Genomic DNA, 71,808 nt, shown 5'->3' with positions numbered 1-71,808 from the left:
CAGCTCACTCTGGATCCGAACACAGTACATAGATACGTCCATCTGTCTGAGAGCAACAGAGTGATTACTGAGGCTTCCACAGTCCAGTCATATCCTGATCATCCAGACAGATTTGATTATTATCGTCAGGTGTTGTGTAGAGGGAGTGTGTGTGGACGCTGTTACTGGGAGCTGGAGTGGAGGGGGACTAGTGTGTCTATATCAGTGTCATATAAGAGCATCAGCAGGAAGGGATCAGGTTATGAGTGTCGGTTTGGAAAAAATGATCAGTCCTGGAGTTTGATCTGCTTTCCTAACAAATACACATTCAGACACAATAACATACGGACTGTTCTCCCTGTAGAGTCCATCAGCAGTAGAATAGGAGTGTTTGTGGATCACAGTGCAGGAACTCTGTCCTTCTACAGCGTCTCTGACACAATGAGCCTCATCCACACAGTCCACACCACATTCACTCAGCCGCTCTATCCTGGGTTTTGGGTTTATAAATCATCAGTGAAACTGTGTTGATATATCAAAATAGATTGACGAGAGATTCAACCCATAATGCTTTGAGCTGCGCGATCAATCCGTAACAGTGAGATGTTATAGAGTCTCTTCTTTTCTCTTCTCAGAATAAATCTGTGTAATAAATCCTCATATAGACACTAGATCAGTATGTGAGTCCTGCTGAGTGACCATGTGTTTCTGTGCTTTTCTCTGATTGTGTTGATTTTGTTTTTAATGTAGTGTCAAATCAATCATTTTATTATTACTGTCATATTTGTAATTCAAATGATGAACGTTAATAAATCATTCTCAATATTCACCCTAATGGAGCTCCAACCCTTTTCAGTGTTTTGTGTTTTTTTCTCCCACTGTCACAAGTCCCTGTTTTTTTTTTTTTTTTTTTTTGATCATGCATTTAATTGTTAACTGAACTGTGGGATTTTTTCAGGTTATAGCTTGTTAATAATTTAAATCTATTATAGATCAGTGATTTAAATATGTAAATGACTTGGAATTTCAATTTCATCATTGTATATAATCTTAATTTAATCAGAATCAGAATCAGAATGAGGTATGCCAGGTATGAGGAAAGAAACTGTTTTTGTGTCTGGTCGTTCTAGTGCTTAGTGCTCTGTAGCGCCGACCGGATGGTATCAGTTCAAAAAGCGAGTGTGCTGGATGTGAGGGGTCCAGAGTAAGTTTGACAGCTCTTTTTCATACTCTGGATAAGTACAGATCTTGAAGGGTAGGGAGGGTTGTACCAATGATTCGTTCAGCAGTCCGGACTATTCGACGTAGTCTTCTGAGATCAGAATTGGTAGCTGAGCTGAACCAGATGGTAACTGAAGTGCAGAGGACGGATTCAATGACGACACAATAGAATTGTTTCAGCAGTTTCTGTGGCAGGTTGAGCTTCCTCAGCTGGCGGAGGAAGTACAGCCTCTGCTGGGCCTTTTTAGCAATGGAGTCTATGTGAATGTCCCACTTCAGGTCCTGTGAGATGGTGTTGCCAAGAAACCTGAATGACTCCACTGCGTTTACGGTGCTGTTCATGATGGTGAGTGGGGGGAGAGCAGTGTTTTTTTTCCTGAAGTCCAAGATCATCTCCACAGTTTTGAGCATGTTGAGCTCCAGGTTGTTATGACTGCACCAGACAGCCAGCTCTTTAACCTCCTGTCTGTAAGCAGACTCGTCACCATCCTGAATGAGGCAGATAAGTGCGGTGTCGTCTGCAAACTTCAGGAACATGACAGAGGGGTCTTTAGAGGAAAAGTCGTTAGTATACAAAGAGAAAAGCAGTGGGGAGAGGACACAACCCTGAGGGGCGCCAGTGCTGATAGTACGGGTGCTGGATGAGAATTTTCCCAGCCTCACTAGCTGCTGCCTGTCCGTCAGGAAGCTGTTGATCCACTGACAGGCCGAGGTGGGCACAGAGAGCTGAGTTAGTTTGGGCAGAAGGAGGTTTGGGATGATAGTGTTGAAGGCTGAACTGAAGTCCACATACAGGATCCTCACACAAGTCCCTGATTTGTCCAGATGCTGCAGTATGAAATGTAGACCCATGTTCACTGCATCATCTACAGACCTGTTTGCTTGATAAGCAAACTGCAGGGGGTCCAGTAAGGGTCCGGTGATGTCCTTCAGATAAGCCAGAACCAGTTTTTGAAACGACTTCATGACGACAGATGTTAACGCCACAGGTCTGTAGTCGTTAAGTCCTGTTATTTTGGGTTTCTTTGGTATGGGGATAATTGTAGTGCGTTTGAGAGAGGCGGGGACTTCACACAACTCCAGAGACCTATTGAAGGACCAGCTGATCAGCACAGGTTTTCAGACAGGCTGGTGTCACACCGTCAGGGCCTGGTGCCTTTCTTCTTTTGTTCTTTTTGAAGACCTGGCGCACCTCATCTTCACTGATTTGAATGTGAGTTGCAGGAGTGGGGGACAGGGGTGTTGTTGAAGGTGTAAATGGTGTTTCTTCAAACCTACAATACTGAACTCATTCAGAGCCAGTTCTGCGAGTTGCTGATTCTCCACAGTGCTGAGGGATGGTGTCTTGTAGTTGGTGATGTGTTTTAGACCTTTCCAAACTGTTGAAGAGTCTCTAGAATGAAATTGGTTCCTTATCTTTTCGGAATAATTTCTCTTTGCCACTTTGGTCTCCTTTTCCAGTGTGTATTTGGCCTGTTTATACAAGACTTTGTCCCCTTTCCTATAAGCATCATCTTTAGCGTGACAGAGCTGTCTAAGTTTTGCAGTGAACCATGGTTAAACTAAGTTAAACGAGTCCTGGTAGGAATGTACACATCTTCACAGAAACTGATATATGAAGTAACAGTCTCTGTGAGCTCGTCCAGATCGGAGGCAGCAGCTTCAAAAACACTCCAATCAGTACATTCCAAACATGCCTGTAAAACCTGCTCTGTTTCGCTGGTCCATCTCTTTACAGACTTTGCTACAGGTTTAGCAGATTTAAGTTTTGGCCTGTAGGTTGGTATAAGATGAACCAGGCAGTGATCAGAGAGTCCCGAAGCTGCCTGTGGGACGGAGTGATATGCATTCCTTATTGTGGTGTAACAGTGGTCCAATATATTACTGTCTCTGGTGGGACATGTAACATGCTGTCTGTATTTTGGCAGTTCACGGGAGAGATTTGCTCTATTAAAATCCACAAGAATGATTAAAATAGAGCCCGGGTGTTGTTGTTCTGTCTCTGTGATGTGATCAGCGAGTTTCTGAAATGCCAGGCTTACGTGCGATTGTGGTGGAATCTACAAGCTCACGAGAATGAACGAGCAAAACTCTCGCGGCGAATAGTTAATGAAAAGCGCTTCAACATCAGAGCAGCATATTTTCTTTAACACTGTTACATCAGTACACCACCTCTCATTGATGTAAAAGCACAATTTCCCCGTTGATTCTGAGTCACCTCTGAACAGCTGATATCCCGGTAGATGATTCACGCTGTCCGGTATAGCCGCGTTCAGCTAGGTTTCCATGAAACACAGAGCAGCAGAACGTGACAAATCCTTATTTGTCCGGGAGAGTGAGAACATGAAGAGTTCAGCTACATGAAAAGATCAAACAGATTCATAATTCCTGATTCTGATGTGTTTTATCCCCATCAAATTCCCATCAGCTCACTCTGGATCTGAACACAGTGAATAAACGCCTCCGTCTGTCTGAGAGCAACAGAGTGATTACTAACACTGACACAGTCCGGGAGTCACGTGATGCTCTTGATCTAAGTGGCACGGTTTCGCTGAGCTCCCGCGACCATCGCGCTATTTTCACTTTATTTACATCGAACTGCGTGGTTGTTTCACTTCAGTTTCGGGCATTTTATCCCTAACCATGTCGGGAACCGGTCCCGCCGCCTCCCAGCAAGAAACTAGGCGGGGCCACACGACAAGGAAAGGCCAATCGGCCGCTAATCAAGGTAATAAAGATGGCGGTTCCTGGTTGAACAGTCCAGCCTAGCACAGGCTGTAACTGAAAATTTAAGTGCCTTCCTGGACGACAAATTTGCTCGTTTTGAGTCGACGTTAGACTCAATTGCAACCCGTTTAGAGGACAACACAAAGCGTATCATGGAGGCGGAGAGTCGTGTTTCCCAGACTGAAGACAAAGTGGCGGAACTTCACAATAAGGTAGCAGCGCTGGAAAAAACAGTGCAGTCCCTCTCGGAGAGAGCAAAGGACGCCGAAAATCGCAGCCGGCGAGATAATATTTGCATCATAGGCTTGAAAGAAGGCGCGGAGGGTCGCAGACCTGTTGAATTTTTCCAGACTTGGCTGCCTAAGATGTTGGGAATTGAAACTAAAAATGCCGCTGTTAAAATTGACCGGGCGCATAGAACACTCGGTCCGCTCAAACCAAACCGCACACGTCCTGTGTTGATCAAGCTTCATAACTACTCGGACAAGACTAAAATACTGGCCGCTGCTAAGAAGAAGGATCATCTCACATATGAGGGCAGCGACATTTTTATCACACAGGATCTGTCAGTCAAGGTAAGGGAGGCGAGAAGGGCATACAACGAAGTCTGCGGTCAGCTTATTCAAAGAGGAGTCTGTTTCGTGATGCGCTGCCCTGCTAACCTCTGTTTCAACTTTAACGGATCAGACTACTCCTTCAGCTGTGCAGAAGATGCCCAGGCGTTTTTGAGCGGGTTGGACTAACATTGTGCTGTTTACACGAACGGATGGGAGGAGCGCAGTGTCCCTTTTTTTACACATTAGGTAAATATGTGGACAGATAGGTACTTTAAAGACACTTTTCACGGTTCATTTAAAGACTTTGTTGCTGACTCTTCACCTGTTCTGCGCTGAATTTGTGTTGAGTGATTTATGGCGCACTTAAAGACTTTTTTTTTATTCTTTTTTATTTTACTCGAATTCTCATTGTTCTGTAACGAACGATGTTATTATTTTTTTCCATTTGAGGTGTCTGGCCTAGGGCTCATATTTTATTGCTGCATAGTTATTGTTATGCAAGCTTTTGCGCGATGGGAGTGGGGGGGTTAGATAGAGTTATACTCCGTCTTTCGGTGTGTGATGTGGCTACTTTTTTCACGTTCTCTACCTATTTGCATTTAAGTTTGGCTGTGGGGGCGGAAGGTGTTTATCAAACTATGTTTGTATTGGTTTCTGGTAAAGGGTTGGGGTGGTTATGGTTTTGTTTTGTTTTGTGTGTTTTTTTGTTCTTTATTATGACCATTCGCTGTACTGTTCCAACAACCCAAAACCCTTTCACATTTGGATTTCTGTATTATTAAGCCAATTTAAATATATTGGTATAATTTGATTATGAGTGATCTTAAATTTATTAGCCTTAATGTAAAAGGTATTAACCATGTTGTTAAAAGGCAAAAACTTTTCTTTTTTTCAGAAGGAGAAATGTCAGATTGCATTGTTGCAAGAAACCCACCTCTCTGATATAGAGCATATGAAGTTGCGTAGAAACTGGGTTGGCCAAGTTTTTTTTTCTTCGTATAAGTCCAATAGTAGGGAAGTTGCGATTCTTCTTCATAAAAATCTTTCCTTTACATTTGAAAAATCAGTTATAGAAAAGTCTTAGGCTTTTGGAATTTTGCAAGGATTTGGAACTGTTTGATGTTTGGAGGTTATCTCATATGAGGGAGAAAGATTATACTTTTTACTCTCAGCCCCATCAAACATTTTCACGTATCGATCTATTTTTAGTATCGCAGGATTTATTGGATAGAACAGTGGATAACTCCATTGGGATTAGGACTTTGTCTGACCACTCTCCCATTACAATAATAGTCTGTCCTCCCTACAGAGACCCATGTAGTAGACAGTGGCGACTTAACCCCTCATTACTGAGCTGTCCTAAATTTATGCATTTTCTCAAACAACAATGGAAAATTTTTATTGAAATTAATAAAGCTCCTGAGATCACTCCGTCAGTCTTATGGGAGTCAGCAAAAGCCTATTTGCGAGGTGTAATTATATCTTTCACCTCAGCCAAAAAGAAAGCAGCAATGAAAAATATAGTGGAACTTGAAAAGAAAATTAAGTCTTTGGAGAGAGATTTTAAATTGTTACTATCCAGAGGTGTGTCCCAACAGCTTAACGCAGCCCGTTTGGCTTTAGATCAGCTACTAACCAAGAAGGTTGAATCTTCTCTTTTTTTTTGCAAGACACACACTTTATGAGTCAGGGAATAAACCTGGCCGTCTTCTTGCACGGCTGGCTAGGGGGAGGATAGAGACTAATCAGCGATACTTTCCAGCGATATCGTATAATATTTGAACTGAACTGACGATGATATCACTGAATTCATTGATGAACAGCCTTTAACTGAAAATTGATTATTTACAATAATGCGTTACTTACACACTATGGTGCTGTTTAAATACTGTGCAGTTGCTTTGACACAATCTGTATTGTTAAAAGCGCTATATAAATAAAGGTGACTTGACTTGACTTAATGTAATCTCATCCTTAAGGGATACCTCTGGGGTTCATAGGTTTGAAAACAAATACATTAATAAAATTATGAAAGAATATTATCAAAATCTTTACTTATCAGAATGCCATTCGACAGAGCAAAGGATGAACCTTTTTCTTGATAACATTAGACTTCCCTCTATTACAGTGGAAGAGCAAGCAGACCTCTGTAAGCCAATTACAGAAAAGGAAGTTCTTTATTCCATAAATTCTCTAAGGGGAGGGAAGGCCCCTGGGCCAGATGGTTTTTGCCCAGAATTCTATAAAAAAATGGGAAAAGAAATAGTAGGATCACTAACTGAAATGTTTGCCGATTCATTGAAAAATGGTCAGCTTCCGCCCACTTTAAATTTGGCAAATATTTCCTTAATTCTTAAAAAGAATATACCACCCGATTTATGTAGCTCCTATAGACCCATTAGCTTAATTGGGGTTGATGCTAAGATACTCTCTAAACTGCTGGCCAGAAGACTTGAGGTGGTTCTTCCTAACCTTATAAACCCAGATCAGACGGGCTTTATACAGAAGCGTTTTTCTATCACAAATATAAGGAGACTCTTGAATGTTATACAGTATACCAACCAACAGAACTGTGAGGTGATCTCTGTATCTTTAGATGCAGAGAAAGCTTTTGACAGGGTTGAGTGGGGCTACCTGTTTGAGGCTTTGCAGAGATTCGGTATAGAGGGTGAATTTCTAAAATGGATTCAAACTATTTACCATTCTCCTACGTCTTGTGTTATTACTAATGGTCTATGGTCAGATTCTTTTCCGCTTGCTAGGGGCACCAGACAGGGCCGTCCGCTGAGCCCTCTTTTATTTGCGCCGGCTCTAGAACCTCTAGCAGAGGCTATTAGACAGAATAGAGATATAAAGGGTATATCGATGAGGGGTGTTGAGCACAAAATTGAACTATATGCAGATGATATCTTGTCATTTCTATCCTCACCTGAATTATCTATACCAGCAATATTATCATTATTTGATGAATTTAGCGCAATCTCAGGGTACAAAATTAACTTTAACAAATCGGAAGCATTACCGTTAGGAAATTTTGATACTAAATCATTAATTCATTTCCCCTTTAAATTGTCAAAATCTGGATTTGTTTATTTTGGGATTAATGTGTCAACTGATTTAAATAAATTATGGAAACTAAATTATGCTCCAATTATTCATACTGTGAAAAGAGAGTTAAACCGTTGGCAAGCTCTTCCTCTTTCACTGCTTGGTAGGATAAGTTTAATCAAGATGAATATCCTCCCTCGACTATTGTACCCTCTTCAGATGTTACCCTTATGGTTAAGCAAGAAAGTCTCTGCTCAGCTGGAAAGTGCTTTTTCTAGATTTATATGGAATGGTAAAAAGCCTAGACAAAAGTTTAAATCTCTGCAGATGCCAGTGGAGTTGGGTGGATTAGCTATGCCGAACATTTTATATTGTAACTGGGCTTGCCATGCCAGACTTATTTGGGAGTGGTTTAGGTCTTACTATGATCGGTGTCCTGCTGTGGATTCCTGGGCCTGCTCTCCGCTCTCTATCTGGAGCCTTTTTGCTTGTCCCTATAAGTATGATGAAATGGTGAGGAAAAATACTCTATAGTTCTATTAAAGTTTGGCGACAGATCTCTAGGTTCTTTGGGAGAGGCAGAACTATATTCATGCTGAATCCAATATATTTGAATCAGGATTTTGTTCCTGGAATAGGTTCACCTCTCTTTAAAACATGGCACATAAAGGGGATTCGTGTGCTAGGAGACCTGTTTCAGAATGGCTCGCTAATGTCTTTCCAACAATTACGACAAAAGTTTGATCTCCTAAATCAACACCATTTTGGTTATCTGCAAATTCGGCATTATATTATTTCAAAGCAAAAACAAATTCATTAGCACTTAGCAGTTTGGAGAGTTTACTTATCAACACAACTAATGCTGCTCATTTTATTTCTGGATTTTATTCTTTTTTATATTCTAATGTCTCTGGACTCTTGAACACTGTGGCTCGGAAGTGGGAGGAAGATCTATGTAATGTTTATATAGACGATGACTGGCAGGAGGCTCTGAAAAGTGTTCGATCCACTTTTACTTGTAACCGGCTTAGAGAGACTCAGTATAAGATCTTGCATAGGTTGCATATAACGCCAGTTTTAACGAATAAAATTGATCCCTCTATACCGGCTATTTGTATTAAGTGTCATACAGAGCTAGGAACATACTTTCATTGTTTTTGGAGGTGCAAGTTCATTTCAAGATTCTGGAAATTTATTGTATATGAAATTAGCACTATTCTTAAGATAAAATTAAAATTGGATCCTGGTCTCTTTCTTTTGGGGCTCCCTTCTAAAAGGCAGGCAATGTCACTGTCACTTAATGCAAAAGGTTATAGATTGCTAGATAAACTGCTACTTGTGGCAAGGAAATGCATCCTTATTCAATGGATAAAAACACGCCCCCCTCTGTCACACAATGGTATAAAGAGATTTTTGCAGTTTTGCCACATGAGAGACTGGCAGCTATACTTAGGGGTAATATACAGAGCTTTCAGAATGTATGGTCTCCTTTTATAGATCACTTGCCTCCAGACGTGAGAAAAATGGTTTTGTGTGTTGATTAGGGCTTTTGGGTTGTCAGATCCCTCCTCCTGGAGGTGGGCTCAATAATTCATAAAGAATGGTCTTGGTTCTTTTGTGTTTTAGTGTTCTTTTTTTCTTTTCTTTTTTGTTCTAAGTGACATGTCTTCATTATAGGGTTATATTACTGGACATATCTAGTGTAAAATATACAGAAAATATATTTTGTTTGTGTGCTTTTACAGAGGTTGTGACTATTTCACTTAGTGGCTATTTAGTCACCAACATTAATACTTGTAGATGGTATTACGTTTTTATTTTTATTTCATCTTTTTTTTTTTACTCTTCAAATGTATATTTATTTATTTTGGATTTGCTTAATTATTTGTTATTATTGTTTAAAATCATGTCTTAATGGTCTAAAGAATTGTTGTTAACTGATTGTATTTCTGGAAAGCACATTGTACATTTATCCTGCTAATATTGAATAAACATGTCAAAAAAAAAAAAAAAAACCACTGACACAGTCCAGCCGTATCCTAATCATCCAGACAGATTTAAAATACTGGTATCAGGTGTTGTGTAGAGAGAGTGTGTGTGGACGCTGTTACTGGGAGCTGGAGTGCAGTGGGCTTGTTCCTATATCAGTGGCATATAAGAGCATCAGCAGGAAGGGACGGGGTAATGAGTGTGTGTTTGGATATAATGATCAGTCCTGGAGTTTGTTCTGCTCTCCTGACAGTTGCTCATTCATATACAATAACATAAAGATTGTTCTCCCTGTGAAGTCCATCAGCAGTAGAATAGGAGTGTTTGTGGATCACAGTGCAGGAACTCTGTCCTTCTACAGCGTCTCTGACACAATGAGCCTCATCCACACAGTCCACACCACATTCACTCAGCCGCTCTATCCTGGGTTTAATGTTGTTCAAAAAGGATCATCAGTGAAACTGTGTTGATGATTCAGAATAGAATGACGAGAGATTTTACCCCTAATACTTTGGGCTGAATGATAAACCATTAACAGTGAGATGTTATAGTCTCTTCTTTTCTCTTCATGCCATTAATACTGCAGCTGAACTTCTGTCACTGAAATAACATGTCAGATAAATGTGTGTAATAAATCCTCATATAGACAGTAAGATCAAACCTGAGATCCAATTACTTTATATTCTGAACTCTGTCTTTCTATGGAATATGTGCAAGCATAGTGTGACTATTACTCACCTTCCTGTTTGACAGAGAGGTACGTTGTTGTTGTTTTTTACTATCTCTACTGCTTCATGCTTTGTTGGAAGTGGCTTTAAGCAATCAACCACATAGAAGATGCAATAAAAAATAAAACAGGAAGTACAACAGTTATCAAATAAGCATGTATCCATTCTGTGTGCTAAACTCCTGAAACATTGTTGTCTTATATTTTACAGCAGTCAATGCAATTTATGATAGAAGTCAGTATGTGGATGGGTGTTTTTGTGACATATCAGGACATACATTTGTATAATGACATGGGTATGACATAAGTATTACAAGGAGATGGTGACTTATATGGACATTGCCCCATGTCCCCACTTTTCAAAAGGCTTATAAATCATAAAGAATGATTTTTTTTTTTTTTTTTTGAGAATTCTCCTGTAAGGGCTAGGTTTAGGGCGATAGAAAATAAGGTTTGTACAGTATAAAAAAACAATAGAAGTCTATAAAACGTCCCCACAATTCACAAAAATAATGCAACTGTATTTAATTTATATATTTTTCTCAGTAACAACTACTTACAATTACATTTATTTTGTAATTAAATTACGTAATTCTGTTATGTAACTAGTTACTCCCCAACACTGCGTACCTCAAACACAGAACCAGGAAACAGGAAACAAGTGTGCTCAGAGAAAAAGAAACTGAAGTGTGGTTGAGCTGTTGTGTGTTTGAGTCTCTGTATTCAAGCAGTAAAATGGCAGAAGCCAAAGTTTTTCAGGATGAGTTTAAGTGTTCAGTGTGTCTGGATCTTCTGAAGGATCCAGTGACCATTCCCTGTGGACACAGTTACTGTAAGAGCTGTATTACAGACTGCTGGGATCAGGAGGATCAGATGAGAGTCTACAGCTGCCCTCAGTGCAGACAGACCTTCAGTCCAAGACCTGCTTTAGCTACAAACACCATGCTGACTGAATTGGTGGAGAAACTGATGAAGAGGAAACGTCCTGCTGACTGTGATGCTGGAGCTGGGGATGTGGAGTGTGACGTCTGTACTGGAAGAAAATACAAAGCTGTCAAGTCCTGTCTGATGTGTCTGAACTCTTACTGTCTGAATCACCTTGAACAACATGAGAGTTGGTTTAAAGGAAAGAGACACAATTTGACTGATGCCACTGGACGAATGCAGGAGATGATCTGCCAGAAACATGAGAAGATCCTTGAGGTTTTTTGTCGCACTGACCAGAAATGTATATGTGTTCTGTGTACGATGGATGAACATAAAAACCACGACACTGTATCAACTGCAGCACAGAGGACAGAGAAACAGGTATTTTAGACTTGTGATCAAGATAATACTCAGTGAAGTGATTTGATAATCTGTTTATTTTCTGTGTAGAACTGCAGCTTAATTACATAGAAGCACTGTCAGCATGTCTGTGTCAGTTTCACTTTCATGATACTTACACTTACAGTGTGAAACAGGCCTTAATATTCATCACCCTTCTGGAGTTTGAACCTACAGCCATTAGTTATCAGTCCTATGTTTACTGGATTCATCATGTAGTTTTCTGTGACATTCACTATCATCCGTTTGTCCTGCAGAAGCAGCTGAAGGAGACGCAGAAGACGTTCCAGCAGAGAATCCAGCAGAGAGAGAAAGATGTTCAGCGGCTGAGAGAGACTGTGGAGTCTCATAAGGTGAGTCTGGAGAAGAAGAGAAGTTTGCTCAGTCTCAGTTCAGACTCTCTTGTCTCTTTCAGTCCCACTGAAGCCTGAATCACTGTGTGTCCTAACAGCGCTCTGTACAGACAGCAGTGGATGACAGTGAGAGGATCTTTACTGAGCTCATCCGCTCCATTGAGAAAAGCTGCTCTGAGCCGATACGACTGATCAGAGATCAGGAAAAGCAAGCAGTGAGTCGAGCTGAAGGACGACTGGAGCGACTGGAGCAGGAGATCAATGATCTGAGGAGGAGAGACGATGAGCTGGAGCAGCTTTCACACACACAGGATCACATCCAGTTCCTGCAGGTAACAGAGATCTAGAAGAACAGGATCATAGTGGACTTGAGTCAGATCCTGCTGTGACACCAGACTCACAGACAAACATTTTATCAATCTCTTATTACATAAACATTAGTAATAATGGTCAATCTAATTGTAGCCTTTAAGCTGCTTTTTCTTAAGAAATCTACCCAGCCTTACAATGAGACTCCATTGAAGTCCTTGAGCTGTTAGATGGACATTTATGTAGCAGATGTTTTATTATCCAAGCTATTGTTCAAATATAGTGTAAGTGTCAAATACTATTCATTATGCTCTTTGTTTACCACTACTAATGCATGCTAGTTTTATTCTTTTATAGTATAGTAGTTTTATTGGGTAAAGTGTTTAGCTGATGAGATTCAATTTGTTTTCTCTAGGGTTTCCAGTTTCTCTCAGCACCTCCTGAATCTACAGATGTAAATGACGATCCCTTCATTTCTCTCTTCTCTTCTGATTGCCTAAGAGAATCTGTCCATCAGCTGAAAGACAAACTGGAGGATTTCTGCCAAAAGGAGCTCAAGAAGATCTCAGACAGAGGTAAAGTCCTGGAGACTCATCTGCTCTCAGAAACAAGTTCATTATCATCTCATATCATGGAGAACATCATATTAGCAGGGTTTCCGCAGGTCCTTAAAAAGTCTTAAATTTAGTTGTATCAGATTCAAGGCAATAAAAAGTCTTAAATTGAATAAGATAGTCTTAATTATGAATTCCAATGTCTTAAATTTGGGGACAGAAAGACCAGAATTGCTATATGGCTGAATGGCTAAACTTTAAAAGGCTATGATTTCATTAAATAAACATGAGCGCTTAATAAATCACCATATTTCAGCCAAAAGCATCACCTGCTGGTGCGTTTAGAGTGTGTTCGTTCACTGCATGATTCAGTCTATTAAAATGCATTTAGAATGATCACATAATTCAAGATATGGGGCAGAAAATGTATATATTTATATAATTTCATATAGTTAATCAATATCACACGGAGAATGCAGTTTTTGTCTCCAAAAGTCAACTTGATTACAAATGTGATATTGATTTTATACAACAGTTCAATAAACAAGAACTTTTTAGACACCATATTTCTTGTTTTCCGTTTCGGCAACAAAAATAAACACATTCACCTCAGTCACTCGTCGGCTAGTCTTGAGGTTACAAGCTTCTCCGTGCTGGTCCCTTACCTGCTTCTGTCTACCAGCCGAGCTCGAACTCATCTACCTGCAAAGGAAAAGTGGAATTACGTTCAGATAAGACTGTTTATCCAGTTTCCGTTTATCACCTTCGTTTAAACTCTCTATGTTTGAAAGCTCCTTTCTGTTGCGTGAAATAAATGCCACGTTATTTGAATCTCCCGGTCTGTCTCCTTGACCAATGGGTGACAGAAGACCAGCCCCTATACAACACCAAGTTTCGTGGATCCCCGAAACATCCTCACCTCCTACAATGCTTTCTATACTTTGAGCTACAACCCCATCAATTTGCTAAATCGCTTTGGAACTCGCAGAACCCTTTAATACACTCACTGGAAGGCTTCGTAAAACACTTCTGTGATGTGTTCAGCAAATCTACCACAGAAATCTTGGTGCACGATGAACTCTTCCAAGTATGGCAAGCAAGTTTATCCATTCACGAGTACACGCTTCGCTTCCGCACCCTTGCCGCAAACAGCAGCTAGAATAATGCTGCCCTGCTTTCCGCCTCCCAACGAGAATTGAATCCCGCTCTACGTCAGCAAATGTTCATCTACGAGGATACTGTAGGTCTCGAAAGCTTCCTCCAAAAGGCAGTGCATATATCTCAACACCTAACCACTTGCCATATGGATATCTTTCCCGCTGCAGCCGCCTCACCCAGCCAGTCCCCTCCAGCACCAGAGCCGATGTTCACGGATAACTATCATCTATTACAGATGCCTATACATCAACATGCCGGCTCACCCAAGGCCTCTGTCTGTATTGTGGATCCAACGACCACCAGCTATATACCTGCCCTGTTTGTCCACCATGCCCAGTGGTGAGTACATTCAAACCACTCCTGATGTTTCTTGCATGCCACACATCAATGCTCTCCTAATGTACCAATCCCAATCTTTTCCAGTCAAGTTCTCGTGGACTCTGGAGCCTCTGGGAATTTCATCTCCTCTCGCTGCCTTACCGGGTTCCAAATTCCCCATTGCAAAAACAGCTCTACCTACCAGATCACCAACATCCAGGGAAAATCACTGGGCAAGGGGCTGGCTCGTTACCAGACACGCAACAGTTGTTTCCACAACGAGTGAGTCTCTCAACTGGTACTGGAGGAGGCAACGGTGGACATCATCCTGGGACAGACCTGGCTCACCAAACATCACCCTACCATAGCCTGGAAGTCAGGAGAAATCCTCAAGTGGAGCGCCAAGTGTCAGAAGGAGTGTTTGACAGACCTAGGAACTCCGATCTCAGCACACACAAACCTCTCCATCTTCTCCACCTCTGTCGAGAGTCCTGACTCCCATCATACCACTCCTATGCCTCAGTAATACCAGGACGTCTTCAGCAAGGTCGCGGCCACACATCTTCCACTTCATCGGCCATGGGACTGTGCAATTGACTTGCTGCCTGGGGCCAAACCACCAAAAGGACATGTCTACCCTATTTTGATCCTGGAGAGAGCCGGCATGGAGGAGAATATTCAAAAGGCCTTACAAAAGGGGTTCATCCATCCATCTACCTCACCCGCAGCATTGAGTTTCATCTTCGCAGCGAAGAAGGATGGGGGTCTACGACCCTGCATTGATTACTGTGCACTTAACAACCTAACGGTGAAATTCGACTATCCCCTATCTCTGGTTCCGGCAGCCCTAGAAGAGCTGCGTGGCACCCGTGGCTTCAGCAAGCTTGACCTAAGAAGTGCCTACAACCTCATCCACATCCGCAGGGGCAACGAGGGGAAGATCCTCTTTGTGACAGCTACCGGGCACTATGAACACCAGGTGATGCCATATGGCCTATCCAACTCACCTTCCATATTCCAAAATTTCATGAATGAAATCTTCAGAGATATGCTCAACCAGTTTATACTCATCTTCATCAATGATATCCTCATTTCACAGGTCACATTAACTGAAAATTGTCCGTCACTGACAGAATTTTTTAGCAATGACAGGCACATCCAGCCTCAGAGGAACCGGACCCCATCCTTCCACCTACAGTCTTCATGTGCCCGATTTAGTGGGGACTCGACGACCAAATCCATGCCGCCACTCTCACCAAGCCTGCTCCGCCGGGAGGTCCAGAAGGGAAAAGCTACATTCCTTCCACCTTTCGTCTTACAGCTACTGGTGGCCCAGCATGGCCTGGGATGTCGCTCGCTATGTCAAAGGATTACCTACCACCCTGGAGACAGCCAAAGCCATTTTTCAACACGTGTTCAGAAACTGAAGACATCTGACCACGGGCCCTAGTTCATCTCCAGGGTCTGGCGAGGGTTCTGGGAGTTTCAGTCAGCTTATCCTCCGCATACCATCTGCAGAAAAATGTCCAGACCGAGTGCAAGATCCAGGAGATTGGGCGATATCTCCGGGGCCTACTGTCATGAAAACCCAGACAAGACACGACAGCTGGAGCCAGTACCTACCCTGGGCAGAGTACACTCAGAACTCCCTACGTCAGGAAAGCACCAGACTCACTCCATTCCAATGTGTCCTCGAATACCAATTGCCATTGTTTTACTTGGACTGGGGAACGTTCAGAGGTCCCAGTGGTAGACTTCTTGTTCCATGAGAACATGGGACTCATGTCCATCTCCAGCAGGCAGTCCGGAGACACAAGGACAATGCAGACGCTCGTCACTCCGCCAATCCCACCTACCAACGTGGTGACCACGTCTGGTTGTCCACCAGGGACATCCGACTCTGGCTGCCCAAGATAAATCAACGAAGCACTATCGCATATCACCTACCTTCCACGTCTCCCCGCTCAAACCTTTCACTAACCCTCTTCTCCCTCCATCCACAGAGCACGAGATACCCCCTCCTCCACCCGAGGTCATCACCAATAAAACCATCTACCAAGTCAAAGAAATCCTTGACTCCCAGCGGCAAGGCGGCCGGCTCCGGTACCTCATAGACTGGGAGGGGTACGGTCCTGAGGAGAGATCATGGGTGGATGGAGACGATATACTGGACCCTTCTCTCCTCAACGACTTCCATCAGGCCCACCCAGACCGTCCTGCTCCCAGGGAGCGCAGTCGTCCTAGTTGCAGAGGGGAAGGGGGTAATGTCACGGAATCACCGGCCTCACCAGCCAGACCTACTAGTGGTTTTAATTTCAGATTTAAAGTATCTTTGCATTTTTAAATAATTTCAAATATCATTATTCAACATTTTATGCGTAAAATATCAAAACATTATTTATGTATTTGTAACTAAAGGTCAAAACATTCCATGTGCCTCTGAGCTGCATTAAACCATGTGTAAATACATCTAAAAGCCACTTCGGATGCAGCTTCTATGTTTCCAAGAAGAATTTTATTGATACTGATTTCTTTTGATTGGTAACAGTCCAAATGCAAGAATTTGACAAAAAAAAAATGCACACCTTTAGAAAAATGGCTTTATAAAAGTAGAAATGCCCTTAAAAGGTAAAAATCAATTTAAACTGATTGGAAAATATTCATTTCTTTCAATGCTGTGTACTGAACAGAAAACACAGAATATGAAGAATATAAAAAAAAAAATTCAGAAGTCAGCTGTCCACGATAGTCCTTAATATACCAGCACAATAACGCACTAAGAAAAATATTGTCTAAATATCATTACTGATAAAATCACAGAAAATATTGAGATATCAATAATTTATAATTAATTTGTTATTTAACTTTTTTTAAACTTTATTTTTGTGCTTATGCTTTTTACAGCCATTTTACAGTTTAATATGTTATTTTAGGCATTGCCCTACCCAGTGCAAATGGTATTAATTTTATTTTTGAAGGTCTTAAAAAGTCTTAAATTTGAGCTTAAAAATCCTGCAAAAACCCTGCATTAGAAATGTCTTAGGAATGGATGCAGGATCATGAGAATCACATTCATGTCTGTTGATTTCCACAGTCACATTCACCAACAGCGTTTCCAGGACCAGAAACAACTTCCTACAATGTAAGTCCATAAGAAAACTGTACTGTACTAAGATACTAATGTCACACTGAATTTGAAGAGCTACATGAAAAAAATCAAAAAGATTCATAATTCCTGATTCTGATGTGTTTTATCTCCCTAAGATTCCCATCAGCTTACTCTGGATCTGAGCACAGCACATAGATACCTCCGTCTGTCTGAGAGCAACAGAGAGATGACTGAGGCTTTCACTGCCCAGTCGTATCCTGATCATCCAGACAGATTTGATTATTATCGTCAGGTGTTGTGTAGAGAGAGTGTGTGTGGACGCTGTTACTGGGAGATTGAGTGGAGTGGAGATTATGGTGTGTATATATCAGTGGCATATAAGAGCATCAGCAGAAAGGGACGGGGTGATGAGTGTCGGTTTGGAGCTAATGATCAGTCCTGGAGTTTGTTCTGCTCTCCTGACAGTTACTCATTCATACACAATAACATAAAGACTGTTCTCCCTGTAGAGTCCATCAGCAGTAGAATAGGAGTGTTTGTGGATCACAGTGCAGGAACTCTGTCCTTCTACAGCGTCTCTGACACAATGAGCCTCATCCACACAGTCCACACCACATTCACTCAGCCGCTCTATCCTGGGTTTTGGGTTGGTAATAGATCATCAGTAAAACTGTGTTCATGAATCAGAATAGATTGACGATAAATTCTACCCATAATGCTTTTAGCTTTTACAATTATGAATCAGTAACAGTAGATGTTATAGAGTCTCTTTTCTCTTCATGATATTAATACTGCAGCTGAACTTCTTTCACTGAAATAACATGCCAGAATAAATGTGTGTAGTAAATCCTCATATAGAAAGTAAGATCAGTGTGTGTGAGTCCTGATGAGTGACCATGTGTTTCTGTGCTTTTCTGTTTGTGTTGATTGAAATCAGTCATTTAGTTTTTTAACGTAGTGTCACATCAATCATTTCATTCTTACTATCAAAATTACTTTTCATTCAATAAATCACTCATTATTCACCCAATGGAGCTTCAGTCCTTTTCAGTGTTTTGTGTTTTTGTCTCCCAGTGTCTATTATAGATCAGAGGTTAAAATAGCTGTTGAAATTGAGTATGAATTTATGTGTGTGTTTATGCATGTATTTGAATGGGTTATGTGACCAAAACATAATTCAATAATGTTCTCTCTCAATTCTAACTTTTTTTTTTTTTTAAAGAAGAAACAAAACATTAACAACAAAAATCTGATCAATATAAATTAGCACAGCAAACACATGAAAACCTAAATATACAGTCATGCATGCATAACTATTAGGCACAATGATATTATGGTCATATTTTTTTTCCAAGCACATTTCACCAATTCCAAACCACATCAGTCATAATACATAATAACACCTATTAGTTGTGCATTTTAATAATTTATAAGTGATATATAATTGTCCATAAAGGCTGAAAGTAAAAAATTCCTTGTATTCAGGAGGGCATAATTATACGGCATGTTTTCTTTTACAGATAAAATACTCAGACTGAAAAGCCCATGAGAAGGAAGCAATACTAATGCAATATTAGAATTTTCAAAGTTAAGGCATGACCGTCGGACAGCGAAATGCTCATTGGGTCAGCACAATCAGAAAGAAAAACGGGTGGAGAAGAAAAGACACATGTTAACCCTCTGGGGTCTGAAGGTGTTTTGGGGCCCTGAAGACGTTTTGACAAAAGAACAACGAATTAAGAATTAAGGTGAAGAATTAGGTGTGAAACCATCAGGAACCACTTAGTCTCCTGCGCCACCATTTTCCAGAACTAAAACCTACCTGGAGAGTCTCTAGAAGAGCAATGTGCCCGGTTCTAAGAGACTTGGGTAAAAAAAATCCTTAAAAAAAATTACCCTCACTTAATAACATGCTGAAGTGTTGTGAAATACATGAAGACTGTTGGACAGATACGTTGAGAGTGACTCTTGAAAGACCAGCATCACATCCTCTTATACCACTGTTTAAAAAAAATTCTTTAAGAATCTAGCAGTAAGTTTTGGGAGTTCATTTTTAGTCTATCTCCTGAAACTTCTGTCTTGCCAGGAATAAGTAAAATGTGCTTGGAAAAAAAATATGACCAGAATATTAACGTGTCTAATAACCATGCACGCACCATAGCTTTTTAATCTCTGTAGCCTTGATCAGTGCTGCAGTGAAGCTTGGCTGCTCTGTGGTTATTGCAGTGAATGAAAGTACAATCTACAGCCACTAAAACTCTTCTAGCATCTTCATATCCCTGCTTAATAAAATTAAGACTACTGAATGTGATGTCAATCCTTCAGTCACAAGCGTTTCCGAGTTCATTGACCAACCTGTTGAAAGGCAAGTCCAAGTATCAGTCCTGGACACTACCTGCCAATAAAGCATTCCAACAACTCAAGGAAGACTTCACCATTGCACCGTGATAACAAGAGTGTACGACTACTGACATTCCTGGGCCGAAGTATCATAGAGAACACCTATCATGGCATCCCGGCGAAGGATTTTTGGCTGACCAGTTGACTGAAGCCCAGGCTAATGCTTATAACATCAGATACATACCACCTACCTTGCCCAAGTCCAAACGGAGACATCCAGCCAGGGGATTGGAGGCAGCATGTGGTCGTTTTTTACTCTTCTGCTTCTTCTATGTGTTGACTGCTTCCAGGTTCAGGATGAACATGTCGCTGCCTTCTTCTGCCTGCAATACATTAATATCAGTCAGATACAGTATGTGAAGTCCTAGCAGATACTAATGTTCAGTATTTATGGATGGATGTCTGCAAAGAGTGTCCGCGTACACCTTCTGATGATGATTTTTACAACACGTGGACCCTAGCAGACTCTCATGCACTCGCGCATGCAGAAAGTATAACATAGGCTTAACGGTATCACTCCTAGTAACAATAGTCTGAATCCCAAAATGTATTCACGCTAGCTTACGCCATAGATCATGCCATACAATTTATTAAAACTGCAGGGAAAGGCACCTGAATGGGCAAAGCAGATATTACTGATGCCTTTAAAACAATGCCCCTCCATCCCTCTCAGTGGCATCTTATTGGCATCAGGTGGCCTCACTTTTAGTCATCATAGATCCTACAGATCCTTCACCTTATATTGAATTTTTGAGTATACTTCTAGGCAGTGTCGCCATAAGAGCCTCGTTGTCCATAATCAAGCTTAATCATATTCAACAAATTCTGTTGTCTTTCCAATCAGAAATTAAATGCATCTAAGCGAGACCTTTTGTCTTTATTAGGACATTTAAACTTTGCCATGCATATTATTCCCCATGGATGCACGTTTATCTCCAGACTATTGCAGTTATCGTAATCTGTTCCTAGCCTGTATGATTTAATTTGTTTAGACAAAGGATGTCAGTCTGATCTACGATTTTGGACCCATTTACTTAAGCGGGATGAGATTTCTTTTTTCTATAAAAAGTCATTTGAAACCTCTATGTCTTTATGTAATTACTCTTTCAGGGAACGAGGGTTACAAGAGTGACCGAGACGTTCTCTATCAGTTAGTCACATTTGACATTACATCGCATGACGTCATGGGATCCCTATGGAAAATGCCACAACCTGAACTGTGTTGAAGTACAAATGCTGACAGGCAAGCATGTCAGTACTTTTGAAGCCCAATACGTAACCTTCCCAATGCCCTGTAAGTCAGATAACGGGCCCAGCTATGGGATTACAACTCTGCCACAATTCGCGATAAATCGTATTTTGAGCGTTAAAAAGTGCATTTTGCACGCTCGTGAATTGAGTTTTGTGAAGAAAATGTCCATATCTCAAAGGAGAAATAATTTTGAGCGGACGAAAATCAATTTTGCATTTAAAAAAAGTTTTTGGATGTGTGCAGATCTTCTCTTTTGCGTGTGTAACGTTTCACTCGCTTGCTCCCCTGATGCCCGCCCTCAGTGCTCTCTAAATGCTGACCGCTCACTTGCTCAACACAACCCAGTGTTACAATGTGCCATAATTCCAGCCAATCAGAGACAGGCTGCTAAATTCTGATTGGCTGTCTTGACAACTAATCACAACATTCCCTGCATTACCAATGACAGCAGAAGAGTAAAATACAGTGCATGCATAATTATTATTTTGATATTTATTAATTTTTATTATTTTATAATTAAATTGATATTCTGATCATATTATTTCTAAGCACATTTTAGCAATTCCAAACAACAAAATTTTTAAATACCAATTTAAGGGCAATTTATGATCCTTTTTAAGAGCTGCACAAGTAAAATGAACAGTATGAGTGGGGTTGGACAATGAATATTAAGCCATTAAATGACATGATTTATAATTCAGATAAAGGTTCACACAAAAACAAAATATCTTATACCATGGCATTTTAGCCTTTATACCATTAAAAGGGATAAATCAAGTATATAGTTTATTATATTTATTTAAAACATAAATATTACTTAATCTTATTTGTTTAGATTTTTAATTGGCACATTAACTTTTCACATTTACAGGTCTGTGTTTGCTGCATAAAAACATGGGTCAATAATTGCAATTTATACAGCTGAAAAAATGTATTGGAAATAAAAATTCATTTTCTGTCAAGAGGTGGTGCTTTAGGAGCGCTGAAATACTACGGTTTCCCTAGTAACGGCTGTACACAAAGCAGCATTAATGCAGTTTTATCATGCATGAAATGAAAATGCCAACGGCATGTTTCTGAGGACAGTCGGTTCCCTTCAGATACATTCATATAAAGACATGTGCCGCGATTTGATTTTGAAACGTGCAACGCGCATATTTGACATCATTGCCTTTTGAAGTTTTATCCAGCCCCATCGCGTTTCTCGCCTTTCCGTCCCCAACTGTAAGACTCTTAAAATTATAATTAAGACTTTTCTTAAATTATTTAACCAATTTAAAACTCATGGCCTTACATTGGATACAACTAAATTGAGGAGTTTTTAAGGACATGCGGGAGCCCTCTACTTTAAGATAGCCCGTCGGACAGGCCGGTCAAACATTTTGGTAGCCCGACTGGAAAACACAATAGCCCCGGGATGTCGGGCTAGCGGTTTTGTGAGCCCTGAATTGATATATACTTTAGGTTTTCTTTTACAGATAAAATGAGCCAAAAATATTTTTATGGGAGTTGATATTCTGATCATATTTTTCCAAGCATATTGTAGCAATTGCAAATTAAATCAATCTTAATAACAACCATTAATATTGTATTTAATCATTTATACGTGATGTACAATTGTTCATGAAGAATTAGGTGTGAAACCATCAGGAACCATTGGTAATGCAGGGAATGTTGTGATTGGTTGTCAAGACAGCCATATATATAAAACCGTTATCAAATAAGCATGTTCAATATTCTGTGTCCTAAACTCCTGAAACATTAGTGTCTCATATTTTAGAGCAGTCAATGCAATGCAATTTATGAAACAAGTCTTAGTCTGTAAGTGTGTGTGAAAAAAAAAAATCAGATGTAACCCCTTTGTAATCTCAGTGACTTACATTTATTTTGTAATTAAATGGCATTATTCCGTTACATGTAAATACACCCCAACACTGCGTACCTCAAACACAGAACCAGGAAACAGGAAACACAAGTGCTTTGTGAAACAGAAACTGAAGTGTGGTTGAGCAGTTATGCGTTTGTGTCTTTGTATTCATGCAGTAAAATGGCAGAAGCCAGATTTTCTCAGGATGAGTTCTCGTGTTCAGTGTGTCTGGATCTCCTGAAGGATCCAGTGACCATTCTCTGTGGACACAGTTACTGTAAGAGCTGTATTACAGGCTGCTGGGATCAGGAGGATCAGATGAGAGTCTACAGCTGCCCTCAGTGCAGACAGACCTTCAGTCCAAGACCTGCTTTAGCTACAAACACCATGCTGACTGAAGTGGTGGAGAAACTGAAGAAGAGGAAACGTCCTGCTGACTGTGATGCTGGAGCTGGAGATGTGGAGTGTGACGTCTGTACTGGAAGAAAACACAAAGCTGTCAAGTCCTGTCTGGTGTGTGTAAACTCTTTCTGTCAGAATCACCTTGAACAACATGAGAGTTTGTTTAAAGGAAAGAGACACAATTTGACTGATGCCACTGGACGACTGCAGGAGATGATCTGCCAGAAACATGAGAAGATCCTTGAGTTTTTCTGTTGCACTGACCAGAAATGTATATGTGTGCTGTGTACTATTATTGAACATAAAAACCACAACATCGTATCAGCTGCTGAAAAGAGGACAGAGAAACAGGTATTTACAACTAACGATCAAGTTAATACTCAGTGAAGTGATCCAATGGTCTGTTAATTTTGTGTGTAGAGCTGAAGCTTAATTACATAGAAACACTGTTAATGTGAAGATATACATCTATGTCAGTTTCACTTCCATGATAATTATGCTTGCAGTGTGAAACAGGCCTTTATATTCATCACCCTTCTGGAGTTTGTACCTACAGCCATTAGTTATCAGTGTTTCCTGGATTGATCTGTTCACATGATGATTTAGTGGCAGTAGTTTTCTGAGACATTCACTATCATCCGTTTGTCCTGCAGAAGCAGCTGAAGGAGACGCAGGAGACGTTCCAGCAGAGAATCCAGCAGAGAGAGAAAGATGTTCAGCAGCTGAGAGAGACTGTGGAGTCTCATAAGGTGAGTCTGGAGAAGAAGAGAAGTTTGTCTCAGTCTCAGTTCAGACTCTCTTGTCTCTTTCAGTCCCACTGAAGCCTGAATCACTGTGTGTCCTAACAGCGCTCTGCACAGACAGCAGTGGAGGACAGTGAGAGGATCTTTACTGAGCTCATCCGCTCCATTGAGAAAAGCTGCTCTGAGCTGATACGACTGATCAGAGATCAGGAAAAGCGAGCAGTGAGTCGAGCTGAAGGACGACTGGAGCGACTGGAGCAGGAGATCAATGATCTGAGGAGGAGAGACGCTGAGCTGGAGCAGCTTTCACACACACAGGATCACATCCAGTTCCTGCAGGTAACAGAGATCTAGAAGAACATGATCATAGTGGACTTGAGACAGATCCTGCTGTGACACTAACTGCTCTAAAGTTATAATTAATGGTCAATCTAATCGTAGCCTTTGAGATGCTTTTTATAAACACATCTACTCAACCCTACGAGACTCCTTTGATGTGCATCAGCTCTTAGATGGACATTTGTTCTTTCCAGATGTTTTATCATCCAAACTATTTCCTAGTAAGTTCACATATAGTGTAAGTGGCAAATACTAGAATCTGTTGCTCTAACGAGAATTTGTTTTGTGCCCAAAACAGAAGACATTGAGTCAACCTGTAGAGGACGTGACCCAAGTCTGCCTTTGTGATTGATATAAGCCATCACATCATGCTGTCCGATCGGACTAGGACATGGTGACCTATTAAGGCCAGCAGGAAGGTTTTCAGACCGCCATTATCTCGAGGCAGTTGATGTGCAGGTATTGCTTTTGGTCTTACCAGGAGCCAAACACTGGGTTGCCCTCAAAAAAATGCTCCCCAGCCCGAGCTAAAAGCATCTGTTGTGGCCATCTTCCTGCTGGAGGTCAGTCTCAGTTAGGTGCCTGGTTGAAACAGGCAAGAAGTTGTCCAAGGGGCCATGGCTCTGATACAACATGGGATGGAACATGAGTTTTGAGCCAATATTGAAGGGGCCGCATGTGTAGCAGTTTCCATCCTCTGAAAGGCCCTGAGGGGTCATGTCTATAGACAAAAAGTCTATAATCGTCCTAAGAAAGGTAACTCACTGTCTGGGGGTCAAAAGACTCTTGGTAGGATTGACGCTCCAGGTGGAACAATGACCTATAAGCGATAAGTTCTCATTCTGATCTGGCCAGTATCAGCCAATTGTTGAGGTAGTTTAAAAGGTGGATTCCCATCGGTTTCAGAGGGAAGGGCATTGCATTTATGCACTTTGTAAAAATTTGAGGGGCTAGAGACAGTCAAAACAGTAGAACCATGTACTAATAGACCACTCTCTCAAACACAAATCTCAAAAACTTTATGTGATGGGGGGCTATGTGGACTTAAACGTAAGTGCCTTTCAGATCCACCGCAAAAAAACAGTCCTCGGGACATATTTGCATGAGGATCTGTTTCAAAGTTAACATCTTGAACGGCCTTGCCAGCCACTGCATAAGCCCTGTTCACTAGGACATGTATGCACTACTGTCTTGAATCTGTGGGTCAATGGCAGGCAGCCACTGCCTCTTCAAAAGGGGGAAGATTGCTGTACCCTTTTTCTTTAGCGCAGTCAAGAGTGGTGGGAACGGCTGAAGTGGAAGGGTTAACACAAGCCAAGTAGTGGGTTCGCCACGTCTTGGTAAGCTCTTCACACGCTACACTCGCACTGCGACATTTAAAACATCTCCACTGAAAAATGGTTCAGGAAATTTGCTCAAGAAGTTGTTCTGAGGGTGCCAAATGGCTGTAGGGGAAGGCTCACAGGCTTCTTCCTCTGCCGGGGGCTGCTTCTATGGTGATGAGCAGGCTGAGCTTTCTTGCTTCTTCTTTGGCTTCTGTCACAGAGACAGTGAAGAGAGGGTCTTGCATTGTGCAGCTACACAAATCAAATCAAATCAGGCTTCAGTATCAGAGTACACAGGGATTTGCCTTGGGGTTAGCGACGAGACGGGAGAGACCGTTTCGATGGGAAACCCTGCATTTGCCATTGCAACTTTTGATGAATTCACAGCTGAGCGCAGGCATTTCACACACTTATTAGCTGGTTTATGGTAATTTCAAAAAAGCATTTCTGTTCGGAACTATTACATTTAACTTTGCTTCTGTTTCTGGTTACATTCCTGTTCAAATTTAGATCATTTTTGTTTTTGTTCCTTGGACCGGTTCAGAGCCCTGGTTTCCAGTCTTTCTCAGCAACTCCTGAATCTACAGATGGAAATGACGATCCCTTCATTTCTCTCTTCTCTTCTGATGACCTGACAGAATCTGTCCATCAGCTGAGAAACAAACTAGAGAATTTCTGCAAGGAGGAGCTCAAGAACATCTCAGATAAAGGTAAAGTCCTGGAGATTCATCTGCTCTTAGAAATGAGCCCATCATCAAGTCATTTCATGGAGAACATCATATTAGAAATGTCTTAGGAATGGATGCAGGATCATGAGAATCACACTGTTCATGTCTGTTGATTTCCACAGTCACATCCACCAACATTGATCCCAAGACCAGGAACGACTTCCTACAATGTAAGTCAGTAAGAAAACAAGCAGAAAAACTCATTGAGTGTGTTCATGTTCTTCCTGTAGAAGGTGAAAGAAGAGTTTTCTAATTGCTGATGTAAATGATGATTTGCTCAGGATATCTGCTCATCTGTACTGAGACACTGATGATACACTGAACATGAAGAGTTCAGCTACATGAAAAGATCAAACAGATTCATAATTCCTGATTCTGATGTGTTTTATCTCCATCAGATTCCCATCGGCTCACTCTGGATCTGAACACAGCACATAAACGCCTCCGTCTGTCTGAGAACAACAGAGAGATTACTGGTATTAACACAGATCATCCGTATCCAGATCATCCAAACAGATTTGATGTGTATCGTCAGGTGTTGTGTAGAGAGAGTGTGTGTGGACGCTGTTACTGGGAGCTGGAGTGGAGGGGGAATAATGGTGTGCGAATATCAGTGTCATATAAGAGCATCAGCAGGAAGGGAGATGGTGATGAGTGTCGGTTTGGATGTAATGATCAGTCCTGGAGTTTGATCTGCTCTCCTGACAAATACTCACTCAGACACAATAAAACAGTGACTGCTCTCCCTATAAAGCCCATCATTGGTAGAATAGGAGTGTTTGTGGATCACAGTGCAGGAACTCTGTCCTTCTACAGCGTCTCTGACACAATGAGCCTCATCCACACAGTCCACACCACATTCACTCAGCCGCTCTATCCTGGGTTTGGGTTTGGATCTGGATCATCAGTGAAACTGTGTTGATGATTCAGAATAGATTAACGAGAGATTCTACCTATAATGCTTTGAGCTGCAAGATAAATCAGTTACAGTGAGATGTCTCTTCTTTTATCTGCATGACATCAATATACAGCTGAACTTCTGTCAGTAAAATCAACAGAAAACCAACAGAACCACGTTTGATAAAAGAAAATTAAGTCTTCTTCATTCAGATTTTTAATAACTCTTTACAGCAAGCTTTCATTTGTTCACATTCATTCACATTAGAAAACATGAACTAACAATGAAAAACAATTCTACAGCATTTATTCAACTTATATAAATGTCAATTTGAACATTTACTAATACATTATTAAAAAATCGTATCTGTTAACATAAGTTAATGCACTGCTAACATAAACAATGCATTTTAAAAACTGCATTAAAAATTGTATTAACCAACACTGATAAAGATTAATAAATGCTGTAAAAATATGCATTGCTAATTAAAAGTTTATTTTAGCTAATGCATTTCTGAATGAAACTTTCCTGTAAAGTGTTTCTAGATTTTTCCCATAATTTAAAAAAATAAATAAAACAATTAAAAAAAATAAACAATCTAACTGTGACTTTGTTTTAGTTCTGTTCGTTTTAAACATTTATTGTGAAATGTATAGGAAGTCAGCTGGACTGACTGCATCTAATTCCTTCATAATTCTGTATTATATCACAGACTCCTACTGAATAAAATAAAGGAAAAACAAGAAGAAAATTTTGCTCAAACAGGACTGAAAACAGCATAAATAAAATGTATAAATTCAACCCTGATGTGTGCATTTAATGAGACAGTTCAGCCAAAATTATCATTCTGTCATGATTCACTCTCATGTCTTTTGATGTTTTGTAAACTGATAATTTGATGAATGAATAAATGTATTCCCAACAATGTTGGGAGCCAAACAACACTGGACCCCACTGACTTTCATTATATGAATATGAACAGAAAACACTAATTCATTTCTCAGAATGTCTTCTTGTGTGAGTTCAGTATAAAGATTCACTCTATGGATGAATTTTATTTCATGTTACATGAACATTTTCATATAAAACTGGAATTCAAAATCAGAGCCAAAATAAAGCTGAAATTAAACATTAATAATAAACAATAAGGAGTGAATAAATTAAATACGCATATGAAAGCACGTATTTCTGTACATTTCGAAATAAGGTCCATTAAAAGTCAATGAATCTGTGATTAATATGAATATTTTAATTAAAAACGAGTCTCCACGTAGTATATAATAAAAATATAGTGCATGAAATTATTAAATAACAGCAGAGTAAGCAAGTTTTTGATTATGGTAAGATTAAACTTATTTTAGTGAATAAAGCACTATATTTCAGCTATTATATTGTTAAAGTGGTTACACAAAATGTTATTTTACCCTTGCTCCTAGAAAATCCTCAATTTTTCTGCTTTCTAACAGCTTCTTGTGGCCTTAAACATTTAACAGTACTATGCATCAGTAAAGTTTTGCCACGACCACGTAAAGCCGGTGGTGTTTACATGAAATAATGGTAATATGAGTTTACTGTATGGTACGAACCCAGAGTCTCCACTGGTTACATCAGTAGTAAAACCAGCATTTTCTATAAGAAACTTGTGGTTGCATTTTGGGGCAATGCTAAAACAACACTGTCGAGAACTAGTTTGGTTATTCTACAATTAATTGTACTAGAAATAGAAAATACTATAAATTGATAAACTGTTCCGCATGACGACGTTTAATGTCTCCGACAGCGCCTGTAGTCCCATTTCGCAACTTGTTAGCAACCGTCTTTTTTAAGAAATGTAAGAGAAAATAACTGTATGTGAACGTATCTTGAGCTTGTGTTAACCACGGACCTTATTTAAGGGATTTAACCAAAATCCCATTCAAAAAACCCATTGACTTTGGGACGATGGAACCGGAAGTGCTAAAATGCTAACTCGCTTCCGGGTTTTTGCCTACAAAGTGACGTCATAGTTCCACCACTCTATAGAGTTCAATTAAACTAATGATCATTAGCTTACGATGCTTTTGGAAAATGCACCCCAGAGCGTCACAGGAAGTCATGATTCTCCAGGATCCTCCTATAGCCACATGATACCCTTTAAAATGACTAAATAAAACCAAATAGTTTAACTCCTGTCCACAACAGAGATGATGAATCTGCTGGTCGAGAAACATCTCACAAACATGAAGGAGCTCAGAGCGTCACTCCAGAATCATCTGAACAAACTCCCATGATGCCTTCTGGCAATTACAACCAGATCTCCATCTTTGAGTTCCATGAAATCAAACAGAAATAAACAAAATAAATCCAGACACCACATCAGATAGTGCTGATGATTCACTTCCCAGCTACAATCTCTGCTGGTACCGAGACTTAAACCCACAACCTTCTCAAAATTTCAGATTATATATAAATTTAAGGCGAGACACTGAAGGTGAATAGGGTAAAAAAATATTAATAGTTATGACCTTACTTATTCAGTTGATTGATTACATTGATAATTGGAAAAAAAAAATTGTATTACAAGTTTTCTAAAATGTTAGATTTAAATATGCAAATGGTGCATTGTTTAATGAAATAAGCACTAATTTGCATAAATTTCTAGTACAAAAATCTAAACACTGGATGAAGTCAGTTTCAAAATTCTTGTTTAATTTTGTTTGACATATTAGAGTCAAATGTTTTACGGAGGGAATTTTGGGGATCTCATATTGTCACTCTATAATTTAGAAAAAAATTAGAACAGACAGGGAACACATTTTTTCAATAAAATGATGTATAAAATCAAGCTAATTATATATGAACAAATCCCTTTGTAAAAACCTTCAGAATATAGACTATAGGAATGAAAATGTAAATTTTTTGGTGTGTGTAAGTGCTACTGAAGTGGAGATTTATGGCTCAGTGGAGGAGAAAAAACTAATTTTGAGAAAAAGGCCTTTAAAATTATGTATTGTAATTGAAATCTATTGACCCAAATAGATAAAGTGCTATAAAAGAAAGACTTAACAGTGTCTTTTCTTTGTTTTCTTTCCACTAGTCTGAAAAAAAACTTTATGAAAAACCAAAAAGCCCACAATCTCATACTTCATAGCTGCATGAAATTAAATAAAATTTCTCAACAATATTCGATGAAGCTGATAATTAGATCGAATACGGTTTTAGTGGAAAAATATTCAGCCAACTAAGAATCATTCTACATTCAAACACAAAATTTGTCTTTTATCGTTTACATAAAGAAATTATTATCAATGAAAATCAATATCTAATTATTATATCATTATTTTTGACTGCTCTTACATCAAAACATTTACGCATCATACATTATAATCTTAATGTCTCTCTCTCTCTATAAATATATCTATATATAGTCTCAATATTTTAAAGGCCAACAAGACAACACACATTTTATTAACCCAAAAACTAATACATAGATTAATTATCAAAATCATTGTTAGCTGCAGCACTGATACAAGTACAAAATTAATGATAAATTCAATATATTGAATCTATAAATTTCTCTCTTCTGAGTGAGAATGAACTAAATGATTCGACACTGGGATCAGATGAACTAATGACTGATAATTAAACTCATTAAAGCCTTAATGAACGACTCCATTGATAACACAAGACTCATTTGCATACGAGCAGCAATATTCACATTATCAAAGACTGAATTAGTTCTGATCTACTGTACTGATATGATATTTACCACAACATTAATAAACCAAAACCAAACAAACAAAGCATCGCTGCTGCCAGAGATGAAGGAGTTCTGAGGAGAGAGAGAGTAAAAGCTGAGACTCACCTGAGACTGTGATGAGCAGCAGCAGCAGCGCTGAGAGTCTCTCCATGATTCCTGCTGTTCGGATGATGTTTTATAAACTCATGACGGATCAAATCAAACGCGAATATTCCTCAGAGCTGCTTTATTCCTCCTCCAGATATTCCTCACGTTATTCCTCTCAGAGTCACTGAGCGCGTGTGACAATCAGCAGCTCTGTTGACGCTCTCAGACTCCAGCTGGGGCGGGGCCACGCGTCACCAGCCAATCAGAGAGCAGATGGAGACAAGAACGCGCCCCTTACGTAGAGGTACTGGGAGCAGTGTCGGGGGAAACGCATTACAAGTAGCGCAAGTTACGTAATAATATTACTTTTTCCAAGTAACTAGTAAAGTAACGCATTACTTTTTAATTGGCAAGAAAATATCTGAGAGTTACTTTTTCATATAAGTAACGCCAGTTACTTTCCCCCTCATTTATTGATTAAAAGCTCTCCTGTCCCCATGTTGAGAGAAATTGTAAGATGTTACTTTAGTTCTAGAATAAATGTGAACATGCATTAATTCATCTTACTCACTAAAAAAAAACAGATACAGTGTTCTTCAAAATGAATAAAAACAGTGAAATTCAATTCAATATGTTAAATAATACAAATATCCTTTATGTATTTAATCCCATTTTATTAACCGATGTCTTTGCTGCCGACCTTCGGTGATCCAATTCATCCATACTAATAAGCAGAAATTACTCAAGATGATCTAACATTTGTTTTACATGTTTTTTATTGCTGAAGAGTTGACATTTTTTCTTCTGCGGTCTACTGTACAGACGTCAATCTACTTTTCTCTCTGGTGTGAAAAAGCTTTTACATTTGACAAAAATAGAACTTTTTATATTAAAAACAAACAAGCAAGCACTGCCCAGATTTAAAAAGTAACACAATAGTAACGAAACGCATTACTTTCCATAAAAAGTAACTTAGTAACATAATTAGTTACTTTTTTTAAGGAGTAACTCAATATTGTAATGCATTACTTTTAAAAGTAACTTCCCAACACTGACCGGGACAATACTTCAAATCAGATGATACCATGATATTTCTTGTTGTAAATGCATTTTTCTTCATCTTTGAATTTATTTTTATTTTTTATTAAATAGCTTAATTTTTCACCTTTTTCTTTTATACTACAAGTTATAATGAAAAAGTGAAAATCACTAAATAAATCATAATGTCTGCTTCACATCTATATCTAGCTATCTGTTTGTATGTTTGTCTGTGTGAGTGCGCAAGTATCTCTACACACTCGAGAGGAGCAGGAATGAGGAACCTACTTTACAGACTCACAGACACGCCTGTTTTGCACACGTCACTCAAACACAGAACCAGGAAACAGGAATCACGTGAATTCAGCAAAAGAGAAACTGAAGTGTGGTTGAGCTGTTGTGTGTTTGAGTCTCTGTATTCAAGCAGTAAAATGGCAGGAGCCCAGTTTTTTCAAGATGAGTTCAAGTGTGCAGTGTGTCTGGATATCCTAAAGGATCCAGTGACCATTCCCTGTGGACACAGTTACTGTAAGATCTGTATTACAGACTGCTGGGATCAGGAGGATCAGATGAGAGTCTACAGCTGCCCTCAGTGCAGACAGACCTTCAGTCCAAGACCTGCTTTAGCTACAAACACCATGCTGACTGAAGTGGTGGAGAAACTGAAGAAGACCAAACTTGACGCTGACTGTGATGCTGGAGCTGGAGATGTGGAGTGTGACGTCTGTACTGGAAGAAAATACAAAGCCGTCAAGTCCTGTCTGATGTGTCTGAACTCTTACTGTCAGAATCACCTTGAACAACATGAGAGTTGGTTTAAAGGAAAGAGACACAGTTTGACTGATGCCACTGGACGACTGCAGGAGATGATCTGCCAGAAACATGAGAAGATCCTTGAGGTTTTCTGTCGCACTGATCAGAAATGTATATGTGTGCTGTGTACTATTATTGAACATAAAAACCACAACATCGTATCAGCTGCAGAACAGAGGACAGAGAAACAGGTACTTAAAACTAGACACTGATGAAATATTGCTGACACTATGCTTCTTGTTAATTTGTGTATGATAATTGTAAACGATCATCACTTCTGGAGTTTGAACCTACAACCATTAGTTATCAGTCCTATGTTTACTGGATTCATCTGTTCACATGATGATTTAGTGTCAGTAGTTTTCTGTGACATTCACTATCATCTGTTTGTCCTGCAGAAGCAGCTGAAGGAGACGCAGAAGACGTTCCAGCAGAGAATCCAGCAGAGAGAGAAAGATGTTCAGGAGCTGAGAGAGGCTGTGGAGTCTCATAAGGTGAGTCTGGAGAAGAAGAGAAGTTTGTCTCAGTCTCAGTTCAGACTCTCTTGTCTCTTTCAGTCCCACTGAAGCCTGAATCACTGTGTGTCCTAACAGCGCTCTGCACAGACAGCAGTGGAGGACAGTAAGAAGATCTTTACTGAGCTCATCCGCTCCATTGAGAGAAGCCGCTCTGAGCTGATACGGCTGATCAGAGATCAGGAAAAGCGAGCAGTGAGTCGAGCTGAAGGACGACTGGAGCGACTGGAGCAGGAGATCAATGATCTGAGGAGGAGAGACGCTGAGCTGGAGCAGCTTTCACACACACAGGATCACATCCAGTTCCTGCAGGTAACAGAGATCTAGAAGAACAGGATCATAGTGAACTTGAGTCAGATCCTGCTGTGACACTAACTGCTCTAAAGTTATAAATAATGGTCAATCTAATCGTAGCCTTTGAGCTGCTTTTCCTGAGCAAATCTATTCAACCCTACAATGAGACTCCATTGATGTGCTTGAGCTGTTAGATAGACATTTTTGTTCTTTGCAGATGTTTTATCATCCAAACTATTTCCTAGAAAGATCATATATGGTGTAAGTGTCAAATACTATAATCTGTAGCTCTAATGTGATTTAATGAATATGAGAAGAATGATGCTGTGAAGGTGCTGGATTGAGGTGAGTTACTAAAGATCAGTCAAATCTGATGTTGGTGCAGGTTATTGGGTGAAGTGTGGAGCTGATGAGCTTTGATTTCTGTTTTCTGTAGAGTTTCCAGTCTCTCTCAGCACCTCCTGAATCTACAGACAGAAATGAAGATTCCTTAATTTATCCAGTCTCTTTTGATGTTCTGAGAGAATCTGTCCGTCAGCTGAGAGACAAACTGGAGGATTTCTGCAAAGAGGAGCTCAAGAAGATCTCAGACAGAGGTAAAGTCCTGGAGATTCATCTGCTCTCAGAAACGAGTCCATCATCATCTCATATCATGGAGAACATCATATTAGAAATGTCTTAGGAATGGATGCAGGATCATGAGAATCACACTGTTCATGTCTGTTGATTTCCACAGTCACATCCACCAACATTGTTCCCAGGACCAGGAACGACTTCCTACAATGTAAGTCAGTAAGAAAACAAGCAGAAAAACCCACTGAGTGTGTTCATGTTCTTCTGTAGAAGAGTTTTCTAATTGCTGATGTAAATGATGATTTGCTCAGGATATCTGCTCATCTGTACTGAGACACTGATGATACACTGAACATGAAGAGTTCAGCTACATGAAAACATCAAACAGATTCATAATTCCTGATTCTGATGTGTTTTATCTCCATCAGATTCCCATCAGCTCACTCTGGATCTGAACACAGCATATAAACGCCTCCGTCTTTCTGAGAGCAACAGAGTGATTACTTACACTGGCACTGATCAGACGTATCCTCATCATCCAGACAGATTTGATCGATGGCAACAGGTGTTGTGTAGAGAGAGTGTGTGTGGACGCTGTTACTGGGAGCTGGAGTGGAAGGGGAGTGTGTTTATATCAGTGTCATATAAGAGCATCAGCAGGAAGGGAGGGAGTACTGAGAGTGGTTTTGGATATAATAATCAGTCCTGGAGTTTGATCTGCTCTCCATCCGGTTATTCTTTCAGACACAATAACATAGTGACTGCTCTCCCTGTGAAGCCCATCAGCAGTAGAATAGGAGTGTTTGTGGATCACAGTGCAGGAACTCTGTCCTTCTACAGCGTCTCTGACACAATGAGCCTCATCCACACAGTCCACACCACATTCACTCAGCCGCTCTATCCTGGGTTTTGGGTTTGTCTAGTTGGATCATCAGTGAAACTGTGTTGATGAATCAGAATAGACTGATGATTCTACCCATAATGCTTTGAGCTGCATAATGAATCAATAACAGTGAGATGTTATAGAGTCTCTTCTCTTCTCTTCATGACATTAATACTGCAGCTGAACTTCTGTCAGTGAAATAACATCAGAATAAATGTGTAATAAATCCTCATACAGACATTATGTGAGTCAAGTCAAGTCACCTTTATTTATATAGCGCCTTTTACAATACAGATTGTGTCAAAGCAACTGCACAGTATTTAAACAGCACAATAGTGTGTAAGTAACGCATTATTGTAACAATCAATTTTCAGTTAAAGGCAGTTCATCAATGAATTCAGTGATATCATCGTCAGTTCAGTTCAAATAGTATACGATATCGCTGGAAAGCGTCCCCATCTAAGCAAGCCAGAGGCGACAGCGGCAAGGAACCAAAACTCCACAGGTGACAGAGATGGAGAAAAAAACCTTGGGAGAAACCAGGCTCAGTCGGGGGACCAGTTCTCCTCTGGCCAGACCAAACAACAGTTTGTACCAATGTCTGATTGTAGAGAACTCATCAGGATCCTGTGGTGTAGTGCCGATGGCCGTCAAGGTTGGCGAGGTCTTTATTGATGATCCGTCTTGGAGCTCATCTGGTTGACATCCACGGCTATTGAAGTCATCTCCAGGTGGTGATCCATGATCTAAGCTGGGTACGGACTGGATCCGGGGGACTGGAGTGACCATCTGATCCGGATACAGGCTGGGTCTGGAGGCTACGGTGACCTCGGAATAAGAATGAAACAGACTAATATTAGCGTAGATGCCATTCTTTTTACGATGCAATGAGTGCATCAGGTGTTATGGAAGGTGTTTTCGGTTCCGGTTGACCTAATTAATGCAGCCTAACAATCCTTTAACGGATTTGAATTATAGGAATGTGTTAATGATTTATGTGTAAGCCAGGTTAAAGAGATGTGTCTTTAATCTAGATTTAAACTGACAGAGTGTGTCTGCCTCCCGAACAGTGTTAGGTAGATTGTTCCAGAGTTTAGGCGCTAGATAAGAAAATGATCTGGCGCCGGCAGTTGATTTTGATATTCTAGGTATTATCAAATTGCCAGAATTTTGAGAACGCAGCGGACGTGAAGGACTATAATACGATAGGAGCTCGTTCAAGTACTGAGGAGCTAAACCATTGAGGGCTTTATAAGTAATTAGCAAGATTTTAAAATCTATACGATGTTTTATAGGGAGCCAATGCAGTGTTGACAGAACCGGGCTAATATGGTCATACTTTCTGGTTCTAGTAAGAACTCTAGCTGCTGCATTTTGGACCAGCTGGAGTTTGTTTATTAAGCGTGCAGAACAACCACCCAATAAAGCATTACAATAATCTATCCTTGAGGTCATGAACGCATGAATTAATGTTTCAGCATTTGACATCGAGAGCATAGGTTGTAATTTCGATATATTTTTAAGATGGAAAAATGCGGTTTTGCAGATGCTAGAAATGTGGCTTTCAAAGGAGAGATTGCTATCGAATAGGACGCCTAGGTTCCTAACTGATGATGACGAATTTACAGAGCAGCCATCTAGTATTAGACTGTGTTTTAGGTCATTACTTGTGGAGGTTTTAGGTCCAATAATTAGTACCTCTGTTTTTTCAGAATTTAACAGTAAGAAGTTATTCGCCATCCAGTTTTTAATATCAGCTATGCATTCTGTTAGTTTTTCAAATGGATATGTTTTGCCGGGCTGCGAAGAAATATAGAGCTGAGTATCATCAGCGTAACAATGAAAGCTAACACCATGTTTCCTGATGATATCTCCCAAGGGTAACATGTAAAGCGTAAAAAGTAATGGCCCTAGTACTGAGCCTTGAGGTACTCCATACTGCACTTGCGATTTAAATGATACCTCTTCATTTATTGCCACAAACTGATGACGGTCAGATAAGTACGATTTGAACCATGCCAGTGCACTACCATTAATGTCTACATAATTTTCAAGTCTATTTAAAAGAATGTTGTGGTCAATAGTATCAAATGCAGCACTAAGATCCAGTAGCACTAATAGAGAGATGCAACCACGATCGCTTGACAATAGCAGGTCATTTGTTACTCTAATAAGAGCAGTCTCAGTACTATGATATGGTCTAAAACCTGACTGGAAATCCTCACAGATACCATTTTTCTCTAAGAAGGAGCATAATTGTGAGGATACTACCTTTTCTAGTATCTTTGACAGAAAAGGGAGATTCGAAATTGGTCTGTAGTTAATTAATTCATAGGGGTCAAGTTGTGGTTTTTTAATGAGTGGCTTAATAACAGCTATTTTGAAGGTTTTGGGGACATATCCTAATGATATTGACGAATTAATAATATTCAGAAGAGGATCTATGACTTCTGGAAGTACCTCCTTTAGTAGCTTAGATGGAATAGGGTCTAACATACATGTTGTGGGTTTAGATGATTTAACAAGTTTATACAATTCTTCCTCTCCTATAATAGAGAATGAATGGAATTGTTCCTCAGGAGATCTACAACGCACTGATGCGATACTGTAGCGGGCGGCTGTATGGTTACAATTTTATCTCTAATAGTGTCTATCTTGGAGGTAAAGTACGTCATAAAGTCATTACTGCTGTGCTTTTGGGAAATGTCTGCACCTGTTGCTGCTATATTTTTAGTTAATTTAACCACAGTATTGAACAAATACCTAGGGTTATGTTTGTTTTCTTCTAAGAGAGACGAAAAGTAATCCGATCTGGCAGTTTTTAATGCTTTCCTATAAGAAAAATTACATTCACGCCAAGCAGTACGAAAAACCTCTAGTTTTGTTTTCCTCCAGCTGCGTTCCATTTTTCGTGCTTTTCTCTTTAGGGCGTGGGTATGATCGTTATACCACGGTGTTACACTGTTTTTCTTAATCTTTTTTAGGCGCACTGGAGCAACTGTATCTAAAGTGCTAGAAAAGAGAGAGTCCATAGTTTCTATTACATCATCAAGTTTTTCTGAGCTATTGGATATGCTGAGGAATTCAGATAATTCAGGAAGATTACTTACAAAGCAGTCTTTTGTAGTAGAAGTGATGGTTCTACCGTATTTGTAGCAAGGAATTGAATTAACAGTTTTAGCTATCTGGATTATACAAGAGACTAGATAATGATCTGAGATATCGTTGCTTTGCTGCAGGTTCAACGCCATTAACATCAATTCCATGTGACAGTATTAAATCTAGAGTATGATTTCGGCAATGAGTAGGACCTGACACGTGTTGTCTAACCCCAATCGAGTTCAAAATATCTACGCATAACTTCAAACGAGTTATAATTGAAGCCCGTTCTCTGAGAGACATTGAGAATACTGCTATAAATAGTAGAAACACCTCCTCCTTTACCTTTTAGACGCGGTTCATGTTTATAACAGTAATCTTGGGGGGTGGACTCGTTTAAAATAATGTAATTGTCCGGTTTTAGCCAGGTTTCTGTCAAACAGAGCACATCTAGGTTATGATCAGTGATCATATCATTTACAAAAAGTGCTTTCGTAGAAAGGGACCTGATATTCAATAAGCCAAGCTTTATCAATTGTTTCTCTGTATTATACATATTTTTTATTTGTTGAACATCAATTAAATTGTTAGTCTTGATTTGATTCAGGCGTTTTTTGTATTTTTTTGCTCGGGGAACAGACACAGTCTCTATAGTGTGATATCTAGGTGAAAGGGTCTCTATGTGCTGAGAATGAACTGATTTCTGTGACGTGAGGCGGCTAGCAGACGGTCGGTTTAGCCAGTCTGTCTGCTTCCTGACCTGGGCCCCAGTTAGTCAAGTGCAAACTCTAAGACTATGTGCCATATTTCTAGATAGAAGAGATGCTCCACATCCGGAGGGATGAAGACCATCTCTTTTCAACAGGTCAGGTCTGCCCCAAAAGCTTGTCCAATTGTCTATGAAACCTATGTTATTTCGTGGGCACCACTTTGACATCCAGCCATGGAGTGACCACAGTCTACTGTGAATTTCGTCACCACGGTAAGCCGGGAGGGGACCAGAGCATATTACAGTGTCTGACATCGTACTTGCAAGTTCACACACCTCTTTAACATTATTTTTAGTGATCTCCGACTGGCGAAGTCGAACATCATTAGCGCCGACGTGAATAACAATCTTACTGAATTTACGTTTAGCATTAGCCAGCACTTTTAAATTTGCCAAGATGTCAGGCGCTCTGGCTCCCGGTAAACATTGGACTATGGTGGCTGGTGTCTCTATTTTCACGTTCCGTACAATAGAATCGCCAATTACTAGAGCACTTTCATCAGGTTTCTCAGTGGGTGCTTCACTGAGTGGGGAGAACCTGTTTGATGTTCTGATCGGAACGGAAGAGCGGTGTTTTGACCCGCGACTATGCCGTCTCACAGTCACCCAGTTGCCCTGCTGCACGGGCGTTGTTACCGGAACCGAACAATGTACAGGGCTTTCTGAGCTAGTCACATCCAAAACCGTATCTAAGGCCCTCACATTCTTACTATCCTCTATTAAAGTTTGGATGCGTGACTCTGATTCTGAAATCTTCTCTGTCAGCCTGACTATATTCCTGCATTTATCACATGTATAAGGCTCACTGCTGACAGAGATAGATAAGCTATACATGTGGCAAGCAGTGCAGACTACAATTGTAGGAGAAGAAGCCATTACTCACCGTGATTGTAGAATGATTTCAACTTACCAATGTTGTTAGAGTTCCTGAAGAACAGATCAGGGGGAGAAAAAACGGAACAGAACCGGCTAAAAGAGTACTATCGATATTAAACACGAGAAAAAAATAAAAACGTGAATGGAACGCAGATGGCAAGTTAACCGGCCAGCGCAATGCTAAAAATAGTAAACGAGTTAAAAGCGTGAATTGAGTGCGAGCGGCAAATTAACCGGCTATGGAATGCTAACGCGCTGCACTCGTGATTATAGAGTAAGGCGAACAATCAAATTAGTCAGATAAGTTTGATGGATAAGACCAGAAATTAAGTTAAGCTATATCTATCAATTTAAAACGGCAGAATTAACAATAAGATAGAAAATCCAGTAGAAAAACTGAGTGACCATGTGTTTCTGAGCTTTTCTTAAACTTGTGTTGATTTAGTTTTAGTGTTGTGTCACATCAACCATTTTATTATTACTATCAAAATTACCTTTCAATTCAAAAGATCACAGTCAATAAATAATTTTTCATTTTTATCATCATGGAGTTGTGGCCCTTTCCAGTGTTTTCTGTTAATTGTTAAACAGAATTTGTTTTTTATTTTTAGGTTATGGCTTGTTAATTTATTCTATTATAGATCAGTGGATAAAATTCATAAATGACATGAAATTTATGTGAGTGTGGATGTGTTAAATTATAATGACTTTTGCCAATTTTTGATGTTTTACTCTACACAATTCATACATTTCTGTATTATATGATTGGTAATGTTGCTAGCCAATTTTTCTCTCTCTATATCTCAGATAATTATATTCTTTGTTTGTTTTATATTATATTCTGCATTATATTTTCTACATATTTTCACACACAAACGTGTACATGTGTATATGTGTAGTCAAAGGTCTTGTGCTAATTATTTCTAATAAACACGTCCATTCCAGGTAGAGGAGGTGGAGGAGGAGGAGCCCCCATTCCAGGTAGAGGAGGTGGAGGAGGAGGAGCCCCCATTCCAGGTAGAGGAGGTGGAGGAGGAGGAGCCCCCATTCCAGGTAGAGGAGGTGGAGGAGGAGCCCCCATTCCAGGTAGAGGAGGTGGAGGAGGAGGAGCCCCCATTCCAGGTAGAGGAGGTGGAGGAGGAGGAGCCCCCATTCCAGGTAGAGGAGGTGGAGGAGGAGGAGCCCCCATTCCAGGTAGAGGAGGTGGAGGAGGAGGAGCCCCCATTCCAGGTAGAGGAGGTGGAGGAGGAGGAGCCCCCATTCCAGGTAGAGGAGGTGGAGGAGGAGCCCCCATTCCAGGTAGAGGAGGTGGAGGAGGAGGAGCCCCCATTCCAGGTAGAGGAGGTGGAGGAGGAGCCCCCATTCCAGGTAGAGGAGGTGGAGGAGGAGGAGCCCCCATTCCAGGTAGAGGAGGTGGAGGAGGAGCCCCCATTCCAGGTAGAGGAGGTGGAGGAGGAGGAGCCCCCATTCCAGGTAGAGGAATCACCTTTCCATCCTCTGAAATGACGACGCCAGATTATAGCCAACAGTCTATAATTGTCCTAAGAAAGGTAACTCACTGTCTGTGTCACGGTTCATGGGTTCACAGACTCATTTTTGCTGTGTTGGTGTGTGGGTCTGATTCTGCCTGTCAGTGGGTGTGTGTGTGTGTGTGTGTGGGTGTGGCTGCTCGCTAACGAGCCGATCAGGTTCAGCTGCGGCTCGTTAGCGTGACTATTTAAGATCTGCCTTGTTTGTCATGTGTTGTCAGATCGTTCGGTGTTGTCTTCTGTGGCTGGTCTTCTGTCGTCTGTCTTCCCGGTTCCCCCCCTGCTTTGAGGATCGGACGGATGGTGTCTGAAGTTCCCGTTTCTGGTATTCCTGCCTTCGGTTGTCTGCTGAACCTGCGTCACGAGCCGCCAGTCCCAGCACACCATTCGAACCCTGATCGCCTGTTTTCATCTATTTGTCAGATCAATAAACTGTTGCATTGCATCTCGCTTTTGAATCCTCTCTGTTTATTCCTGACAGTCTGGGGGGTCAAAAGACTCTCGTTTAGATTGATTCTCAATTCAAGACGCTCCAGGTGGTCGAGTAACGATGACCTGTGAGCGATAGGTTCTCATTCTCATCTGGCCAGTATCAGTCCAATTGTTGAGCTAGTTAAAAAGGTGGATTCCCATCGGTTTCAGGGGAAGGTTCATTGCATCTATGCACTTCGTAAAAATTAGAGGGGCCAGAGACAAAACAGTAGGACCATGTACTGATAGACCACTCTCTCAAACAATAATCTCAAGAACTGTCTGTGATGGTAGCTAGGGCATGTATGCACTGCAGTCTTGAATCTACAGGTCAACGGCAGTCAGCCACTGCCTCTTCAAAAGGGGGAAGATTGCTGTGCCCTTTTTCTTAAGCGCAGTTTTTCTTAAGCGCAGTAGAGATGCACCGATCTGGATTTTGGGGGCCGATCACCGATCACCGATCACCAAAAGCAGTATCTGCCGATCCCGATATTACCGATCACAGCGTCAAATCCATAAATTCTTCAATATTGTTGTCTCATGTACAAACATTGACATTGTATTATTAGTATAAAAAGTAGGAAATGAGAAAGTATCATGAATTGACCAGTTTTATTGCAGGCTGAGGCAAATTTCAATATTGAACACTCTCAAGACTCTCAGACAACTTGGACTCAGCTTACATAGAGTAAGTGTTGCTTACTATCTTAAACTGTCTTTTGGCAGTAATTATGTACAACACAACATTTCACTCTTTTAGAGCTGACACAATTTGTAAACTATGAACCTTAGTTTTTCTGTGGAAAAAGTTAAATCTAATAAAAGAGTTAAATCTTAAAATAAAAAAATGATTGTGCAAAACACACATGTGCACCATAATAAACATTTAACTCTCAGGAGGCTCTTTCTTAAAATCACAATTTAGAGTTTAGCAACAAGCTTTTTGTGGAAAAATAAAATAAATATGCCATACATATGCATATACAGGGTGCAATTTGTGGAAAAAAAAACAGAAGGGGGGATGCTTTTAGAAACTTTTTTTTCTCTCTCCATAGGGAGAGGTTGACCAAACTGTTACTGTAATCTGTTAACAACGCGCATTATACCCGTCTTTTTAGGCAAGAACCAGATAATGAGTGTCAGGTCATGAATATGACAGAAGCTGTATTATGTGATCACAATTTAATAAAAACATTGTATTAATAGTAATGGTTTAATTTCAAACAACGAATACATTTTATAGAGAAGGTGAGCAAAGTATCAACGGAGCTTTTTGGAAACTCAGAATCAGTAAACCACTGCGTCGCAAAAAGATTCACTGTTTTGAAGCGCTCCAATCGGATCGCGAATCATTTGATTCAGTACGTTCAACTTCAAAGCGCGTATGGCGAATCATTTGATTTAGACGACTTTAAAGCGCGTATTGCAAATAATTTGATTTAGATCGGGATGTAGGAGCGGCTTCGCGGGACGTTTTATCCCCACCGTGGATAAAAATAATTCAGCAGAGGCAGGGATGCATAGACCAGAGGGGAGGAAATCCCCTCACCGGCGACGTCATCTTCAGTGTTAATGCGTTGTAGAGACAAAGAGTACTTCTATACTCTTTGGTAGAGACAGCCGCGCCCATTAGGAGACCCTAGTCTGAGAAGTGGGAATGCGTGCTCTGGCGGCTGTTTGTTGTTGTAAACGTCATCTGATCGGCCTGCTCTGATCTATTTTGAGAACTCCGATCAAAACCGATAGCGCCCCTATCGGTCGATTGCGATCGGATGCCGATCGATCGGTGCATCTCTAGTCAAGAGTGGTGGGAACGGCTGAAGTGAAAGGGTTAACACAAGCCAAGTAGAGGGTTCGCCACGTCTTGGTGAGCTCATGACAAGCTAAGCTCGCACTGCAACATTTACAACATTGCCACTGAAAAATGGCTCAGGACATTTGCTCAAGAAGTTGTTCTGAGGGTGCCAAACAGCTGTAGGGGAAGGCTCACAGGCCTTTCTTCCTCTGCCGGGAGCTCTTTCTATGGCTGTGAGCAGGCTAAGCTTTCTTGCTTCGTCTTTCTTTGGCTTCTGTCACAGAAACAGCGAAGAGAGGGTCTTGGTTTGTGCAGCTACACAAATCAAATCAAATCAGGCTTCAGTATCAGAGTAAACAGGGGTTTAACCTTGGGGTCAGCGACGCGACGGGAGAGACCGTTTGATAGGAAACACTGCATTTGCCATTGCAACTTTTGATGAATTCACAGCTAATCGCAGGCATTTCACTCACTTTTGTTAGTCGGTTTATGGTAATAAAAAAAAAAATCTGTTAAAAAAAAAAAGTTCCTCTTCGGAACTATTACATTTCAGTTTGCTTCTGTTTCTGGTCACGTTCCTGTCAAAATTTTGTTAATTTTTATTTTTGTTCCTTGGACCGGTTCAGAGCCCTGGTTTCCAGTCTCTCTCAGCATCTCCTGAATCTACAGATGTAAATGACGATCCCTTCATTTCTCTCTTCTCTTCTGATTGCCTGAGAGAATCTGTCCGTCAGCTGAGAAACAAACTGGAGGATTTCTGCAAGGAGGAGCTCAAGAACATCTCAGACAAAGGTAAAGTCCTGGAGATTCATCTGCTCTCAGAAACGAGTCCATCATCATCTCATATCACGGAGAACATCATATTAGAAATGTCTTAGGAATGTATGCAGGATCATGAGAATCACACTGTTCATGTCTGTTGATTTCCACAGTCACATCTACCAACATTATTCCCAAGACCAGGAACGACTTCCTACAATGTAAGTCAGTAAGAAAACAAGCAGAAAAACTCACTGAGTGTGTTCATGTTCTTCCTGTAGAAGAGTTTTCTAATTGATGATGTAAATGATGATTTGCACAGGATATCTGCTCATCTGTACTGAGACACTGATGATACACTGAACATGAAGAGTTCAGCTACATGAAAAGATCAAACAGATTCATAATTCCTGATTCTGATGTGTTTTATCTCCATCAGATTCCCATCAGCTCACTCTGGATCTGAACACAGCACATAAACGCCTCCGTCTGTCTGAGAGCAACAGAGAGATTACTGGTATTAACACAGATCATCCGTATCCTGATCATCCAAACAGATTTGATGTGTATCGTCAGGTGTTGTGTAGAGAGAGTGTGTGTGGACGCTGTTACTGGGAGCTGGAGTGGAGGGGGAATAATGGTGTGCGAATATCAGTGTCATATAAGAGCATCAGCAGGAAGGGAGATGGTGATGAGTGTCGGTTTGGATGTAATGATCAGTCCTGGAGTTTGATCTGCTCTCCTGACAAATACTCACTCAGACACAATAACATAGGGACTGATCTCTCTGTGAAGCCCATCAGCAGTAGAATAGGAGTGTTTGTGGATCACAGTGCAGGAACTCTGTCCTTCTACAGCGTCTCTGACACAATGAGCCTCATCCACACAGTCCACACCACATTCACTCAGCCGCTCTATCCTGGGTTTGGGTTTGGATCTGGATCATCAGTGAAACTGTGTTGATGATTCAGAATAGATTAACGAGAGATTCTACCCATAATGCTTTGAGCTGCATGATAAATCAGTAACAGTGAGATGTCTCTTCTTTTATCGACATGACATTAATATTGCAGCTAAACTTCTGTCAGTGAAATCAACAGAAAACCAACAGAACCATATTTGATTAAAGAAAATTAAGTCTTCTTCGTTCAGATTTTACTAACAATAAACCCTTCTACAGCATTTATTCATCTTATATAATGTCAATTTGAACATTTACTAATACATTGTTAAAATCAAAAATCATATCTGTTAACATAAGTTAATGTACTGTTAAACAAAGAATGCATTTAAAAAAATACATTAAGCAACAATAATATAGATTAATAAATGCTGTAAAAAATATACATTGCTAATTAATAGTTAATTTTAGCTAATGCATTACTGAATGAAACTTTCCTGTAAAGTGTGTCTAGATTTTTTCCATATTTAAGAAAATAAATAAAACAATTAAAAAAATTAAACCGTGTAACTGTGACTTTGTTTTAGTTCTGTTTTAAACATTCATTGTGAAATGTACAGCTGGACTGACTGCATCTAATTCCTTCACAATTCTGTATTATATCACATCACAGACTCCTACTGTATATAGAATAAAATCAAGGAAAAACTAGAAGAATTTTTTTTTCTCAAACAGGACTGAAAACAGCATTAATAAAATGTATAAATTCAACGCAGATGTGTGCATTTACTGAAACAATTCAGCCAAAATGATCATTCTGTCAACATTTACTCATGTCTTCTGATGTTTTGAAAACTGATAATTGGATAAATGAATAAATGTAAATGTATTTTTTAACAATGCTGGGAGATAAACAACTGGACCCCACTGACTTATTATATGTATATGAACAGAAAACACTAGTTCATTTCTCAGCCAAGCCAGCACCTGCTTATGCCACTTCAGTCAAGCTACAGCCTGTTCATGTCATGTCTCCTGCTCCAGTGTCTGCATCTATCTTGGCTGCCCTTCCAAATGAGGTTCCTTAGTCAAGTCACGTTAAGTTACAGCTACTGTTCCTGTCAAGTCAAGTCACATTACAGCTGCTGTTCCTGCCAAGCCAAGTCACGTTACAGCTGCTGTTCCTGCAAAGTCAAGTCAAGACACAGCTTCACATCCTGAGTCAAGCCAAGACACAGCTGTACATTCTGAGGCAAGTCAAGACATAGTTTCACACCCTAAGTCAAGTCAAGACACACCAACACTTCCAAAGTCTAAGCAAGATACAGCAGCACTTTCAGAATCACGTCAAGACACAGCAGCACCTCTTGAATCACATCAAGCCGCAGCTGCTCCAGCAAAGTCAAGCAACGTCGCAGCTGTTCCTGTTAAGCCAAGTCAAGTCACAGCTGTTCCTGTAAAGCCAAGTCAAGTCAAAGCTGTTCCCTCAAAGCCAAGTCAAGTCAAAGCTGTTCCCTCAAAGTCAAGTCCAGTCACAGCTGCTCCCCCAAAGCCAAGTCAAGTCACAACCACTCCTCCGACATCAAGCCAAGTGATGCCTGATCCTCCGGTGTCAAGTCAAGTCAGGGCTACACTTTCTGTGCCAAGACAAGATACAGCTGTCCTCCATGAGTCAAGCCAAGTCACAGCGGTTGTTTCTGAATCAAGTCAAGTTACAGCTGGGTTGTCTATGTTAAGCCAAACCACAGCTGATTTCCATGAGCCAAGCCAAGTTACAGCAGATCTTCATGAGCCAAGTCAAGTTGCTGCTGTTGTCCCTGAGCCAAGCCAAGCCACAGTTGATCCTCATGAGCCAAGCCAAGTTACAGCAGATCTTCATGAGCCAAGTCAAGTTGCTGCTGTTGTCCCTGGGCCAAGCCAAGCCAAGCCACAGTTGATCTTCATGAGCCAAGCCAAGTTACAACAGATCTTCATGAGCCAAGTCAAGTTACAGCAGATCTTCATGAGCCAAGTCAAGTTGCTGCTGTTGTCCCTGAGCCAAGCCAAGCCACAGTTGATCTTCATGAGCCAAGCCAAGTTACAGCAGATCTTCATGAGCCAAGTCAAGTTGCTGCTGTTGTCCCTGAGCCAAGCCAAGCCACAGTTGATCTTCATGAGCCAAGCCAAGTTACAGCAGATCTTCATGAGCCAAGTCAAGTTGCTGCTGTTGTCCCTGAGCCAAGCCAAGCCACAGTTGATCCTCATGAGCCAAGCCAAGTTACAGCAGATCTTCATGAGCCAAGTCAAGTTGCTGCTGTTGTCCCTGGGCCAAGCCAAGCCAAGCCACAGTTGATCTTCATGAGCCAAGCCAAGTTACAACAGATCTTCATGAGCCAAGTCAAGTTACAGCAGATCTTCATGAGCCAAGTCAAGTTGCTGCTGTTGTCCCTGAGCCAAGCCAAGCCACAGTTGATCCTCATGAGCCAAGCCAAGTTACAGCAGATCTTCATGAGCCAAGTCAAGTTGCTGCTGTTGTCCCTGGGCCAAGCCAAGCCAAGCCACAGTTGATCTTCATGAGCCAAGCCAAGTTACAACAGATCTTCATGAGCCAAGTCAAGTTACAGCAGATCTTCATGAGCCAAGTCAAGTTGCTGCTGTTGTCCCTGAGCCAAGCCAAGCCACAGTTGATCTTCATGAGCCAAGCCAAGTTACAGCAGATCTTCATGAGCCAAGTCAAGTTGCTGCTGTTGTCCCTGAGCCAAGCCAAGCCACAGTTGATCTTCATGAGCCAAGCCAAGTTACAGCAGATCTTCATGAGCCAAGTCAAGTTGCTGCTGTTGTCCCTGAGCCAAGCCAAGCCACAGTTGATCTTCATGAGCCAAGCCAAGTTACAACAGATCTTCATGAGCCAAGCCAAGTTACTGCTGTTATTCCAGAGCCAAGTCACATCTCGCCCGAGCGTCCAGAGCCAAGTCACGTCTCACCCCAGCGTCTAGAGCCAAGTCACGTCTCGCCCGAGCGTCCAGAGCCACGCTATGTCTCGTCTGACCTGCCAGAGCCACGCCATGTCTCGTCTGACCTGCCAGAGCCACGGCATGTCTCGTCTGACCTGCCAGAGCCACGCCATGTCTTGATTGTCAGTGTGACGGACCCTCCTGTAATGTCAGTGTGGGCTGCAGGCATACCGATAGAGCCGACGCTCCCAAGCCAAGCAAGCCACTTAGAGCAGACGCTCCCAAGCCAAACAAGCCATGCAGAGCTGACGCTCCCAAGCCTCACACCTTCCAGCCCGGTGGGCATCCCATTAACCACTGCACTGCCTGTGATGGCCATCACCATTTTGAGCGTGTGGGCTGCACAATGTGCTCCACGGCCCAGGACCTCCATTGCTCTACCGTCTGCCACTGCTCCACCCCCTGTTGTACCTTTGTTCCCCCCACCGTCCTGGACTATTGTTTGAGCACCAGGAGTCGCTCCTAGGGGGGGGGGATTCTGTAACACCAGGCCAGCACAGGGAGCCCTTACTCACTTTGACTGTTACTGCTCCCTCTGCTTCCTTCTGTGGTAACTTCCTGTTTGTCAGCCATTTAAGGAGGGCCATGCATAACAGGCCCTCGTGAATTATTGTTTTGCTTTGCAGACTCTACTAAGCGTTTTTCGGATTTCCTTGCCTTGTTTTGTTATTTTCACGGTTTTGTTTCATAGTCATAGTTTTGTTTCATTGTCATAGTCACAGTTATTTTGCCATAGTTTGTCTTAGTTTCATAGCCTTGTTTATTTGTTACTTTCGGACTGCTCTCTGGATTTTGACGTTCTGCCTGATTACTGGATTACGCTTATGTCTTGCCTTTGTGTTTCTGTTTGTTTGGAGATCGTCTTGACTACGCTGTGTTTAATAAAGCTCGCATCTGGATCTTACACGCTTCCCAGAGTCCTTGTTACAATACTATTATATTGTTTTTGAAAATCTTTGCTTATCTATGACAGGAAACACAGATATCTAACAATGCCTTTTACAAAAGATTTAATCTTCAAAAATAAATAAATAAATATATATATATATTAGGGGTGGGCATAGATTAATTTTTTTAATCTAGATTAATCTAGATTAAATCTTGGAATTAATCTAGATTAATCTAGATTAAAATGGCTAATTTCAATTCTGCTGAAGGCATTCAGAATATGTGTGCTACCCAAATAAAGTCTTTGAGAATGGATCATAAAGCTCATAAAGCTGTTCTATAAAAATTTGTTGATGAAAATAAATTGTTCAATTAGATGTACTTGTGTTTACTAACTAACTAACAATGAAATTATTTTTTCTACCTATTAGATTGTGTTTTTTTTTAACGTCAACACCTACCCAGCCCATTACATGTTACACCGTACTTTTATTTTGACACGTTGCCGAGAAGTTTCTGTGTCATACAGTATGATATGATGCTAGTTTTCTCAAATTAAACGGTAAAAGTGACACTCACAGCAGTTTGGGAGATTGAGTTTATCTGTTCATGTGAGATGAAAATGCCAAAAATTACCGGGAGCGTCACGTGTGTATGCGTGTAGTAAAAGCTCGTCTCCGCAATGCATACATACTGCTAGGCAAACAGAACGATTCATATTAAAACGGTCTTTTTGCATTTCAGTTTTCACCAACACTAGTCCATATCGCGATTTGAATTAAGTGACTGACCAACATTTGATTTATGAATCCAAAAAACGACGAATTTAAGTGGCATTTCGCGCTATAGTAGATTCTATTTTTATGAATGGAGGACGACTCGATCCCATCTGTGTTTTGGTGGAGGAGACTCGCGCGACCATATTCTACAGTCTTCGGTATACATCCGCGTTAAACTATCAAGGTGAAAGTCATTATAGCTTGCGTAGTTTAGACCCAGCTCCCAACCCAAATTTGAGAATAGATTAACGGCGATATTTTTTTTATCGCGCGATAAGAGTTTCACGTTAACGCAGCACGTTAACGCCGATAACGGCCCACCACTAATATATATATATATATATATATATATATATATATATATATATATCAAATAAGCATGTATCATATTCTGTGACCTAAACTCCTGAAACATTAGTGTTTCATATGTTAGAGGAGTCAATGCAATTTATTAAAGAAGTCTTTAAGTCTGTAAGTGTCTGTGAAAAAAATCAGATGTAACCCCCTTTGTAATCTCAGTGACTGTAACTAATAACAATTACATTTATTTTGTAATTAAATTATGTAATTCTGTTACATGTAACTAGTTAACTCCCCAACACTGCGTACCTCAAACACAGAACCAGGAAACAGGAAACGCGTGTGCTCAGTGAAAGAGAAACTGAAGTGTGGTTGAGCTATTGTGTGTTTTTCTCTGTATAAACGCAGTAAAATGGCAGAAGCCAGATTTTCTCAGGATGAGTTCTTGTGTCCAGTGTGTTGGGATCTCCTGAAGGATCCAGTGACCATTCCCTGTGGACACAGTTACTGTAAGAGCTGTATTAGAGACTGCTGGGATCAGGAGGATCGGATGAGAGTCTACAGCTGCCCTCAGTGCAGACAGACCTTCAGTCCAAGACCTGCTTTAGCTAGAAACACCATGCTGGCTGAAGTGGTGGAGAAACTGAAGAAGAGGAAACGTCCTGCTAACTGTGATGCTGGAGCTGGAGATGTGGAGTGTGACGCCTGTACTGGAAGAAAACACAAAGCCGTCAAGTCCTGTCTGATGTGTCTGAACTCTTACTGTCAGAACCACCTTGAACAACATGAGATTTTTTTTAAAGGAAAGAGACATAAAGTGACTGATGCCACTGGACGACTGCAGGAGATGATCTGCCAGAAACATCAGAAGATCCTTGATGTTTTCTGTCACACTGATCAGAAATGTATATGTGTGCTGTGTACGATGGATGAACATAAAAACCACGACACTGTATCAGCTGCAGCACATAGGACAGAGAAACAGGTATTTACAACTAGCAATCAAGGTAATACTCAGTAAAGTGATTCAATAATGTTTATTTTCTGTGTAGAGCTGCAGCTTAATTACATAGAAACAATGGCAATGTGAAGATATACGTCTATGTCAGTTTCACTTCCATGATACTTATACTTGCAGTGTGAAACAGCCCTTTATATTCATCACCCTTCTGGAGTTTTAACCTATAGCCATTAGTTATCAGTCCTATGTTTACTGGATTCATCTGTTTACATGACGATTTAGTGTCAGTAGTTTTCTGTGACATTCATTCTATCATCCGTTTGTCCTGCAGAAGCAGCTGAAGGAGACGCAGAAGACGTTCCAGCAGAGAATCCAGCAGAGAGAGAAAGCTGTTCAGCAGCTGAGAGAGGCTGTGGAGTCTCATAAGGTGAGTCTGGAGAAGAAGAGAAGTTTGTCTCAGTCTCAGTTCAGACTCTCTTGTCTCATTCAGTCCCACTGAAGCCTGAATCACTGTGTGTCCTAACAGCGCTCTGCACAGACAGCAGTGGAGGACAGTGAGAGGATCTTTACTGAGCTCATCCGCTCCATTGAGAGAAACCGCTCTGAGCTGATACGGCTGATCAGAGATCAGGAAAAGCAAGCAGTGAGTCGAGCTGAAGGACGACTGAAGCGACTGGAGCAGGAGATCAATGATCTGAGGAGGAGAGACGCTGAGCTGGAGATGCTTTCACACACACAGGATCACATCCAGTTCCTGCAGGTAACAGAGATCTAGAAGAACAGGATCATAGTGGACTTGAGCCAGATCCTGCTGTGACACTAACTTTTCTAAAGTTATAATTAATGGCCAATCTAATTGTAGCGTTTGAGATGCTTTTTATAAACAAATCTACTCAACCCTACGAGACTACACTGATGTGCATCAGCTCTTACATGGACATTTATGTTCTTTGCAGATGTTTTATCATCCAAACTATATCTTAGTAAGTTCACATATAGTGTAAGTGGCAAATACTAGAATCTGTAGCTTTAACAAGAGTTTGTTTTGTGCTCAAAACAGAAGACATTGAGTCAACCTGTAGAGGTCGTGACCCAAGTCTGCCTTGGTGATTGATATAAGCCATCACATCATGCTGTCCGATCGGACTAGGACATGGTGTCCTATTAAGGCTAGCAGGAAGGTTTTCAGACCACCAACATTTCGAGGCAGTTGATGTGCAGGTGTTGCTTTTGGTCTTACCAGGAGCCAAACGCTGGGTTGCCCTCGAAAAAATGCTCCCCAGCCTGAGCTAGAAGCATCTGTTGTGGCCATCTTCCTGCTGGAGGTCAGTCTCAGTTAGGTGCCTGGTTGAAACAGGCGAAAAGTTGTCCAAGGGGCCACGGCTCTGATACAGCATGGGATGGAACATGAGTTTTGAGCCAATATTGAAGGGGCCGCATGTGTAGCAGGCCCAAAGGAATCACCTTTCCATCCTCTGAAAGGCCCTGAGGGGACATGAGGTCCCCTAGTTGAATGACGCTGCCAGATTATAGCAAAAAGTCTATAATCGTCCTAAGAAAGGTAACTCACTGTCTGGGAGTCAAAAGACTCTTGGTTGGATTGACGCTCCAGGTGGAACAATGACCTATAAGTGATAAGTTCTCATTCTGATCTGGCCAGTATCAGCCAATTGTTGAGGTAGTTTAAAAGGTGGATTCCCATCGGTTTCAGAGGGAAGGGCATTGCATTTATGCACTTGGTAAAAATTTGAGGGGCCTGAGACAGTCAAAACAGTAGAACCATGTACTAATAGACCACTCTCTCAAACACAAATCTCAAAAACTTTATGTGATGGGGGGCTATGTGGACTTAAACGTAAGTGCCAGCCACTGCATAAGCCCTGTTCGCTAGGACATGTATGCACTGCTGTCTTGAATCTGTGGGTCAATGGCAGGCAGCCACTGCCTCTTCAAAAGGGGGAAGCTTGCTGTACCCTTTTTCTTTAGCGCAGTCAAGAGTGGTGGGAACGGCTGAAGTGGAAGGGTTAACACAAGCCAAGTAGTGGGTTCGCCACGTCTTGGTAAGCTCTTCACAAGCTACACTCACACTGCGACATTTAAAACATCTCCACTGAAAAATGGCTCAGGAAATTTGCTCAAGAAGTTGCTCTGAGGGTGCCAAATGGCTGTAGGGGAAGGCTCACAGGCTTCTTCCTCTGCCGGGGGCTGCTTCTATGGTGATGAGCAGGCTGAGCTTTCTTGCTTCTTCTTTGGCTTCTGTCACAGAGACAGTGAAGAGAGGGTCTTGCATTGTGCAGCTACACAAATCAAATCAAATCAGGCTTCAGTATCAGAGTAAACAGGGATTTGCCTTGGGGTCAGCGACGCGACGGGAGAGACCGTTTCGATGGGAAACCCTGCATTTGCCATTGCAACTTTTGATGAATTCACAGCTGAGCGCAGGCATTTCACTCACTTATTAGCTGGTTTATGGTCATTTCAAAAAAGCATTTCTGTTCGGAACTATTACATTTAACTTCGCTTCTGTTTCTGGTTACGTTCCTGTTAAAATTTAGATCATTTTTGTTTTTGTTCCTTGGACCGGTTCAGAGCCCTGGTTTCCAGTCTTTCTCAGCAACTCCTGAATCTACAGATGGAAATGACGATCCCTTCATTTCTCTCTTCTCTTCTGATGACCTGACAGAATCTGTCCATCAGCTGAGAAACAAACTGGAGAATTTCTGCAAGGAGGAGCTCAAGAACCTCTCAGATAAAGGTAAAGTCCTGGAGATTCATCTGCTCTCAGAAACGAGTCCATCATCATCTCATATCATGGAGAACATCATATTAGAAATGTCTTAGGAATGGATGCAGGATCATGAGAATCACACTGTTCATGTCTGTTGATTTCCACAGTCACATCCACCAACATTGATCCCAAGACCAGGAACGACTTCCTACAATGTAAGTCAGCAAGAAAACAAGCAGAAAAACTCACTGAGTGTGTTCATGTTCTTCCTGTAGAAGGTGAAAGAAGAGTTTTATAATTGATGATGTAAATAATAATTTGCACAGGATATCTGCTCATCTGTACTGAGACACTGATGATACACTGAACATGAAGAGTTCAGCTACATGAAAAGATCAAACAGATTCATAATTCCTGATTCTGATGTGTTTTATCTCCATCAGATTCCCATCGGCTCACTCCGGATCTGAACACAGCACATAAACGCCTCCGTCTGTCTGAGAGCGACAGAGAGATTACTGGTATTAACACAGATCATCCCTATCTAGATCATCCAAACAGATTTGATGTGTATCGTCAGGTGTTGTGTAGAGAGAGTGTGTGTGGACGCTGTTACTGGGAGATTGAGTGGAGGGGGAATAATGGTGTGCGAATATCAGTGTCATATAAGAGCATCAGCAGGAAGGGAGATGGTGATGAGTGTCGGTTTGGATGTAATGATCAGTCCTGGAGTTTGATCTGCTCTCCTGACAAATACTCACTCAGACACAATAAAACAGTGACTGCTCTCCCTGTGAAGTCCATCAGCAGTAGAATAGGAGTGTTTGTGGATCACAGTGCAGGAACTCTGTCCTTCTACAGCGTCTCTGACACAATGAGCCTCATCCACACAGTCCACACCACATTCACTCAGCCGCTCTATCCTGGGTTTGGGTTTGGATCTGGATCATCAGTGAAACTGTGTTGATGATTCAGAATAGATTAACGAGAGATTCTACCTATAATGCTTTGAGCTGCAAGATAAATCAGTTACAGTGAGATGTCTCTTCTTTTATCTGCATGACATCAATATACAGCTGAACTTCTGTCAGTAAAATCAACAGAAAACCAACAGAACCACGTTTGATAAAAGAAAATTAAGTCTTCTTCATTCAGATTTTTAATAACTCTTTACAGCAAGCTTTCATTTGTTCACATTCATTCACATTAGAAAACATGAACTAACAATGAAAAACAATTCTACAGCATTTATTCAACTTATATAATGTCAATTTGAACATTTACTAATACATTATTAAATTATCGTATCTGTTAACATAAGTTAATGCACTGCTAACATAAACAATGCATTTTAAAAACTGCATTAAAAATTGTATTAATAAAGATTAATAAATGCTGTAAAAATATGCATTGCTTATTAAAAGTTTATTTTAGCTAATGCATTTCTGAATGAAACTTTCCTGTAAAGTGTTTCAAGATTTTTCCCATAATTTAAAAAAATAAATAAAACAATTAAAAAAATAAACACTGTAACTGTGACTTTGTTTTAGTTCTGTTAGTTTTAAACATTTATTGTGAAATGTATAGGAAGTCAGCTGGACTGACTGCATCTAATTCCTTCATAATTCTGTATTATATCACAGACTCCTACTGTATGTAGAATAAAATAAAGGAAAAACAAGAAAAAAATTGTGCTCAAACAGGACTGAAAACAGCATGAATAAAATGTATAAATTCAACCCTGATGTGTGCATTTAATGAGACAGTTCAGCCAAAATTATCATTCTGTCATGATTCACTCTCATGTCTTTTGATGTTTTGTAAACTGATAATTTGATAAATGAATAAATGTATTCCCAACAATGTTGGGAGCCAAACAACACTGGACCCCACTGACTTTCATTACATGAATATGAACAGAAAACACTAATTCATTTCTCAGAATGTCTTCTTGTGTGAGTTCAGTATAAAGATTCACTCTATGGATGAATTTTATTTCATGTTACATGAACATTTTCATATAAAACTGGAATTCAAAACCAGAGCCAAAATAAAGCTGAAATTAAACATTAATAATAAACAATAAGGAGTGAATAAATTAAATACGCATATGAAAGCACGTATTTCTGTACATTTCGAAATAAGGTCCATTAAAAGTCAATGAATCTGTGATTAATATGAATATTTTAATTAAAAACGAGTCTCCACGTAGTATATAATAAAAATATAGTGCATGAAATTATTAAATAACAGCAGAGTAAGCAAGTTTTTGATTATGGTAAGATTAAACTTATTTTAGTGAATAAAGCACCATATTTCAGCTATCATATTGTTAAAGTGGTTACACAAAATGTTATTTTACCCTTGCTTCTAGAAAATCCTCAATTTTTCTGCTTTCTAACAGCTTCATGTGGCCTTAAACATTTAACAGTACTATGCATCAGTAAAGTTTTGCCACGACCACGTAAAGCCGGTGGTGTTTACATGAAATAATGGTAATATGAGTTTACCTTATGGTACGAACCCAGAGTCTCCGCTGGTTACATCAGTATTAAAACCAGCATTTTCTATACGAAACTTGTGGTTGCATTTTGGGGCAATGCTAAAACAACACTGTCGAACAACAACATAAAATACGGAGAACTAGTTTGGTTATTCTACAATTAATTGTACTAGAAATAGAAAATACTATAAATTGATAAACTGTTCCGCATGATGACGTTTAATGTCTCCGACAGCGCCTTTAGTCCCATTTCGCAACTTGTTAGCAACCGTCTTTTTTAAGAAATGTAAGAGAAAATAACTGTATGTGAACGTATCTTGAGCTTGTGTTAACCACGGACCTTATTTAAGGGATTTAACCAAAATCCCATTCAAAAAACCCATTGACTTTGGGACGATGGAACCGGAAGTGCTAAAATGCTAACTCGCTTCCGGGTTTTTGCCTACAAAGTGACGTCATAGTTCCACCACTCTATAGAGTTCAATTAAACTAATGATCATTAGCTTACGATGCTTTTGGAAAATGCACCCCAGAGCGTCACAGGAAGTCATGATTCTCCAGGATCCTCCTATAGCCACATGATACCCTTTAAAATGACTAAATAAAACCAAATAGTTTAACTCCTGTCCAGAACAGAGACGATGGATCTGCTGGTCGAGAAACATCTCACACAAACATGAAGGAGCTCAGAGCGTCACTCCAGAATCATCTGAACAAACTCCCATGATGCCTTCTGGCGATTACAACCAGATCTTCATCTTTGAGTTCCATGAAATCAAACAGAAATAAACAAAATAAATCCAGACACCACATCAGATAGTGCTGATGATTCACTTCCCACCTACAATCTCTGCTGGTACAGAGACTTAAACCCACAACCTTCTCAAAATTTCAGATTATATATATATATATATATATATATATATATATATATATATAAATTTAAGGCGAGACACTGCAGGTGAATACGGTAAAAACATATTAAAAAAAAAAATTGTATTACAAGTTTTCTAAAATGTTAGATTTAAATATGCAAATGGTGCATTGTTTAATGAAATAAGTACTAATTTGCATACATTTTAGTACAAAAATCTAAACACTGGATGAAGTCAGTTTCAAAATTCTTGTTTAATTTTGTTTGACATATTAGAGTCAAACGTTTTTACAGAGGGGATTTTGGGCATCTCATATTGTCACTCTATAATTTAGAAAAAATTTGAACAGACAGGGAACACATTTTTTCAATAAAATGATGTATAAAATCAAGCTAATTATATATGAACAAATCCCTTTGTAAAAACCTTCAGAATATAGACTATAGGAATGAAAATGTAAATTTTTTGGTGTGTGTAAGTGCTACTGAAGTGGAGATTTACGGCTCAGTGTAGGAGAAAAAACTAATTTTGAGAAAAAGGCCTTTAAAATTATGTATTGTAATTGAAATCTGTTGACACAAATAGATAAAGTGCTATAAAAGAAAGACTTAACAGTGTCTTTTCGTTGTTTTCTTTCCACTAGTCTGAAAAAAACACTTTATGAAAAACCAAAAAGCCCAGAATCTCAAACTTCATAGCTGCATGAAATTAAATAAAATTTCTCAACAATATTCGATGAAGCTGATAATTAGATCGAATACGGTTTTAGTGGAAAAATATTCAGCCAACTAAGAATCATTCTACATTCAAACACAAAATTTGTCTTTTATCGTTTACATAAAGAAATTATTATCAATGAAAATCAATATCTAACAATAAAATCATTATTGATTATTTTTGACTGCTCTTACATCAAAACATTTACGCATCAAACATTATAATCTTTGTCTCTCTCTCTATCTATAAATATATCTTTATATAGTCTCAATATTTTTAAGGACAACAAGACAACACACATTTCAAACAATACTTTTAAGTCTTATTAACCCAAAAACAAATGAATAGACTAATTATCAAAATCATTGTTTTTTTTTTTTTTTTTTTTTTTTTTTTTGGAGTGCAAAAACATACATGGTAAATGCAGAAACAGAAACAACAACAACAGAAACAATACCAACAAAAAACAAAAACAAACAAAAAACTATACTAACAACAACAAAAAACAACAAAAAACAACAACAACAATGATAATAAATGAGAAATGAGAACAAGACAATCTGAATAATAATAATAATGTATAAGTAGTAGTAGCAGTATAGGTAGTATTAGCATGTTCAAAAATAATAGAAATGGCCATAAATCGGAGTAACAACTATAATACCAAAGGTAGTGATGATACGGTTAATATTTTGTGATGACAGTAACAGTAATATCAATAATAACAGTAATCATAATAATAATAATAATAACAGCAATAATCCCAAGGATGGTGATTACAGTATGATGTTGTGATGATGGTAACAGTAATATCAATAATTATAATAATAAAATAATAATAATAATAATAATAAATAATAATAATAAAAATAAATAAATAAATAAATAATAATAATAATAATAGTAGTATTAATAACAATAGTAAAGTTTGAGTTGTAACAATGATGTTTTGTGATGATGTTTTGTGATGAAGGCAACAGGGGTCCGTTCTTCGTACCTCGCTAACTAAATTAGCTGGATTTCATTGTTGACGATTTTGCGTGATCTTGGATCGTTCGGTTCTTCGAAGCTCATCCGCGACTTGCTGTCATAGTAACAGGTACGTAAGCTTAAACCTGCTCGGGAGCAGGTTTATCTCATGTAAACAGAATTTAGGCTGCGCTCTTGACAGGTTATGATTGGTTGAAATGGTGAGGTTACATCTGATTGGTTAAAGAGCACGACTGACACGGACTGACTCACGTGGGGGAAAAAAAAAGTAATTTGCAAGAAAGTGTAGAAAATAATTACGATTCACACACGAATGATGACCACAGCTACACACACACACACATTATATATATATATATATATATATATATATATATATATATATACTGCCGTTCAAAAGTTTGGGGTCAGTACTTTTTTTTTTAAAAGAAATTAATACTTTTATTCACCAAGGATGTATTAGGTTAATAATAAAAAAATATTAAAAGTTAATAATAAATGATTTACATTGTTATAAAAAATATGTATTTTGAATAAACACTGTACTTTTTAAACTTTTTAAACCAGAAAAAATCATAGGTTCCAAAAAATATTTGCAGCACAACTGTTGATATTCTCCAACATTGATCATTGTAATAATAAATCAGCATATTAGAATGATTTCTGAAGGATCATGTGACACTGAAGACTGGAGTAACAGCTGATGAAAATTCAGCTTTTCATCACAGGAATAAATTCTATTTCAAAGTATGTTAAAATATATATATATATATATATATATATATATATATATAAAAACATTATTTTATATTGTAAAAACAATTTGCAATATTAATGTTTTTTTCTGTATTTTTAATCAAATAAATGCAGTCTTGATGAGTCGAAGAGACTTCTTTAAAGACTATTACAAGTCTTTCTGACCCCAAACATTTGAACGGTAGTGTATAAAAAAATAAAAATATAAATAAAATAACATACCAAGGAAAAAACATGTATCATGGGCAGCATTGATGCATTTAATTTGTTCACTACTTTTTGCCAGCCCTCTCTCCTTGCTTTTCCAGCCTTTGCAGTGTTCCCTTGCATTTTAATTAAACTCTGAAACTCCTGAAATCCCTCAATCAAGAGTTCTTGCTCTGCTGCAGAAAAATACTGAGCGCGCTCCTTCATCATGTTCGCCGACCAATCAAAGCGTTGCCCATCAATGTTTCTACTATCGATACGTAGCCCCTTTTAAGCCACGCAATGATCTCAGATCACTTCATCCAGCTATACTAATCATCAACAACAGGTGCGTTCGGAGAACCGGAATAGCGAGCTCATAGTTAGCGCGATGATTTGATCTTGGATGTGTCATTTGATCTTGGATGTAGTAAGCGAGGTACGAAGAACGGACCCCAGTACTATTACTATTAATAATAATAATAATAAAAATAATGATGATAATAATAATGATATAATCACAATAGTAGTTATCTAAATATATGTATGCAGGAAAATATACTAATGAACCATACCCAACACATACCACACCTATCCGAGCTTCTGTGTCAGTGTGCATGTTTTTTTGTTTTTTTTTCCCTCCTTCCTCTTCTCCATTCAAGGCAACATTGTAGACATCATATGATGTATGTAAGTTTGAATTCAAGTGGTGCATTAAAAGAAGAGTGCGGTGCATTAAAATCAATATGTGGTGCATTAAAAACATGGGTGGTATTTGTTGGGTGCAGTTTTAATTTATTTATATTTATAAATTTTTAATTATGTATATTTAATGATGTAATCTTCAGAAAATTGTTACCGTCCATACAAAACATCATCCCATCAATTTATTACTTTTCAATGTTTCTCTGATATAGTGATACAATAAATGAAAACAACAACAATAATAATAATAATAATAATAATAATAAAAATAATAATAATGAAAACACTCATGTTACTAATACCTTATATAAATATGAATAATATTTTGTGAATACTTAAAGATAAGTGTGTCAGATTTGTAAGAGTTGACTGAGGTCTGATGTTGGATGTTGCGATTCTGATGTATATGGAGATGAAAAATATTCTAGGGAGATGTATTCTGTAAGCAAATTTTTCCAGTGTGTTATGTGAATGGTGTTTCGGGATTTCCAGTTCAAGAAGATAGTTTTCTTGGCAATGGCTAGAGCTATGAGGAGTATCCTTTTGTTTGTTATTTCCTGATTAAGTGTTGATAGATCGCCCAGTAGACAGAGTGAAGGGGATAATGGGATGTGACAACCCAGGAGGTGGGATAGGGATTCGGTGACATCTTCCCAGAATTGTTTAATGGGTGGGCAGTGCCATGTGGCGTGGATATATGTGTCCGGGCTATTTTGTGAGCAGTGCACGCAAGTTTCTGATGTGAATCCCATTTTAAACAGCCTTTCCCCAGTGTAGTGTGTTCTATGAAGGGTCTTGTACTGTATGAGCTGAAGGTTGGCGTTTTTAGTCATGGAATAAATATTATTACAAATTTGAGTCCAGAAGTCGGTATCAGGAGCAATAGAAAGGTCTTTTTCCCATTTGGTTATTGGTAAACTTAAGGTTTTATTTGAACTGGTTATCATTTTGTATAATTTAGAAAGTAATTTCTTGGGGGACGATATATTAACTAAATCTGCTACTGCGGAAGGAAGGTGAAGATTGATGGTTCTGTTATTGATTTTAGATAAGACAGCTGATTTGAGTTGCAAATAAGTCAAGAATTGATTGCTCCCAATACCGTACTTCTGGACTAGGTAGGAAAATGGAACCAGTTTGTTTGACTGAAAAATGTGATTAATATGTGTGATACCCTTATCTGCCCATTTATGAAAAATTAGTATTTTTTTGTTACTTGTGAAGTCAGGGTTATTCCAGAGTGGGGTGAAGTTAGATGGAGCCAGATTGGAGTTTGTGATTTGATAATATTTCCACCAGGCCGTCAGAGCTGAAGCTATTGTCAAGGCTTTGAAGCATGAGTGATGTTTAATGGACTGACTAAGAAATGGAATGTCTGATATGTGTATGTTTTTGCAAAGTGATTGTTCTATATCTAGCCAAATGGTGTCTGCCTGAGTGGGGTGAGTCCATTTATATATGTATTGGAGTTGGTTTGCTAGCGAGTAATGGTAAAAATGTGGTGCTTCTAAGCCTCCTAAAGATTTGGGTTTTTGTAAAGAGCTTAATTTTATCCTTGGTGGTTTATTTTTCCAGTAGAATCGGTTGATGATGGAGTCTAGAGATTTGAACCAATTGAGAGTAGGCTGTGTTGGGATCATTGAAAATAGGTAGTTTATTTTAGGGAGTACTGTCATTTTGATTATTGATATTCTTCCCTGGATTGAGATTGGTAAATTGTGCCAGCGATTGAGGTCATCTTCTACTGTTTTTAATAAAGGAGTGAAATTGAGTCCAGTCAGCTCTGACAGCCTGGAGGAAACCCTAACGCCTAAGTAAGTGATGTGACCTGTGCATACAGGAATGGGTGATACCTGGGCTGTCACATCCCATTTAGATTGATGTAGTGGAAGGATTAAAGATTTATTCCAGTTTATTGCATAATCGGAAATTTTAGAGTATGAATCAATGGTTTTAGTTATTTCTTGTAGAGATGACTGAGGATTTTGTAAAAAGAGTAAGATATCATCGGCATATAAACTAATCTTATGTTGGGTTTGGGGTGTGTGAATTCCTTTGATGAGTGGATTCTGGCGGATGGCTGCTGCTAAGGGTTCAATGAAGATGGTAAATAAAGATGGAGAGAGTGGACATCCCTGCCTAGTCCCCCTGTGCAGTGTGAAGCTTTGTGATGTTAGTCCATTGGTGTTGACTGTGGCTGAAGGTGTTGTGTATAAAATCTTAATCCAGTTAATAAACGACTCCCCAAAGCCAAATTTTTGTAGTGTGGTGAAAAGAAAGTTCCAGTTGACTCTGTCGAAAGCTTTTTCTGCATCTAAAGTGACTATGAGGGTGTCTTTCTGCTGTAGTGATGAATAATGGATTAAATCATATAGTCTGCGTGTGTTATTGGATGCATGCCTACCTTTGATGAAACCTGTCTGATCTGGGTGGATTATAAATGGGATAATTTTTTCAATTCTATGTGCCAGAGCTTTGCTGAGTATTTTGATGTCTACGTTGATAAGTGATATAGGACGGTAATTTGACGGAAGGGTTGGATCTTTATTAGGTTTGGGGATGAGTGAAATAGTTGCTGTGTTCATGTGTACTGGTAATCTTGAGTTCTCTTTAATTTCGGTTATTGCTCTGATGAATAATGGGGATAAAATGGACCAGAAGTGTTTATAAAACTCAGCTGGGAAGCCGTCGGGTCCTGGTGCTTTATTGTTCGGCATTTGATTTAGGGCGATATGAAGTTCTTTTTCTATGATTGGTTTGTCCAGTGCACTGATTTGTTCTGTGTTAAGTTTGGGGAGTTCAATATTATTAAGAAATGAATTAATATCCTCTTGTCTTGTGTTATTATCAGATGAATAAAGTTTAGCATAGAAGTTTCGAAATATTGTATTTATTTCTTGTGGAGAGTTGGTAGGCTTCCCTGCTGAGTCTTTAATAGTTGCAATTGTTGTTTTTTCTCTATTTCTTTTGATTTGATTGGCCAAATATTTACTGGATTTGTTGCTATGATGGAAGGTCTCTTGACGGAGTCTATGAATTAGAAATTGAGTTCTTTTATTAATGATTTCATTTAGCCGGAATTTTTGTTTTCTTAGTTCATTATATATTTCTTCAGTTGGGTTTTTTGCATGTAAAATTTCCAGTTCTTTTATTTTCTTTTCTAATCTGATTTCTTCTTGTTTTTCTACTTTCGTTTTATGCACAGAGAATGATATGATTTTACCTCTTAGTACTGCTTTGCCCGTTTCCCAAATTAATGAAGCTGGTAACTTTGGAGAGTCGTTTATTTCTAGGAAGGATGTCCACTCTCTTTTAAGATAGCTGTCAAACTCTGGGTCTTTGAGGAGAGATATGTTAAAGCGCCATCTACTGATTTGTTTATGTGAATTAGCTGGGTTCCATATGAGTGTTACCGGAGCATGGTCACTGATGCTGATGGGGTGGATTTTGTGTTCAGAGATATTTGGTATGATTGAATTACTAGTTAGGAAAAAATCTATGCGTGAGTAACTATGATGAACCGGCGAGTAAAATGTGTATTCTCTGTCAGTTGGGTGTTGTAGTCTCCAACCATCACCAAGTCCAAAATCTTTCATGAACTGTATTATTGTGCCAGTTGATTGCCAGATTCTTTTATTATTTGTGGATCTGTCGAGTGATGGTTCAATTACAGTGTTAAAATCGCCTCCTATAATTACCGGACAGTTAGAGAAATTTGAAATTGAGGAAACTAAAGAGTGGAAAAAGGTAGGGTCATCTGAGTTTGGGCCGTACACATTGACAATTGTTACCGGGTTATTGTTTATTGATATGTTTATTATAATAAAACGTCCTTCTGGGTCTGAAACAGTTGTGTTATGAACAAATTGAATTCTTTTGCTTATCAGAATACATACTCCTCTTTGTTTTGAATTATAAGTTGCTGAAAATGAGTGAATGAATTGTGTTGATCTTAGGGTGTTTTGTTTTGAGTCTGAAAGGTGTGTTTCTTGTAGTAAACATATATCTGCCTGTAAATTTTCCAAATAGTTGAGAATTTTAATTTTTTTTGTCTGAGAGCTAATGCCACGGATGTTCCAGGTTATAAATTTGAGTTGCATGTTAAGTTAATATTTCTATACTGACATGTGTGTGTTTGGCAAACATCAAATACAGAACAATAAGACATAATAACACTAGACAGACCTAAGCATTTACAACAAAACAAGTAATAAAACAAACAAACCAAAAAACACAGAGTTTGAAAAATTATGTGCATACTTGTGTGGTGCATTGAGACATGGGTGCATTATATTATAAATGTAATGAGAAAAGAAAAAAAAGAGAAAAAAAAAAGAAAGCAGAGGGGAAAAAAATTATATATTATATGTAAAAAAAAACAACAAAAAAAAACAGTGGTGTTTAATGAATGCAGGTAAATGAAAACATATTATGGCTGGGATGATATTGTTGAGGGAAAGGGTGTTAGTAGAGCCAGGGAGTAATTGCCTTGTCTTTAAATAACTGTCCATCAATGTACAATTTGTCCACGGTAAGTATTGCTCTTTTTCCTTCTTTTATCATTTGTTTGCGGATGGGGATTAGCTGTTTACGTCTGTGGATGATTTCTTGTGGAAACTGGTCGTTAAGTCCGTAATGGGTGTCCTTTAACTGTCTGCCCTGTCGTTGAACCAGTTCTTTTTGCTTGAAATGTTCGAATTTGGCAATAATTGGGCGGGGTCTGGTGGCGTTATTGAGTTTTTGACCTAGGCGGTGAACACGGTGAAAAGTGATGTTGTTGACAGTTTCCGATGGAAGTTTGAGCTGTTTAACCATAAAGTCCTTGACTGCTTTCTCGGGTTCGTCAGTGATCAAAATCATTGTTAGCTGCAGCACTGATACAAGTACAAAATTAATTAAAGCTGCGAGCAGCGATGAACGGGCCCTCGCACCCGGGCTCACCGCCGACCGGTGGCTTCAGGAAATCAGCAAACGGTGGGCAGTATGCTTTTAATACAGTAAATATAGAAAAAATCTGTCATAAGTCATTTAAATGTGCCAAACTTGCTGCTGAAAGATGGTGGCGCTACGCCTGTAACTAATTATTGGCATGTAGATGTGTTCAGGCCATCACTATTATCAAACATATGAAGTTTGGTGCAGATTGACCTTGGTATGTTTGAGTTAGTGAAAGATATGATATATCCTGCTGCCAACAAGTGGCGCTATGATAATATCTGAATATTGGTCTTTAGGTGTCTTCAGGCCAGGACTCTTACCAAACCTGTGAATTTTGTGGCAGATCAGACATTTTATGGCTAAGTTATAACAACTCAATGAAAACTCAAGATCTTCACAATTTAACATCTCTAAGGCCTCAAGAATCAGACTGACCAAATATAATGTTGATTTAATTAAATGCAATCAATGCAAGGACTTCAGATAATGCCAACTGTGAACCAATATGCTAAATTTTCCCTATACTCTGATGATGATGATAAGAACATGTAATTCATGATGATAACAAAATGTTATTATTGCTTGCTTTACGTCCACCACTTCTGCTTAAATGTCATCGTTACCTATCTGTACAATTTTTGTGTGGATATTGCTTTGCTGGTGACTCCTCCTGTTATAAGACATCACTCTTAAGCGCTACATAACTAAGAATCAATAAGGAAGACGGTGCCCAGTTGGCACATGCATTCACAGTAACCCTCTGCTAGTTTGGATTTAAAGTTTACAGAATTGAAAGGGTTACACTTTAAAATCAACACACAGACACATACACACAAAATATAAAATGTTGCCATTCAGTTTTATTTGTTAGCATTAACTATATTAGTTAACATGACCAATAAATAAATAGCATTTATTAATGTTAATTAATATTAAGCTAAAAAAGTATTCATATATAATTTATGTACTGTGAATTAACATGAACATGAACACAGTTCATGGGGGTGTACAGCAATACACAATAAAGTGCTCTATAAACGCTTCATTCTTTCAAAATATCTTTAAAAACAAGTTGAGTATTGAAAGGGGCGATATATATATATATATATATATAACTCATCTTAAAATTTTATAATTTTCAGATGTTTTGAACAGATAACAGCAAAGCTTGTTTTGTTGTCCAAGTTTGTCTTGAAATTGTTAATTTAAATTTTATATTCAATAAATAACACTATGAAAATAAATGTCTATCAATGAAGATAAATCGCTAATGCTAAAAGTTTAATTTTTCTTAATCTTTTGCTATGTGACTGAATAGGACAAGTTCATGGTATAGTTCAGTAAAAAAATAAAAAAATAAAAAAACAACAACTGCAAAATACAAACAATGAAAGACTTAGTGACCCTTTATATTTTCTCAAAATATCAGACTCTCAAAGATCAGACGTATTTATTTCGATTACACTATATATATGTGTGCATTTCTCAAAGATGGTCTATAAGCAAGATAGCATGTTTCACTTTCTACCCCTGTCTCCCTCTCTGCCTCTCACCCCTCCCCCCTGCAATAATGAGCTTCTCTGTGCCTGACTGAACGCACACACATACTGTAGAGACATTCACCAGAGTGACAGCAGGTTTCTGAGTTCTTTTTTAAATTTTCTTTAATTCATTGAAGCTTGTATACATTTTTTATTTACAGCACTTGCTCAGAATGATTAGATCTCTGTGTGAAAAAAGTTTTAAAGAGTTTGGATGCTGCACTTTAAAGATATAAAAATATTTTTTACTATATCTTTAAAAAATCACCACGTCCACACCGTTCAAGATATCCAAAATCCGCTCGCAATTTAACATCTTCAGAATCTTCTCTTCATGTTAAAAAAGTTTGGTGTGAACAGCTGCTTGTTCTTAGAAGTAGTGTGAATTTGTTTACAGCCTGATTTTTCCAAAAATCCACATTCAAATCAAAATAGCCGGCTTCCTGTTTGTCTTAGCTAATGAGTTTGATTTAGAAAGTTGTCCAAATTGATGAGATTAATATATGTACAGAGTTTGGTGACTGTAGGAAAAACTAACCCCCCAACTTTTGTCAAAAGATGGCGCTATAGAGTGCCTGCTCCACGCCCATTTATGACCTTTTGCCAGTGTCTAACTATCATAAATATTGATGTGTGTGTTGAGTTTCATGAAATTCTAAGCATGTTAACTGCCTCGAAAAGACAGGAATCTAATTTTAAAGTTTGACATGTTGCCATGGCAACAGCATTCGATTTATCATCGACCCCTTTACATATTCTTATCGGCCGTGTTTTGACATGATTTTGATGAAGTTTAAAGAAAATCGAGTAAAATTAAGAGGCTGATTTCAAAGCATTTTGAAAATGACACACTTCCTGCTGCCAGTTGGTGGCGCTATAACTTTGACTCATAATAGTCACATTTATGGAATCGGCATCATACAACGAACAAACTGGTGAAGTTTCATCAGAATCAGGCAATGTGGTCAACAGTTATTAGACACTTCCTGTTTCTCATTTCACGCCATAACTTTGTCGCCTTGCCACGGCCAAACCGTTCGAGATATCAAAAATCTCCTCGCAATTTAGCGTCCCCAATGTCTTGAGATCATGCTGACCGAGTTTGGTGACAATCCCATGGAATTCCTGGGAGGAGTACGTTAAATTCCAGAGCATGCGCTTTTTAAACAGCCCTAAATATCTCACTTCCTGTCAGGTGGAGCCTATGACATAGAGTACAAAAGTTGTTTGGCTCAGTGAGATCTATATGTGTACCGAGTTTCATATCAATATGTGCAAGTATGTGTGCGCAGTACATCAAGTTTTCAAACTGTGTTCCAGGGGGCGCTGTAGAGGCCCTGAACCACGCCCGGGTCCCAGCCTCTGTGGCGTCCTGATGGCCGCAGATTCCGACGTGTGTGCAAATTTTCAAGAGTTTTTGAGTATGTTAAGGCCCCCAAAAGTGCCCGGAAGGTTGAAAAAAATAAAAAAAAAAAATAAAAAATTAAAGCTGCAAGCAGCGTTGACCGGGCCCTCGCCGTCTGGCAGTTGCCATCACGATAGCATCAGGAAAACGGTGCCCAGTTGGCACATGCATTCACAATAACCCTTTGGACTAACCCTAACTGTCTCTCCTCCTGTCTGACTCTTTCTCTTACCACCCATCCCACCTCCTTACACTCAGCCACTTACCACACAAACACACACATAGAGTGCAGAGCAGAGTGAGATCAGATTTGTTTTTTAATTTTCTTTCATTCGTGGAGTTTTGTATAATTATGAAATGAACTGTGTTTAATCAGAATGAATAGTTATTTGTATGAAAAAAGTTTCAAAGAGTTAGGATGCTGCACTTTAAATATATAATAAATCATTGAAAATTGAAAATGGAAAATAAAATTCTAGGCACGCTATCTGCCTCAAAAACACAGGAAACAAATATTTGAATGTATTTAGTTTTTTTATTTATTTGCCATGGCAACAGCATTTGATGCATCAGGGACACCTTTACAGACTCTCATCGGCCGTGTTTTTACATCATTCTGATGAAGTTTGAAGAAAATCGAGTACAAATATATTGTTCGTTGTTCGTTCGTGTGTTAGTTCATTAACCAATGTTAACAAAAGAGACCCTATTTTAAATAGTTACCATGTTTTATGATCTACATCCATTTTTAAATATTATTTTAATGATCTATAAGCATCTGTGAAATAATTATAAACAAATATATTAAAAATAAATACATATTAACTTAGTTGATGTATTTGTTTCTCATTCTAATTAAGTGAACTGAGCAGTATAGTGTCATACTTAGTATAGTGTCTTACAAGATTTTTTATTCTATCAGTGAGATTGTATATATGTATATAAATCATATAATTTTTCCTTAAAAGATTAAAAAAAGATTTTAATGCTCTTAAAGCACCTATACAAAATAATTATGTAAAAGTACACTGACAGTACAGTCTATATCAACTGATTCTATGGATTATTTTCATTCTTATACACTGAGAATGAGCTAAATAGCATTAGAGGTCAAACGATTCCTTATCTTATGAGGACCTCTAGTGTTCATCCCTGGTATTAGAGCTTTAATCTGACAAATTTATGTGACACTTTTAATGTTTTTGGGGCCTCTGAGCATGATAACATTTTGAAACTACACGTATTTCCTAAGAATTTCTTGTTCTTTATATGTAAAAAGTTTTGATGAGTTAGAATAATGCAATTTAAAGATATATGAAAATAACTCTTCATCTTTTTTATTGTTACTTTCATAAATCACCACATCAACACCGTTCAAGATGTCCCAAAGCCGTTCACAATTTAACATCTTCAGTATCTTGGCATCATGTTGACAAAGTTTGGTGTGAACTGTCTGATTCTGCTATGAGTGATATGAATTTATTCACAGCTATATTTAAAAACACAGGAAACAAATGTTAAAGTTTGACATGTTGCCATGGCAACAGCATTTGATGTATCAAGGACCCCTTCACAGATTCTCATCGGCCGTGTTTTGATATTATTCTGATGAAGTTTGAAGCAAATTGAGTAAAATTAAGAGGTTGATTTAAAAGCGTTTTGCAAGCAACACACTTCCTGCTGCCAGTTGGTGGCGCTATAACTTTGACTCATAATAGTCACATCTCTGTGATCGGTATCATACGACGAACAAACTGCTTAAGTTTGGTCAAAATCAGATAAAGTGTGTCAAAATTATTAGACATTTCCTGTTTCTCATTTCTCGCCATAATTTGTCGCCCTGCCAAGGCCAAACCGTTCGAGATACCAAAAATCCCCTGGCAATTTTGCTTTCCCAATATCTTGAGATCATGCTGACCGAGTTTGGTGGCCATCGGTGGAAAGGTCTAGGAGGAGTATTTCAAATTCCACAGCTTGATTTTTCCAAAAATCCATATTTAAATAAAAATAGCTGACTTCCTGTTGGTCGTAGCTAATGGGTGTAAATTAGAAAGTTGTCCGGCTTGATGAGTCCAATATATGTACCGAGTTTGGTGACTGTAGGACAAAGTAACCCCCCAACTTTTGTCAAAAGGTGGCGCTATGGAGCGCCTGCTCCACACCCATTTATGGGCTTTTATCAGTGTTTAACTGTCATTAATACAGATGTGTGTGTTGAGTTTCATGAAATTCTAAGCATTTTAAGTGGCTCAAAAACACAAAAAACTAAAGTTAAAGTTTGACACGTTGCCATGGCAACATGATAAAAGTTATGGATAACGCCCTTCACAGATTCTTATCGGTCGTGTTTTGACATTATTGGGATGAAGTTTGAAGCAAATTGAGTAAAATTAAGAGGCTGAGTTTAAAGCGTTTCAAAAACGTCACGCTTTCTGCTGCCAGTTGGTGGCGCTATAACTTTGACTCATAATAGTCCCATCTCTGTGATCGGCATCAGACGATGAACAAACTGCTGAAGTTTGGTCAAAATCAGACAAAGTATGTCAAAGTTATTAGGCACTTCCTGTTTCTCATTTCTCGCCATAAATTTGTCGCCCCGTCACGGTCAAACCGTTCGAGATATCAAAAATCCCCTGGCAATTTTGCGTCCCCAATGTCTTGAGATCATGCTGACCGAGTTTGGTGGCCATCGGTGGAAAGGCCTAGTAGGAGTATTTCAAATTCCATTGCATGCACTTTTTAGACATCCCTGAATAGCCGACTTCCTGTTTGGCGAAGCACGGACTATGAGTGTGAAATTTGTTCGGCCCGATGAGGTCTATATGTGTATGAATTTTGGTAACTGTAGGTCAACCGTTGTGCGCTCCAGAGCCCTTCAAAAGTCGCAATTTTTAACGCTGTGCCATGCCCCCCCCAGGTGACCCCCCCATGTCAAAGTCTGTCCGGCCCTGATGGCCGCAGGTTCCAATGTGTGTGCAAAGTTTCAAGAGTTTTCGTGTATGTTAAGGCCCCCGAAATCCCCCAAAACATTGAAAAAAAAATAATAATAATAATAATAATCCTTAGAAAAACA

The 71,808-nt window shown here is 39.3% G+C and overlaps 5 protein-coding genes across 5 annotated transcripts in view; all 5 read left to right on the top strand.

The window, feature by feature from the left end:
• The window catches only part of LOC141342135 (E3 ubiquitin/ISG15 ligase TRIM25-like), a 3,506-nt gene extending 2,883 nt beyond the window's left edge, over positions 1-623 (top strand). The window contains exon 6 of the mRNA XM_073846524.1: positions 1-623. This exon is cut by the window's left edge and continues 8 nt beyond it. Coding sequence (XP_073702625.1) covers positions 1-510 — 510 coding nt within the window. The 3' untranslated portion in view covers positions 511-623.
• Positions 624-10,961: 10,338 nt separating this feature from the next.
• Positions 10,962-18,074, top strand: LOC141342132 (tripartite motif-containing protein 16-like). The gene is made up of 7 exons (XM_073846520.1): positions 10,962-11,556; positions 11,832-11,927; positions 12,026-12,259; positions 12,652-12,811; positions 14,116-14,155; positions 17,386-17,408; positions 17,531-18,074. The coding sequence occupies exons 1-7, from the start codon at positions 10,984-10,986 to the stop codon at positions 18,055-18,057; spliced, it is 1,653 nt and encodes a 550-aa protein (XP_073702621.1). The 5' UTR covers positions 10,962-10,983; the 3' UTR covers positions 18,058-18,074.
• A 4,196-nt stretch (positions 18,075-22,270) lies between these two features.
• LOC141342131 (tripartite motif-containing protein 16-like) lies at positions 22,271-27,919 on the top strand. The gene is made up of 6 exons (XM_073846519.1): positions 22,271-23,647; positions 23,950-24,045; positions 24,145-24,378; positions 26,248-26,413; positions 26,554-26,601; positions 26,830-27,919. Exons 1-6 carry the CDS (start codon positions 23,075-23,077, stop codon positions 27,351-27,353), a joined length of 1,641 nt encoding a protein of 546 aa, XP_073702620.1. The 5' UTR covers positions 22,271-23,074; the 3' UTR covers positions 27,354-27,919.
• Positions 27,920-32,624: 4,705 nt separating this feature from the next.
• Positions 32,625-45,590, top strand: LOC141342920 (tripartite motif-containing protein 16-like). Its single transcript, XM_073847498.1, has 6 exons — positions 32,625-33,197; positions 33,405-33,500; positions 33,600-33,833; positions 44,437-44,602; positions 44,743-44,790; positions 45,009-45,590. Exons 1-6 carry the CDS (start codon positions 32,625-32,627, stop codon positions 45,530-45,532), a joined length of 1,641 nt encoding a protein of 546 aa, XP_073703599.1. The 3' UTR covers positions 45,533-45,590.
• Positions 45,591-50,842: 5,252 nt separating this feature from the next.
• LOC141343404 (tripartite motif-containing protein 16-like) lies at positions 50,843-55,456 on the top strand. Its single transcript, XM_073848004.1, has 6 exons — positions 50,843-51,415; positions 51,723-51,818; positions 51,918-52,151; positions 53,981-54,146; positions 54,287-54,334; positions 54,563-55,456. Exons 1-6 carry the CDS (start codon positions 50,843-50,845, stop codon positions 55,084-55,086), a joined length of 1,641 nt encoding a protein of 546 aa, XP_073704105.1. The 3' UTR covers positions 55,087-55,456.
• The last annotated feature ends 16,352 nt before the right edge of the window (positions 55,457-71,808 follow it).

Source organism: Garra rufa, chromosome 9 (assembly GCF_049309525.1).
Source record: "Garra rufa chromosome 9, GarRuf1.0, whole genome shotgun sequence".
NCBI lineage: Eukaryota > Metazoa > Chordata > Actinopteri > Cypriniformes > Cyprinidae > Garra > Garra rufa.
This window is presented reverse-complemented; position numbering and strand designations above follow the sequence as displayed.

Excerpts from the sequence above, each read along its gene's own strand:
- LOC141343404 (XM_073848004.1), top strand. The coding sequence starts at position 50,843 with ATGGCAGAAGCCAGATTTTCTCAGGATGAGTTCTTGTGTCCAGTGTGT. Across the intron at positions 51,416-51,722 it reads CACATAGGACAGAGAAACAG|AAGCAGCTGAAGGAGACGCA; the intron begins GTATTTACAACT and ends TTTGTCCTGCAG. Across the intron at positions 54,147-54,286 it reads CAAGAACCTCTCAGATAAAG|TCACATCCACCAACATTGAT; the intron begins GTAAAGTCCTGG and ends TGATTTCCACAG.
- LOC141342132 (XM_073846520.1), top strand. The coding sequence starts at position 10,984 with ATGGCAGAAGCCAAAGTTTTTCAGGATGAGTTTAAGTGTTCAGTGTGT. Across the intron at positions 11,928-12,025 it reads AGACTGTGGAGTCTCATAAG|CGCTCTGTACAGACAGCAGT; the intron begins GTGAGTCTGGAG and ends GTGTCCTAACAG. Across the intron at positions 12,260-12,651 it reads ATCACATCCAGTTCCTGCAG|GGTTTCCAGTTTCTCTCAGC; the intron begins GTAACAGAGATC and ends TGTTTTCTCTAG.
- LOC141342131 (XM_073846519.1), top strand. The coding sequence starts at position 23,075 with ATGGCAGAAGCCAGATTTTCTCAGGATGAGTTCTCGTGTTCAGTGTGT. Across the intron at positions 24,379-26,247 it reads ATCACATCCAGTTCCTGCAG|AGCCCTGGTTTCCAGTCTTT; the intron begins GTAACAGAGATC and ends GGACCGGTTCAG. Across the intron at positions 26,414-26,553 it reads CAAGAACATCTCAGATAAAG|TCACATCCACCAACATTGAT; the intron begins GTAAAGTCCTGG and ends TGATTTCCACAG.
- LOC141342920 (XM_073847498.1), top strand. The coding sequence starts at position 32,625 with ATGGCAGGAGCCCAGTTTTTTCAAGATGAGTTCAAGTGTGCAGTGTGT. Across the intron at positions 33,834-44,436 it reads ATCACATCCAGTTCCTGCAG|AGCCCTGGTTTCCAGTCTCT; the intron begins GTAACAGAGATC and ends GGACCGGTTCAG. Across the intron at positions 44,603-44,742 it reads CAAGAACATCTCAGACAAAG|TCACATCTACCAACATTATT; the intron begins GTAAAGTCCTGG and ends TGATTTCCACAG.